Source organism: Bradysia coprophila, unplaced genomic scaffold (assembly GCF_014529535.1).
Source record: "Bradysia coprophila strain Holo2 unplaced genomic scaffold, BU_Bcop_v1 contig_70, whole genome shotgun sequence".
NCBI lineage: Eukaryota > Metazoa > Arthropoda > Insecta > Diptera > Sciaridae > Bradysia > Bradysia coprophila.
In genome coordinates this window covers 4,587,726-4,659,814 of record NW_023503941.1, presented here as the reverse complement: position 1 = coordinate 4,659,814, position 72,089 = coordinate 4,587,726, and the positions used below count along the sequence as shown (strand labels likewise).

At 37.9% G+C, this 72,089-nt stretch overlaps 2 protein-coding genes and 1 long non-coding RNA gene across 4 annotated transcripts; 2 read left to right on the top strand and 1 right to left on the bottom strand.

The window, feature by feature from the left end:
• Positions 1-13,214: 13,214 nt before the first annotated feature.
• On the top strand, positions 13,215-27,209 carry LOC119083825. Of its 2 annotated transcripts, XM_037193623.1 has the most exons (3): positions 13,215-13,396; positions 18,328-20,872; positions 26,456-27,209. In XM_037193623.1, the coding sequence occupies exons 1-3, from the start codon at positions 13,251-13,253 to the stop codon at positions 26,579-26,581; spliced, it is 2,817 nt and encodes a 938-aa protein (XP_037049518.1). In that variant the 5' UTR covers positions 13,215-13,250; the 3' UTR covers positions 26,582-27,209. The 2 variants fall into 2 exon arrangements, with proteins under 2 accessions (XP_037049518.1, XP_037049517.1); XM_037193622.1 differs by lacking the exon at positions 26,456-27,209 and having other exon boundaries at positions 18,328-22,253.
• A 14,422-nt stretch (positions 27,210-41,631) lies between these two features.
• Positions 41,632-48,914, bottom strand: LOC119083857. Its single transcript, XR_005088961.1, has 3 exons — positions 48,900-48,914; positions 45,506-45,507; positions 41,632-41,799 (listed from the first exon to the last, which is right to left on the bottom strand). It is a non-coding gene; the product is annotated as an uncharacterized LOC119083857 (long non-coding RNA).
• Positions 48,915-55,050: 6,136 nt separating this feature from the next.
• Positions 55,051-58,472, top strand: LOC119083832 (peptide transporter family 1-like). The gene is made up of 4 exons (XM_037193632.1): positions 55,051-55,176; positions 55,238-55,466; positions 57,187-57,541; positions 57,606-58,472. Exons 1-4 carry the CDS (start codon positions 55,065-55,067, stop codon positions 58,365-58,367), a joined length of 1,458 nt encoding a protein of 485 aa, XP_037049527.1. The 5' UTR covers positions 55,051-55,064; the 3' UTR covers positions 58,368-58,472.
• The last annotated feature ends 13,617 nt before the right edge of the window (positions 58,473-72,089 follow it).

The window sequence follows — 72,089 nt, the reverse complement described above, 5'->3', positions numbered from 1 at the left end:
GAACGTAGTCCTTAAATAATAAATTTAATATCATAGAAAAATAATTTTCATACACGCCTATCGCGCTCTCCTATTTTTATATGGAGAAATCAGAAACTTAAAACACAGAAACAGAAAATGTGATGGTTTTCAAAATTCCGTGTGCGTAACTGGAAACACTTACCAGGTGTCGGTAACTTAGGAGTTATTTTTTTCTCTCACATCGTCTAATAATTAGTCTGTGTAAGTCTTCTCGCCGTAAAAGCGTTAAGTTCGTTCCTAGGGAATTCATCCTTTTACGAAATGTAACGTAAAGGAGTTTAGTTCGTCCCTACAGAATTCATCTTTTTACGAAATGAATACCAATTTTCATTGCACATAAAAAGCGTTTTAACACGCCGTGCGATCCGGCCCATTGCCCCGGAGCGAAGCGAAGGAGTCAATTTTTTTTCTCTCACATCGTCTAATAAATAATTGGATTGTGTCATTTGTGTTATATAAAATTTAAATTTATATAACCAAATTATAGACTGGCTCCCAGTTTCAAAAAAGCTCTTTGACGACAAAACTGGGGACTAATTTAGGCCGATGGCTGAAGTAACCACCGCCAATTTTCTCGCCAAAAAAAAGGAAAACGAAATGGCGAGAAATCTGGCGGCTACTTCAGTCTATATACTGCAAATAGCACTCTAATAGACATACCTCTTCCTGATTATAAATTTCTATTTCGAGAATATCGAATTTATTTTTCCGCGTTACCATTTTCTTTTTAGCCCCGTACGAAGTACGAAGGGGCTTATAGGATTACGATGCCGTGTGTAATTGATGGAATTCGAAGCAGACGGTAAGGGCAAAGTGTTTGCCTATGTTTATAGATGACGAATCTGCAATAAAAATTTGGGCCGTCTGTCCGTCTGTCCGTCACGTCGATATCTTGAGTAAATCAAATCCGACTTCAAAAATTTTTTTTTCCCTGAAAGATAGTCAAAATAGTGAGGCTAAGTTCGAAGATGGGCATATTCGGGTCGGCCCTTCGTGAGTTAGGGCCACCTAAGTGATTTAAGGTCTTTTGGTGATATTTATGGCAAAATAAACGATGGAAATGTAAATGACACGGCAAATGATAGGTATTGTCAATACCAATCCAGGAAAAAAAAGTTTTTTAAAATCGGGTGAGTGGACCGTGAGTTAGGGCCTTAGAAGTGAAAAGCTACTAGGGCCCTATGTGTATTTTACATATAACTCGAGCAAATTTCATCCGTTTTTCGTAATTTTTGTTTCATTTGGAAGGTAATCAAAGGCCGAATAGAATGTTGTTGAAAAAAAATTAAATTTGGGTCCTCGGACTAAGGCCGCTACTAGGGCCCTATGCGTATTTTACATACAACTCGAGTAAATTTCATCCGTTTTTCGTAATTTTTGTTTCATTTGAAAGATAATCGAACACCGAATAGAATGTTGTTGAAAAAAAATTAAATTTGGGTCCTTGGACTAAGGCCGCTACTAGGGCCCTATGTGTATTTTACATATAACTCGAGCAAATTTCATCCGTTTTTCGTAATTTTTGTTTCATTTGGAAGGTAATCAAAGGCCGAATAGAATGTAGTTGAAAAAAAAAATTGGATCCTCGGACTGAGGCCGATACTAGGCCCTATGTGTATTTATACTCAATAAATTAAAATTTTAGGGCTATTTGAAATTTTTGTTTTATTTGAAAGGAACGTCGTACGGGGCTTCGTAATTGCGCTATGCGCAATTTCTAAGATGTACACATTACATAATAATTTTACTTTAACTACTTTAACCGGCGCATAGGCTTACGGTCAAATTAGGGTGACAGACGCACTAGGGTCACGTACGCAATAGATATACGGGTTTGTACGGGGCTCAGTCGCAGCAAACGCTCCGACTGTTCTGATGGCTCGTTTATGAATATAACACTTCCTTTTCCATGAAACCACTTTCTTTTTTTTGGGTTATCAAAATATCTTTTGGTGATACCACACTTCTTTTTCCGGGTCATCAATTCCTTTTTCGTAGATATCAGAATTCCTTTTGCTGGGTATCAATTTCGAGTTTCGGTGAATCATAATTATTTTTGGGGATATCAATTTTGAGAGATCACATCACATTTTTCAAGATATCAAAATTATCTTTTTAAGGTATCAAAATTTATTTTTTTCTGTATGATGCCGGCAGGATATCAAAAATCTTTTTTCAAGATATCAAAAACATTTTTTGAAGATATCAAAATCTTTTTTCAGGATATCACTTTAATTCGATGCCTTTTCCGTCGAAGTAGCAATGAAGTATACTTGGCAGGGCACACACGACAAGTCTTCGTTTGAAAAATTAACACAAATCAATGAGTTGATTAAGAAGTGTGTAAGAGTACACTTCCCAGACTACACCGATAATCAATACAAAAAGGATGTACAAGAGCATTTGAAGCATGCTCTTACTCGCGAAGGTCGTAAATATTTATAATTATTCATATATTTATTTGTAACATTGCCAGTACACTTCCCAACCCACACCAATGATCAATATATTTAAGAAGCAGGAGCATGCTCTTACGGCTCTTACTTACATGAATTGTAAATTTGTTTTTTTTTGTCTTTTTTGTCTTTTTTCTTTTTTGTGAACTATTTGCCAACATTGTTACAGGTACTCAATTATATTATGACTATGGGATTGTAGGATGCATTCCTTTTACATCCTACACACTTCCCACATTCAATTGAACCAACGAATTTAATTTTTGATTTTGTCGATTGGCACCATTGACATACAGGTAGTTAGTTCTCATTATCTGCTTGTGGTGGCACCATATACTTTGCGTGTCCAAGCAGTTAAGGAAGTACTAGGTAGCGTCAATCAAAATTCTGAAAGAACAGTTTAGATCACATCTGACTTGATCGCAAAGGCAGTAAGCAATTTAGAAGGTTTTTTGTGTGCACTATATGTATTTTACATGCTACATGCGTCGAAAACGGTACTTTTCATGTTTCACGCACTAATTTCGACTTCCAAAGCATGCAAAAACCACTCGGGATAAAAAGATGAAATGTCTCGTTTTCGCGTGTTTATTGACCTCGGCTACGCCTCGGATCAACAAAATTCACACGAAAACCATACTTTTCATCTTTTTATCCCAAGTCATGTAAAATACTAATGCTTTTCTGATCTTTCAAACGTGAGAAGGAAATTCGTGTGAAATAGGAGAAATGTAAAACCCTAATGAAATACATGTAGAATGAATGGAACGAATTACATAAAGAAAACCAACAAAACCGTTAAAAACGTGTGTTGATTGTTGAGTTTAAATTGGACAAAAGAGCAAAATTCTAATCATAAGATGTTGTGCAACAAAATGACGATCGCCTGTACCTCCACCGTTTTTGATATCCGCTTGGTACATGACATATGCAAGATTCTTTTCATAACATTTTCATTGTTCATTTGTCAACAGATTGCGAAGTGACATTTCAGTGTATTTTTAAGCTTTTCGTGATATCGCAAAAACTGCAGGTTATTTCATTAACTTTGGGAACACTGGTTCTCCAATTCAAATGAGTGATAGATCGTTGGATTCGTCTTTCAATTCTAGAGAAGACGCACCTTTAATTGTGGCGATTAATTTTGTTTGTTTTCGGTGCAAAGCGTTCAAAAGTGAAGGCTTGTCAGAGGGTCCCGCGAACAGTTTTTCGGCAATTACTCAAGAAATAATTATTTAAAATCATTGTTATGCTGTACTAATGTCGGTCATGGGAAGACCTACTACAGGTGGAGTGTATGCACTGGCTGGTAATAAATTGCTTACTGCCTTTGCGATCAACTCAGATGTGATCTAAACTGTCCTTTCAGAATTTTGATTGACGCTACCTGGCACTTCTTTAACTGCTTGGACACGCAAAGTATATGATGCCACCACAAGCAGATAATGAGAACTAACCACTTGTATGTCAATGGTGCCAATCGACAAAATCAAAATTGAATTCGTTGGTTCAATTGAATGTGGGAAGTGTGTAGGATGTAAAAGTAATGAATCCCACAACCCTAGTCATAATATAATTGGGTAACTGTACATTCAACAATACATTCAACATGATACGAAAAACTATCTTTTTGTTATAAGGTTGTGACACAACGTAGAGATCGATGGCTCTAGACGTAATTTGCTCTTTTTGCAATTGTCCTAAGCGGTTTATGGTTTCATCGGTGATATAACACTTTTGTAAATGAAATATAGACGGCGAACCGATCTGAAAATATTTGCGCAACGTCGCAACAACGTCAGTTGCACAACCGTTGCAAGAAGGTTGTGCGAACTCCAAATGCTACAAGATACCTTCGTATCCGTGTCCTTTCGGGAAAGAGTGGGACCATCGCTTTGTGTTAAAATGTGTTGGCTTTGCGTAAAAATAATAAATGTTTGTGTAACATACTACGAGAAAGCGCAATAGTTCACCAAAATTGACACAAATTCCGAGTTTTCTGGTAGTAGTCAACAACACCATACAAACAGTTATTATTGTTATTCAAAGCCAACACTTCTTGATACAAAACGATACGCCCACTTTTACCAGATATGATGCGGATACGATATTGCCGACCTTGTTTATGAATAATTTCGTCTCCGCCCTCGGTCCTAAAATGTCAACAAATTTAGGCTACAAGCAAACCTTGTATCGATTCGTCTTAAAACTACGGGTACATTGTTAAGTGACTGTATTGTCCCAAAAAATGAATTTAATTTAAACTGTTGATTTGTGGTATATTCTTGTTTTTATTGATAAAATATACACCAGCCGACGAGTTAGACGACTTAAACCTCTGGCGGCGGCTTACGACGGCTAGCTGCAATTAGCCGACCGAAATAATCGGCGGTGGCGACTGGTTTTTATGGGGCTAGCTGCCGTTTTTCGGCGGCTGAAATTTGGCGCCTCTTCAGTCTGTTACTCGTGAACGCAATTTTGTTTTTTATTTACCAAATATTTCGCCAACAGTTCGCTGGCATTTTCAATGGCTAAAACAATAAACATATCAGTAGACTAACGTTACTAATCACATAACGTCTTTGGACGTACCTTATCACAAAAATCATTAATTCTAATAGAATCTCGTCAAAATATCACAGTTTGTCGTCATTTTGCTAACTAACAAACACGACAAACACTCTTCTTCTTCTTCTCCTTCTGTCAATCAAATCAAAATTCACAATGACACCTTCTTTCAGCCGAGGGTTTACATTGTTCCATTCAATTTGTTGATTTCGCTGTCTTCGTTTTCTTCGTTGCTTCAAATGATGTTAGTATACGCAATTGGTAAGTATTTGCTCTCAACTTGTCGATTGAGATTGTTTCCAGTCGCTTTCTTAATGGCAATATTTTCTAATATTCTCAGTTTTTTCGGATTGTTTTCTTTGATAGACGATTTTTACACCACTCCATCGGGACCTATGTCCGATTTTGATGATGTGTTCGCTTAGACCGCTGTGTGCTTCGTCTCCCGTTTCAATTCCGTGTTCGTGCTCCTAGTCGTTGAATTGTCTTGCCTAGATACCGTTTGTCACAAGTACAGGGTATTTCGTTGACAAGTCTTGCTTGATCCAACATCGGTGTTTTGTCTTTGACTTTGCTGAAGATCGACATTTGTAGGTTGTTGTCAGCTTTGGCCATCCGTTTGATGTCGTGTTTCTTCATTTCCGTTTTCAGATGCTCAAACAGTCCCTTCGCATATGGAATCGGTACCATATTTTGTTTGTCTCGTGCTTCTTTGTGCAAGGTGGTTGACAGTCTGGCGTTGTTGTGTTTTTCCGTTGTCTGTTGGATCATGTCTTTCACTAGTTTCACTGGATATCCATTTTCTTTCAGTGTTTTCCTTAGTAATTCGAAGTTTTCCGTGTGGAATTCTGGGGCCGCTAGTTCGAGAATTTTTTGTGCGAGTATTGCGATGGTGTTTCTTTTGTAGATCATAGGGAGGTGCGACTTGTAGTTCAGGTGGCGACCTGACCATGACGATTTGTGGTACCAGTTGGTTCGCACGTTCTGTCCATTGTGTCCAAAAATTCGATTTTGTTGTCGGTTTCCTCTTCCATTGTGAACTGCAATCGGTGGTCGTATTTGTTGAATTTTTCCATTATCTCCTTCTTTTTGTCGCTTAATGTCATCGACATATCGGTAGAAATACGGTAACCCGAAATTTAGTTTTTTTATCACGTTCTCTTGGAGCATTTCTAAGACCAAGTCCGCTAGATGTGGTGATACAGGTGATCCCATCGGAGAGCCGTATATTTGTTTGTATTATATGTTGTTGTATAGGAAGCAACAATTGTCCATCACAATTTCAAGTCCTTTGATAAATTCATTCTTCGGATCGCAAAGGAATTTGAAGACAACACAAAGCGATACAAAAGGAGACATTTGACAAATACATTCATGACAATGCGAAAGAAGTTATGGAGAGATATTTCTATTCTACATATAAACACAAGATGTGTCTTCGACCAAGGTCAGAATATAATTCATTTATTTCATAAAATTTACACGGCATATATAGGCTGTGTATAGATTGCTATGATTCGTTGTATGATGAGTTGCTAGGATCTCTGTCAAAAATTTTTGCTGATTATTTTTTCATCACAACATCCGATTTTGTACAACATCATGTCGCAATTCTTATTGTCTCATCGAATCGTCAAGTTAAAAGGACGCTTGAACTACGATACATGGAAAGTCGGGTGCAAATCTTATTTGGTCATCAAGGATTTGTGGTCTTGCATTGATAAGAAACCTGATGAGGGTCGGAAATTGAACCCAAGGAAATTGAACGGGATTTGAAGGCATGGTCTCGGAGCTAAATTTGTTGATCGATGAAAGTGTTTTTTCGTATATTGCCAACACTAGGGATGGGAGACGTTCAAAATTATCGATAATATCAATCGAAAGAAATTATCGATAATCATATAGTTATCGATAATTTGATATTTATCTGAAAATTCATGATAATATACAGATATATTGGAATAAACCGATAAATATCAGATTTTCGGACAGAAATATCGAAAAATCGAATTATCAATATCTTGATAATTATCAAAATATCAATAATTATCGATTATCGATTAATCATTATCATTATCGCCCATGCCTAGCCAACGTCACCACAGCACAGGAAGCTTGGAAAAATCTGGAATCGAGGACAGTGGTTTATGTAGAAAAGTGGGATTGATTAATGAAGGAACTGCTTGCAATGACCTTGGAAAAAAGTTGAAGCTTACGTCAACACAATGGTTACCACATCGCTCAAAGTGTCAAGAATTGTGTCAAGAACGAATCGAGTTACGAAATGAAATATAATCCGAACGATTGGAAGCATCATGTGAATGAAGAGAAACATAATGCGTACGAAGGGAAGCATAATGCGCATCAAGGGAAGCATAATCATAATGCGAATTATTATGCGTCGCATCGGCCTAGTGCAATGGGATTCTGAATTGGGCAGTGAATTGCTTGTTCTTTATGTCCTATTGACGAATTGAAATGCAGTAAATTAGTTGCATTGATTGGAACGAAACGCAGTGAATTGGTTGCATTAGATTAAAGCACAGTGAATTAGTTGTGAACCTGGGATTAGTTGTCCGATTTTTTTATTTGTTTTTTTTAAGGTGATTTTTATTTGTCTATTCTGGACAGTAATCTAAATTTTTAGTTCAGAGGGGGAAATTTCTTCCAGAATATGCATTTTCGAAATTTTTGATTTTTAAAGAACTTTTTTTTTGTGATGTCATTATTTTGATAATTTACCAGATTACGTATTAAGTGGGTGTGTTGAAATATTGTAATATCTAACTGGTCGTATGGCCAGTTAAGACCGTACTGTTTGATGTATGTAAGAGAACAAAATAAACGTCACTGTCGTACCAAGCATTTAACTGGAAGGCTGTGTTTTACTGTGAACTCTGCTGGTTCAAAGGTTTTTACAACAGTATCCCAAAGGCGGCATATGCAGTTTCACTGAAAGTATTCATCTTAAAAATTGCACATACCGCAATTACGAAAGCCCGTACGAAGTACCTCTTATGTTATGTGGTTATGTGTGAGGGGTGTTTCAGGCATTCCATATTATCACGAATATGGACATGGTGATAGAAAAGGTTTCAAATTTGCGTTCCTAAAATTACTTCGCAAATTGAGAGGTACTTCGTACGGGCTTTCTTAATTGCGCTATGCGCAATTTTTAAGATGAATACTTTCAGTTAAACTACATATGCCGCCCTTGGGCTACGTGGGCAATAATGTGAAGTTTGTAATAGGGTTACGGAAGCATTATGGTAACGGGCGCATAAGGGTTATAGCTGTATTAGGGTTACGAACGGATTAGTGCTCCGGAAGGATTAGGGTCATGGATGGGTTACGGACGCACTGGGGTCACGTACGCAATAGGTTTACGGGTCGTACGGGGCTCAGTCGCAGCAAACGCTCCGACTGTTCTGACGGCTTGTTTGCTTAGAATAACGTTCTGCGTCGAATTGATTCCAAGAATTCAATTTACTGGTTCAAATGTAGATGCCCTCTTCAGTACATCATTACGTAAAAACATTTTATCTTAAAACTGCGCAATACTTTTTCATTGTTAAAAAACGTTATCAAGAACATAAATTAAAGAAAATTAAAGAAACGCCGTTATCTGTCTTGTCTTGTTTTTTAAACTGTCACGTAATCAGTGATCTTTCGATGATTACATTATCGCAACTGTTTCTTTTCGTAAACTTAGATAAAAAAAATCGGGAATCACAGATGTTCAATGACAAATGGCGAAATGATTAGAGGTGTTCTGTGGTTGTTGTTTTCTTATAGGTAATGCCTGTTTAAATGTAACGTGAGCCTATTAATCCATGTGCAGCTAACATATAAATCATTGTCTTCACAATTATTTCTCTTTCACGCATTCCAAATGAAGGCTGGACTGAAATAGCCGCCAATTTTCTCTTTAATACAATATCGTTGCATTATAAATTATCCATGTATCTAGTGTACTAGGAACGAAATTAGTAGGAGTAGAATACCGACGGCTCACAACCATGTCTTGACCGGTAAGTCGGGGTACAACTCTAACAAAACTACACCAGATTTTTTTGAACCGATTCAATCAACTGTGTTTGGTATACATGTCTGACAATCGGTTTTTTTTCTGTTGCTGTTGAGTTTCGAACCTTCGCACTGGCAACTCAATCGTAAACGAGTTAACCATTACGCTATTGAGTTGATGAGTGTTGTTTGGCGGTTTGCCGGTGGGTATTAGTTGTCGTATTAAATATTTCTCGAGCATTTTTCTACGTAAAATTGTTCGCCCAAAACCACTTACAGTTGAGGTGTGACGCAAGTCCTGTTATCCACTTACAAAAGAACTGATATCGGTGTAGGTGACGCTTACAGATTCAACACGTAAAAAGATATGCGTCACAAATGGCAGCTGATGAGGAAAGTACGCGAAAGTTTTATCAACAAAAATTTAACCCGAAAAATTTTAGGAAGAAAATTATAACAAAAAAGTTTGCGTCAAAAAGTGGCAGATGATTCGGCTTTCTTCCGTTTGAATTCCAATCTTTAAAGCAATATATTTCACAATTTTAAAAAATTTCCTTCCTCAACATCTGCCACTTGTTGACGCAATTTTTTTTTTGTTATAATTTTCTTTCTAAAATTTTTCTGGTAAGATTTTTGTTGATAAAACTTTCGCGTACTTTCCTCATCCGCTGCCATTTGTGACGCATATCTTTTTGCGTGTCGAATCTGTAAGCGTCACCTACACCGATATCAGTTCTTTTGTAAGTGGATAACAGGACTTCCGTCACACCTCCACTGTAAGTGGTTTTGGGCGATATCAGCTCTTTTGTAAGTTGTGATTTCTTCGAATTTGGTCGCAGATAATAGACAATCATATTGTGCAGTTTGAAGGAAACAATGAAACACGCATCGACTATAATCTAAAACTCTATAACTTTGTCTTTTACACGAACTTTCTATATTCCATATTTTCTGATGAGCTACGGCTGACACTTAAAACGCTCATAGCTTTCAAATAAGGGACTTTTTATTCAAACCATGAAACACGACCAGGGACGCCGACTTGTGTTTGGGAGTAGTGGTGCTCTTACAACAAGAGAATCTGGGAGTAGTGGTGCTCTTTCAAGTAAAACTGGAAAGATGTAGTGGTGCTCATCATTCGAGTAGTGGTGCCCGAGCCTCGCTTGTCCTTAGAAGTCGGCGCCCCTGAACACGACTAGAATCTGAAACTATAAATTTGTCTTTTAAATGATGTTTCTATATGCAGTATTTTCCGAGTTATGGCTGACATAGCTCGCACTTATGACGCTCATAGCTCCCGAATAAGCGACTTTTTGGTGAAACCATGAAACACATGTTAACTGAAATCTGAAACTCTATAAATTTGTCTTTTAAACGAACTTTCTATCTGCAGTATTTTTTGAGTTGTGGGTCCTATAGTTCGTTAACACGCTCATAGCTCCGAAATTATAAGCTTTTATGAAAATTCCTTCAAACTAGTTTCTTAGAATTACGTCCTTGACATACCCTGAAAATTTCAGCCAAATCTACCGGTTAATTCAACCACAAAGTGACAAAGTAACAAAGGTTGGTCAAATTAATCTATTTCAAAATGTATGGAAATCAATTTCTTCATACAAATTTCCAAGTTTTGAAATTTAATATCTCGGCCAAATCTTAACCTTATGAGGCGTGTGATAGCTCGTTGAACTCGTTGAAAATGTACGTCCGTCAGCCTGTACGATAACTTGAGTAAAACACATCAGATTTATAAAATTCTTTTGTTTGTCTAGTGTTGAAATATCGCGACTTCGTCGCTCATTTCCAGCCCACTACAAACAAAACGTCGTTCCCAACTTATGCTAACAGGCTTTTTTAGCGAACTCAAATCCAGCACTAACCTCCGGCTCTTGCTGGAAACCTCTCTTGCTATTTTTTATACTATTTTTTCCTATTTGGTAATGTGAAAAGACAGGCTAAGTTCCAAGATGAGTGATTTCGGGTCGACCCTTCCGGAGCTTTGGCCCAAGAAGTGCTTTAGGGTTTTTCGAAGTTTAGAAGCTACACTTGTAAGTTTATAGAAATCGGATGACCTACTCGTGAGTTAGAGCCCTTAGTGTGAACGAGGTTTTTGCTTGTAGGTCAGCCAAATTTGAACGGATTTCGACTACTTTCGCTTTAATAGGGATTGACCGTACCAATCAGGGAAAAAAAAGTTTATGAAATTAGGTTCACCGGAGTGTGAGCTAGGTTATCCGGCTACTCGGCCGTACAATGAACGTGGAGTAATTTCTCAATATATCGAGTAAATTTGGAACGAATTTCATGAATTTTTTTTTGTTTGAAAGGTATTAATGAATGTAAAGCGTCAGTACTACTTCCGGTCTCCGGTTGGACAACGGCAGTCACAGAGAACGGACGTGTTTATGCGTTGCTCTCTAAAAGTGTTTCTTTTGTGTGGCTGTGTGTGAATTCATTTTCGATTTTGTCTAATTTCTGTGCCAACTTTTACGGCTTTGGTGTTTTTATTTTGCTGTAATGGTTAAATGGTGAAATTATTTTAAAGGTTTTGTTAACGAAGTCAAAGTGTTGTTCTCGTAGGTCATTTTCTCTTTGATCAATAAAGTCGTTCTCGCCTCATTGTGCGATATCAACAATTGTGTTATTTCCTTTGTTATTTAACATGTGCTTCGTGGCGTCGGTGTACGGATTAACAATCGACTCTACCAGAAGCTAATGCTAAATTACGTGCTCGATTAATGTACGAAAATGACACATTGCCGTATGGCATCTGGCAGTCAATTTTAGTGCAGGTAAGGTACAAACGCCTCGGGTTCTCATTTGACACCCCAAAACCACATAGCAAATTTTTACAAATTTGCTGTGGTACAATCCCAAGATACAGAAACTATCTTGTACTCCAAAATGACCGCGAGGTTTAACAGATCTATTGATTGATACGTTGTATGGATGTCAAGGGATATGACGAAATACGAATCATTCAAACGCTACAACCTGCAACGCCAGAACGAGTTCAGTCACATGGTGGCATGGCAATTTATACGAAGAGGCAACTCATGGCCTATGGTGATTAGACACTTGCTATTACCTAAAACTAATAGCCGTAACCGTAACAAAGTCGGAAATATCAAAAAACCCAACATTCGCTTTCTCCATAAAAGAAACCATATCGACATAATGTCAATAGTAGAAAGAGCTACAACATGACAATGTTGATAGCGCCATCTTTGGGAAAATGTACAGGTCAATTAGTGATGGTTGTGGTATTCGCATACCACCCACGGCTTGGAGAATTCACAACGTATGGGACGTTAACACACGGTCGATTTGTGAACAATCTAAGTCGGGAGAGATATGATGTAAAATCACAGTCCATATGATCGAGAGACTTGTACAATAGCACAACAGGCCCATCTGAGGCTTAGGTGCTGGGCTTACACCCTCCCATCTAATCTAAAACTTCCGGTCTCCTAACAAAATGGCTGTCGGCGGCCATATTGGACTTTAGTAAAAGTGATTGAAGCGGGAAAAATTGTTCTTAGAGAGTTCCTGATAACAGAGAAGTAATTTGTTATGTGTGTGGGGTGCTTCAGGCATTGCATATATGGACATCTATATTTAACCATATTCACCTATATTGAGCTATATACAGGCATATAGAGCTATATAATAGCATATTCCTCTGTGAAATGTTTATTTACAGTGAAATATAGGTAAATATAGCGGTATAGCGGTAAATAGGAATTTATGAAATCTGACTTCGTACGGGGCTGTCGATATTGCCTGCGGCAATTTCTTTATGTATGAAAACAAGGCGAAGATTGGGTAATGTAAGTGATTTTAGGGCTCATATGGCGACCTGGCCTTTCATCAGCGAAGAGAATGAAATGAGAGAGATGATGAGTTTTACATTATAGGCTTTTGATACGAATAGGTGTTTCGTACGGGTCGGCGTTAGCTATGCATTTTCTAAATAAGTGCGATAAACCGCAGCTCGCGTTAATCGCCCTCAATGTGTGTGTATTCAGGTCATGACAATGACTTATCGTTTATATCACCAAGTAAAAGAAACTCTCTTATCAAAGAGATTAACAATTCTATTTAATGGTATATCGAAAGAAACTTTATCACAGTCGTTGACAGTTCTCGCTTCAACCAGTATTGTTCCACTTTTAAAATATGATAACAAATGGTGAGACGTCTGACGCAGGACATCTTAAACGTAAAAGTACAGCGAAACATGTGTTCCAAAATCAAGGACCAGTGACCCAAGTGGAACTAGCTGGAGACATTACCAACATAACCCACAACTACGAACCAGCCAAGTGAGTTTGTTCCTATTCGATAAAATCAAAATATTTCGAAAATTTCGGAAAATTTGCTCGTGTGACTAGTCAAGACAAGTCAATTTTACAGCCAACCAAAACATTTCATTTTGATCTGCTAACTAATTTGGAAATATTTTGTCAATGACCATTTACATGCATGTTGATTTATTGCTGTGACAGAGTCTGTAGAGGAAACCCTTAACCGATTTGTTTTCATTTGAGACCGTGATAGCTTCGACCGAATTAGAAATACTTGATGGTGATAAACGTCTGAAAGACTGAGTCATAAAAATTCGCTGCTGGTCAACGCTTCAGGCGATAAGGGGTACTGGTTTTCATTTTGTAATAATTGGAATGGCTTTTGATTTTAATTTATTTTTCCGAGATGTCGCTACAGTCAGTAGACTTCATCTAGTTCCCGAAGTATTGTATTGGTTGATTTGTTTGTGTTGTGTTACTCTGTTATTTGTTGGATTTGTATCAGGAACTAATTTTGAGAAAATTGAAAAAATCGAGAAAATTTGGAAAAATTGAAAAAATTGAAAAAAAATTTGAAAAAATTAGGAAAAATTGGAAAGATGAACAAATGCAAAATTTATAACTTTATTTTGAATTACAAAAACCAAAACATTGAAATTTTGAATCAAAATTGAATTTTTCGAAAATTAGGTATATCCTAATGTTTTGCTACCGAAAAATGAAACTTCGGAACAAAATCCATTAAAACGTAAAATTCATATGTACCTGAAGTTAGCACAAGATTTCTATCTCAACTTTTTAGCCCCGTACGAAGTACAAAGGGGCTAATAGGATAGATTAAGAGCGCTCACCCCTTGGCAAATCTTTAGCCTAAATATTCGTTTTTTGATGATTTCTCTGAACCAAAATCTTTTTTTGAAAAAGTAAAACCATTAAAGCATGCAAAAATGTGTTACTTTCAAAGGAAAATTTGGTTTGTGAGTCAAAACTTTACCTACTGGGAAAAAACATTCTGGTGGGTTTTGAGTTTTGTTTTTTACACGTTGCCACACGTTATTGACAATTTCAAGATATTTCAATTGGGATGTTGTTTGGTGAAATAGGACTTTACCTAGCACGAATTAAAAGCCTTGGAAATAGTTTCACATTGCAATGTTGACAACATAGAGAAACTTATTTTCAAAACCCACCGAAACCCCGTCCTACCATCTACATTAATTGTGTAATTGATGGAATTTGAAGCAGACGGTAAGGACAAAGTGTTTGCCCATGTTCATAGTGACGAATCCGCAATAAAAATTTTGTCTGTAGTTGAAATAATGATGCTAAGTTCGAAGATGGGCATAACTGTTTTAAGGTCTGTTGGTGTAATATATTCGGCAAAATAAACGATGGAAATGTGAATGAAACGGCAAAAGTTAGGTATTGTCGATACGGATCCAGGAGAGTTTAATAAAATTGGGTGAGTGGACCCGGAGTTAGGGCACTAGAAGTAAAATGCTACTTGGCCCTAATTGTATTTTGCGTATTAATCGAGTAAATTTCATCCAATTTTTCTAATTTTTGTTTTATTTCTAAGGTAATCGAACACCGAATTTTAGGTCAGTTTGAAATTTGTGTTCCATTTGAAGGGAACGTTGTACGGGGCTTTGTAATTGCACTATGCGCAATTTCTAACATGTATACATTTCATAATAATTTTAATTTAAGTACGTTTACGGACCTAATAGGCTTACGGTCAAAGTAGGGTGGCAGACACACTAGGGTCACGTACGCAATAGATATATGGCAGCAAATGCTACGACTGTTCTGATGGCTCGTTTCTTATTTATATGAACTTATTTTGATAAGTTTGTCCAACATTATAGTCTGTGGTTCTCTGTATCTTGATATACCAACATGACATTTAGACAAATTACACCCCAAGTGGATATATCGTATTAAATGTATCTGTTTGCTAGAATTGAACGACGAATCGAACGAGCTATAACTCAATAATATTGGAGTGAACCTGCTTTGCAATTTTGCATTGAATTTACTTTTAGCAAGTTAATCTTACGGAAGAAAATGTTGATAAATCAAGATCCAGCATACCATAGTCGAAAATGTTCATATATCAAGATACGGAAGACCATAGCCGTAAATGTTAGTATACCAAGAAATTTTTTCTGTTGTATATCAAGATTTCTTTGCTAAAAAAATTTGAAAAATTTAAGAAAATTTAAAAAAATTGAAAGAATTAGGAAAACATTTTCTCAAAATTAGTGCCTGATTTGTATGGTGTCTGAAAGTTTCGGTATAATTGGCTTCCGTGCATTGTTGTGCATACGTACTGTGTTGAGAGATAATGACCACAAATTAAGAACAATTAAAGAAGGTCGAGCCTTTCAAGGTCACGAAGTTCCGATTGACAAGTTGTTTGTATTAGAGGCTGTTTACATTCGTCACGTTTGATATCGAACCTAAGTATTGGAATGGTGGCATCAAGTTACCATAACCATATTTTGCCCTCAGACACGATCGTTGTTCGCGTTCCATTGCTAGAAATTCAGTTTTTTTCTTCACTTATTTTTCATGATTCAAGAATTCACGAATATTAATTTATTAATTACCATGCGTATCACCAAGTGTATTATCCTTAACTTCGCTTATTCTCGTTTACGATATTCTTTGATTTCATTAATTCAATTTTCCGGTTCAAGTGCAGATGTCCTCTTCAGTACATCACTTGATACATCATTACGTAAAGACATTTATAAATCGAAACTGCGCAATACTTTCATTGATAACAAACATACAAAAACGAGCCATCAGAACAGTCGGAGCGTTTGCTGCGACTGAGCCCCGTACAAACCCGTATATCTATTGCGTACGTGACCCTAGTGAGTCTGTCACCCTATTTTGACCGTAAGCCTATGCGCCGGTTAAAGTAGTTAAAGTAAAATTATTATGAAATGTGTACGTACATCTTAGAAATTGCGCATAGCGCAATTACGACGTTCCTTTCAAATAAAACAAAAATTTCAAATAGCCCTAAAATTTTAATTTATTGAGTATAAATACACATAGGGCCTAGTATCGGCCTCAGTCCGAGGATCCAAATTTAATTTTTTTTTCAACTACATTCTATTCGGCCTTTGATTACCTTCCAAATGAAACAAAAAATACGGAAAACGGATGAAATTTGCTCGAGTTATATGTAAAATACACATAGGGCCCTAGTAGCGGCCTTAGTCCAAGGACCCAAATTTAATTTTTTTTTTTCAACAACATTCTATTCGGCCTTTGATTACCTTCCAAATGACACAAAAATTACGAAAACCGAATGAAATTTACTTGAGTTCTATGTAAAATACGAATAGGGCCCTAGTAGCTTTTCACTTCTAAGGCCCTAACTCACGGTCCACTCACCTGGATTTTCCTGGATTGGTATTGACAATACCTATCATTTGCCGTGTCATTTACATTTCCATCGTTTATTTTGCCATAAATATCACCAAAAGACCTTAAATCACTTAGGTGGCCCTAACTCACGAAGGGCCGACCCGAATATGCCCATCTTCGAACTTAGCCTCACTATTTTGAAATCGGATTTGATTTACTCAAGATATCGACGTGACGGACAGACGGCCCAAATTTTTATTGCGGATTTGTCATCTATGAACACAGGCAAACACTTTGCCCTTACCGTCTGCTTCGAATTCCATCAATTACACACGGCATCGTAATCCTATAAGCCCCTTCGTACTTCGTACGGGGCTAAAAACATGGTCTGTCAGATAAATGAACTTTGAATCATACAATCCATTGGCCTACAATAAAAACACAGTGGTTGAAGACATCATTAGTAAGACCAAATTGAAAGTTGTTGCAAAAAATGACTTCTCATCAATTCAAATTCCGGAACATGGATTGCAACACGACAAGCCAACCGTAGCCATTATGTACACATGAGGTTGGTTTGAAAGTCTTAAGTTAATTTGAAAAGAACGATTTACTACTGTATAAAATCCGCCTTGCATTAGGCATTTGAAATGAATGAGTGTCATTGTAAAGGGTATTTGCTGCCCTCTGTTAGATCAGAGTTGAATTAGTTGTATTACTTGTCCATTTAAGCGCGAACATAATGTATATCGTCCTCTTTGTCTCCAGCCTACGGGCGGAGGTAGTTGTAGCCAGAATTAAAGTTCAATAAATCATTAGAATGACAACAGAAGAGTGTTTCTCATTTTAAACATGGTCCTTCGACGCCATCTTAACAAATCAGTGAAATATAATACAGTCCACTAAATCAATTTATGTAAAATTAAAAATACCGGCGACAGTGATACGTTCCGGCCGCATAAATAAATAAAAATTAAAATAACGGCGACAGTGATACGTTCCGGTCTCGAACATAAAAAAAAAAAAATAAAAAAAAACAAACAGCCACCATCGTACCGTTGGTGCATACTAACTGCAACATTTCGGAGTGGTTTGAAGGGCAATTATGATCGTGAAGTGTTGAACGTCGAGAAGTGTTGAAAACATAATTACTTTGAGGACTTTTTTTGTTGCAAATGACTCAGAAGGGTCCCCTGATTCAATTAATGTATACCCTCCAAAAATCGCTTAACATTGTCTTGCTACTTTCCCTTTTATCCACTAGTCTTCACAACTATTTTTCTTTCACGTATTCCAAATGAAGATCGGGCTGAAGTAGAGCCCAAATTTTCTCGCTTGTAGTCACCATTTTCGCTGAAAGATGCGTGTGATTTCGGTCCTCATTTTTCAAAAAAATCCCTCTTACGAACATTTACTCTCATTGTAAAGTAACATGAAATCGGAAATCGCAGATTTTCTCTCAATTCATTGATATATCAGTCCGCAGTGCGTTGTTTCTGTACAAGCTCTTCGACTCAGTCACACAATTCTACAGCAGCAAAACTAAAAGCAAAAATCTCTTTCAGTGTACCATCAACGAGCAAGCTACGTCCAATCCGTTTTCAATATCAACCTCCCGTTGAAGACTTCATTGGACGACAGGAGGAATTAGGTTTTTTGAAAGAAAAACTTTGCATTGAAAATCCACGCGTGATGGTCGTTTCTGGATTGGGCGGAATTGGAAAGACACAACTGGTCAAGCAGTTTATAAAGGAGAGCAAAGAGTTTTATCGGAACGTCGTTTGGATTAACTCACAAGGGAAGGAATCAGTCGAGAAGGAGTTTAAAACACTAGCAGAATCCGAACTGGATTTATCACTAAACGTAAATGGCAAAGAAAGGGATTTTCGTACCATAATTCACATGGTGTTCGATCGACTTTCCACATCGAAAACTATGCTTGTTTTCGACAATGTCGACCAAGCCGACACCGCTAAAATTGTACTTGACGTTGTTGCAGTTGAGGTGAAACCTCACATTCTTATCACGTCTCGCATTCAAGAGTTCAGTGAGTCAGTGAATGTTAGGAAATTGAATGTATTCAGCTCTGAAGTAGCTCTCGAATATATTTCGACGAAACTAGACAATGAAACACTGGAAGATAAGATGGTATTGGCGGCCACTTTGAACAACTTACCGTTGGCTTTGCGACAAGCGACGGCTCATATTAAATATCATAGAAATCAAGACGGAAAATACGCGATTTGCAAATACATCGCCGATTTCAACCAATACCGAGAGCAAATGCTGAGCTCCGTTCACTTCCAGAAAGATATTTTCCATCAATACAAAGAGACAACGTTGACAACGTGGCAAATGACGATGAATGCTATCAGGAAATGTGAACCGGACGGAGAACTTGCTCTTAGGATTCTTCATATCATGGCCTACTTTGACAACGCACAAATTATGCGAAAAATATTCTTCAATCTGGAAGGTTTAGCGGATGAGCCGCAACGGAAAGAGACACAAGTGACATCTGCTGTACGCCTCATCATAAACTACTCGATGGTAGACGACTATAAATGCCAGAGCGTCTTGGGCATTCATAAATTAGTTCAGGAAGTAATCCAAATTCAACTGGAAAATGAAGAAAGATCAGAATCAACACTGAGAGACGGCCTCCGGCTGATTTCGCAAATCGAAGAAAACGAAAAATTGAAACGTTGTCTTGATCATGCGATCTCAGTCTACCGATCGGCACTAAGATTCAGGGAACTCGTTATCGAATTCGATGTGTACCCTTCGATGATTTTAAAAAAATTACTTAAATCGGGTAACTATCTGCGAGGCTTCAGCTTTGGAACTGAAATCAATGAACAATTTACAGCGATAGTAGGGAATGATCATCCAAGCACGATAGTGCTTCATTTCAACATCGCTCGAATTTACAGCTATTTGTGCAAATATACGGAAGCGCTTCGAATGTTCGAAGAGGTTTTAGCAAAGCAGAAAATGGTTTTAGGGACAGATCATCCAGATACATTTCGTACCGAGCATAATATCGCTTGTTCGTACAACAAATTGGGCAAACATTCCGAAGCGCTTCCAATGTTGGAAGAAGTTTTAGCAAAGCAGAAAATGGTTTTAGGGACAGATCATCCAGATACAATTCGTACCGAGTATAATATCGCTTGTTCGTACAACAAATTGGGCAAACCTTCCGAAGCGCTTCGAATGTTCGAAGAGCTTTTAGCAAAGCGGAAAATCGTTTTAGGGACAGATCATCCAGATACAATTAGTACCGAGCATAATAACGCTGAATCGTACAGCAATTTGGGCAAACATTCTGAAGCGCTTCGAATGTTGGAAGACGTTTTAGCAAAGCAGAAAATCGTTTTAGGGACAGATCATCCAGATACAATTCATACCAAGCATATTATCGCTTGTTCGTACAACAAATTGGGCAAACATTCCGAAGCGCTTCCAATGTTCGGAGAGCTTTTATCAAAGCGGAAAATTGTTTTAAGGAAAGATCATCCACATACATTTCGTACCGAGCATCATATCGCTTGTTCGTACAACAAATTGGGCAAACATTCGGAAGCGATTCGAATGTACGAAGAGGTTTTCGCAAAGCAGAAAATGGTTTTAGGGACAGATCATCCAGGTACAATTCGTACCGAGCATAATATAGCTGAATCGTACAGCAATTTGGGAAACCATTCGGAAGCGCTTCGAATGTACGAAGAGGTTTTCGCAAAGCAGAAAATGGTTTTGGGGAAAGATCATCCACGTACATTTCGTACCGAGCGTAATATCGCTTGTTCGTACAACAAATTGGGCAAACATTCCGAAGCGCTTCGAATGTTCGGAGAGCTTTTATCAAAGCGGAAAATTGTTTTAAGGAAAGATCATCCAGATACAATTCATATCGAGCATAATATCGCTGAATCGTACAGCAATTTGGGAAAACATTCGGAAGCGCTTCGAATGTTGGAAGACGTTTTAGCAAAGCAGAAAATGGTTTTAGGGACAGATCATCCAGATACAATTCGTACCGAGCGTAATATCGCTTGTTCGTACAACAAATTGGGCAAACATTCCGAAGCGCTTCGAATGTTGGAAGACGTTTTAGCAAAGCAGAAAATGGTTTTGGGGAAAGATCATCCAGATACAATTCATACCAAGCATATTATCGCTTGTTCGTACAACACATTGGGCAAACCTTCCGAAGCGCTTCCAATGTTGGAAGAAGTTTTAGCAAAGCAGAAAATGGTTTTAGGGACAGATCATCCAGATACAATTCGTACCGAGCATAATATCGCTGAATCGTACAGCAATTTGGGAAACCATTCGGAAGCGCTTCGAATGTTCGAAGAGGTTTTCGCAAAGCAGAAAATGGTTTTGGGGAAAGATCATCCAGATACATTTCGTACCGAGCATAATATCGCTTGTTCGTACGGCAACTTGGGTAAACATTCGGAAGAGCTTCGAATGTTCGAAGAGCTTTTAGCAAAGCGGAAAATCGTTTTAGGGACAGATCATCCAGATACAATTCATATCGAGCATAATATCGCTGAATCGTACAGCAATTTGGGAAACCATTCGGAAGCGCTTCGAATGTTCGAAAAGGTTTTCGCAAAGCAGAAAATGGTTTTGGGGAAAGATCATCCAGATACATTTCGTACCGAGCGTAATATCGCTTGTTCGTACAACAAATTGGGCAAACATTCCGAAGCGCTTCGAATGTTGGAAGACGTTTTAGCAAAGCAGAAAATGGTTTTAGGGACAGATCATCCAGATACAATTCGTACCGAGCATCAGGGATTCCACGCACTCACTTTTCTCACTTTTTCCAACTATTTTCAAGATCTGAAAAAGTGAGGAACTATTTGCTCTATTTCTCACTTTTTTCAACTATTTTCAGACCCTTTACTCACTTTTTTTTTAAATCAATTAAAATAGATTAGAAAATGTTAGAATTGTAAAGTTTCGCCTGCGGCGCTGGAAAATTTCCTTTCTTTACTTCCATAAAAATTCTACTACCTTGCAAAAGGCATTATACCAGAGTAAACTCTAGAGCACATAAAAACGTCGTGCCGTCGCTCCGCATCTACTTCTTATGTTTTTGCACTTTTCTGAGATGAATCTACGTATCTCCGCTGCGTATTTGCATTTATGCATCAATAGCTATATTTTTTAACCTTTGCATCTGATATTACGAGTTCACACACAAAAAAAAGATTTTATAAATATCATAAGCTCTAAAAATTGTTAGTATATTGCAATTCCTTTTGGAATCCTTATGAATAAGGATGGAAATCGTTAATTGAAAGAGTTAACTGATAGTGCTCCTTCTTTTCGCTTTTTGTTTAGAAGGATTGCGCAAATGATTGAATTAACGTATAAGGTGGAAGTTTTACGTTATAACCAAGACGCTTTCAAGTTATAAGTCAGGCTCTTATAAGTAAATTTTCAAAACATCCAAAAACTTCAACCTTCAACATTTTTGAAATTTTATAAACAAATTTAAAATTTGCTACTGACTTATAAGTGTATAAAATAAAACAAATAACTTCCACCTGAGTCACTTGCGTAATATTTCTATTTCACTTGAAGAACCTTAGGGTTCACTATATTGTAGTCAGTATTTTGTGGATGGATGTTAAATTGACATAAAAATTACAGGAACAAAACTACCCTTGAAGTATGATCCTAAAAAAGTTCCTAACATTCATCCTGCATTAAATTTTCTTAGCGAAAATTCCGTCGACCTAACCTCTCGTGTTGTACATAATTCTTCTACCAATTTCAGATTGGAATTTTTACCTTCCACGTATTTTTGAGCCAGTTGCTGTTAGGACTGTCACAAAACTGCAAGGAGAATAAAGCATTTTCTATCTACTGATTTCTCTGTAATGTTTTGCCACTTTCTGCAAGCAAAGTCTTGAAGTAATGAACGAAGTAACGCTTCAGGTTTTTGTAAATGCTGATTCGTCGGCATTCGATTCGGACGTATTCCTGTCTCCCAGAGAAATGATAAGTTGGTACGCCTGTGGCGAGATTCAATGCGCATGAGGATGACAGCTGGGCGCTATGGGAGAGACAGGCCTTAAAATTGTATGAAATTCTCTCCCATACAATTCAGCTGTCATCCTCATGCGCATTCCATCTCGCCACAGGCGTACCAACTTATCATTTCTCTGCTGTCTCATGTCTATGAAATTCATTGGTTGCAGTATATTCTTTTCATTTAATTTTTTTTTTTGCTATATCGCTAAAAACCATCCGGTTTGGTGAAATTAAAGTTATCTACGATTCTCATGACCTAACTTCATGCAGGGGAAACATAGACATGGTAAAACCCTTGACTTCACGTAGAATAGGGTACAAAAGTTCCTAAAAACTCACTTTTTTACCAACTTTTTCATCAGAAAATCAACTATTTCTAGCAACTATTTTCGTTATTTTTACTCACTTTTCCACTTTTTTACTTTAAATTTTCGGTGGAATCCCTGGAGCATAATATCGCTGAATCGTACAGCAATTTGGGAAACCATTCGGAAGCGCTTCGAATGTTCGAAAAGGTTTTCGCAAAGCAGAAAATGGTTTTGGGGAAAGATCATCCAGATACAATTCGTACCGAGCGTAATATCGCTTGTTCGTACAACAAATTGGGCAAACATTCCGAAGCGCTTCCAATGTTGGAAGAAGTTTTAGCAAAGCAGAAAATGGTTTTGGGGAAAGATCATCCAGATACAATTCGTACCGAGCGTAATATCGCTTGTTCGTACAACAAATTGGGCAAACATTCCGAAGCGCTTCCAATGTTGGAAGAAGTTTTAGCAAAGCAGAAAATGGTTTTGGGGAAAGATCATCCAGATACAATTCGTACCAAGCAAAATATCGCTAATTCAAATTGGGCAAATTGGGCAAACATTCGGAAGCGCTTCGAATGTTCGGAGAGCTTTTATCAAAGCGGAAAATTGTTTTAAGGAAAGATCATCCAGATACAATTCGTACCAAGCAAAATATCGCTGAATCGTACAGCAATTTGGGAAACCATTCGGAAGCACTTCGAATGTACGAAGAGGTTTTAGCAAAGCAGAAAATGGTTTTGGGGAAAGATCATCCAGATACAATTCGTACCGAGCATAATATCGCTTGTTCGTACGGCAACTTGGGTAAACATTCGGAAGCGCTTCGAATGTTCGAAGAGCTTTTAGCAAAGCGGAAAATCGTTTTAGGGACAGATCATCCAGATACAATTAGTACCGAGCATACTATCGCTTGTTCGTACAGCGAATTGGGCAAACATTCGGAAGCGATTCGAATGTACGAAGAGGTTTTCGCAAAACAGAAAATGGTTTTAGGGAAAGATCATCCAGATACAATTCGTACCGAGCATAATATCGCTTGTTCGTACAACAAATTGGGCAAACATTCCGAAGCGCTTCGAATGTTGGAAGACGTTTTAGCAAAGCAGAAAATGGTTTTAGGGACAGATCATCCAGATACAATTCGTACCGAGCATAATATCGCTGATTCGTACAGCGAATTGAGCAACGTACAGTGAACGACATCTCAAATGTCTCACTGTCATTTTTTTCAGAGAATGTCATTGGGAATTTGCAATGACACAATAAAATTCTCAGAAAAATTTGACAGTGAGACATTTGAGATGTCGTTCACTGTAGGTCCTATTTGCAGGCGCCTGCAAATAGTCTATTTATAATATTTTGGCTATTTACAGGTGCCTGCAAATAGTCAAAATATTATAAAGAGACTATTTGCAGGCGCCTGCAAATAGCCAAAATATTATAGCTACACTATTTGCAGGCAGAAATGTGCGATATGTCGAAAATATGATATTTGTTTGGCGTGGCGCCAAACAAATATCATATTTTCGACATATCACACATTTCTGCCTGCAAATAGTGTAGCTATAATATTCTCTTACTGTCTAAAAATGACGTAATTATGTTTGTGCGAATAGTCTTTTCTTGGCTATTCGTACAATGTGCGAATAGCCAAATTATTATAAAGTGACTATACGCACATTGTGCAAATAGCCTTTTCTTTGCTATTCGCACACTGTAAGGTAAAAACATGAATCCAAATATTATTTTAAGGGCAGTAATCGTTCAGAAACTGAAAATATATGGAGAGATGATGATATAAATGACCAGAAGATTATCGTGTCAGAAAAATTACGTAATGGTAGCTTTCGAAACCAAATATTATTAATGTATTTCTCCAGACTTTATATCAGAATATAAATTAGACCAAATAATCAGCCTCTATAAACCTTTTATAAATCGTATGGCTGAGGTGTTTGTTTTGTTCCTACTTCATCCCTTTACATATCCTGTGAGGGAGGAGTTTAGTCTGATACAACTAAATTCATCCTTCTACTAACTATTAAGGGAGGATTTTGGCTTATTCCCGCTGAACTCATCCTTCTACAAACTGTGTAAGGAAAGAGTTTTGTTTGTTCCAACTAAATTTATCCTTTTACAATTTGTGTAAGGAAGGAGTTTGGCTTGTTCATACTGAATTCATCCTTCTACAATTTGTGTGAGCAAGGAGTTTGATTTTTCTAACTGAATTCATACGTCTACAACTGTTAGGAAAGAGTTTGGTTTGCCACAAATTAATTCATCCTTCTGCAAACTGTATAAAGAAGGAGTTTGGTATGTATCTACTGAAATCGTACTTTTACAAATTGTGTGAGCTGTTTGATCAACTGAGTTCATCCTTCTACAAATTGAATCATGAAGGTGTTCGGGTTTTTTTTACTGAATTTTACTTGCGAATAGCCAAAGTGCGAATTGCACATACCTTAAATTAAAAACCTAATCAACTAAAATTCCAACTTCTAAGCGCGTGTATAAATACCGAAGTTCGAAAAAATAAATCAACAAAATGTCACGTGAGAAACAATTTACAATGACGGTATAGTTAAGGTATGGCTGATCGGCTTATTTATCCCGAACGCACTCACTTTATGTCAAAATAATCACGGGTGTCCTCAACAAAGATAAAGTTTTATGAAAATGTACACACAAAATGACTTGGGATCAATTCCACTTTACTTAGACTTCACCTAGATCCTTCCCCATTGTCGACTGACATTATGCATCAGCTCGGAGTTTGGGTTTATCTTTGCATCGACACATAAAAAATGATATGCACCTATGTCCAAATGTTTATTTTGACGAATTGGGTTATGATCCGCGCCTTCGGCTTAAAAACTGTTACGGAAACACAGTTTATTCCTTTTACAAACTGTTACGTGAGAGGCAGTTAACCGACCTCGCAGTGATAACGAAATAAAATTTTTGCTGGCGCGTATTATATAGCGTATTGAGCCAATGAACATGTGCAAAAAGGAAAACAGAGTAGTAGATCGACAACTGTGGTAAATTTGAGGAATAGTTTGAAGCATCATTTCTGTAACATATAATTACGTCATTTTTAGACAGTAAGAGAATATTATAGCTACACTATTTGCAGGCAGAAATGTGCGATATGTCGAAAATATGATATTTGTTTGGCGCGGCGCCTGCATATTTATAATATTTATAATATTTTGGCTATTCGCAGGCGCCTGCAAATAGTCTCTTTATAATATTTTGACTATTTGCCGGCGCCTGCAAATAGTCACTTCGATTGGGCAAACATTCCGAAGCGCTTCGAATGTTCGAAGAGGTTTTAGCAAAGCAGAAAATGGTTTTAGGGACAGATCATCCAGATACAATTCGTACTAAATCTAATATGGCAGATTCTTCCATGAAGTTATTGAAGGAAGCGCCTGACAGGGTCCCTGACTTCTAAGGCCATGCGAGGCTCGCGCCCCACTATTGAGATTTCGGGACCTACTATTTAAAACCAAAATGTGTTCAGTAAGCTCCACTAAAAAATTTCGGTCTTCAATGAGTCCCTCTATTAAAAAATATTGGTCGGCACCCCTGGCGCCTGATTGATAAAGTATATTTGCTTACAAGGATTCAAGAATTTCTCTGTAGTTATTTTCGTATCTGTTAAGGACGGTATATTCCACTTCGTTCGGGCTACAACTCGCGAAATTGCCTAAAATAAACCGTCCACAACAGATGAGTTCCAATAGTTTTCTCTCAATTTCATTTGAATACGAAATGCCAAGCTGAAATAACCGAAATTGTGAGAAAACGTTTTGGGCTAACTTAACAGTCATGAATCATTAAAATCATTATCGTAAGAGGTTCAGTAAAATACGATGAAAAGCATAGATTTTCACGAATTGTAAGTAAAATCACAAATCCCCACCTCAGTGGTTCTGAACCCTGATAATAAAGTGCAGCAGAATTAGTTACATCGTCAGATGGTCCAGTTACATTTAAGTTGTGTTGGAGGGCTAGTTTAAGGTTCAATGACTTATATTCTAAAGACTGAAAATAAATGGTGTAATTTAACTTAATAAAAGTTGCATTATTGATGCTAAAGTATAAAAAGTCTCCCTGGAAAGACCCTCAAAATAGGCTCCGTCTGTATAAGTAATTAAACTTCTTTGTTATTTTGGGGTATGATTGGGCTTCGGGAAGGCTACAAGAATAAAGTTTACGATTTGGAAAAATGTCGACGTTGTGGTCGCTAAAACTTATTCGTAAAAAATCGTAAATTTTGTTTCAAGGGTATCTAAAGCCCGGGGCACCAACACCAACATTCCTGACAGCCGGGTATGCGGTCGAATAGTCCACAGTCTCTAATAACTACACTGAGCGAAATTTCTTACGTGCTATGCGTATATCATTCGTGCCTCCTGTTAAAAAGTGTGGTAAGGTAGTTATACAGCGGGCTCGAATATAATACGTGGGAGAAGTATTTCGCTTTGACAGAGATTTAAAATATGAATTTATTTAATTTACCTACGATTTACACCATATTAACCAGTTTATAGTAATTATTATACATTTTAGCAGCTATTAGTAACAAATTCTTTAAATTAAAAATTGACTTCTTTGGGAATTGAACCGGGGACCTCTCAATCATGAGCCAACGATCTTTATAATGTAGCAGTACAGTAGTGTTGGTGGACATTTCGTATTGTTGAAGCCATAAACGTGTGTGGCGTATAAGTTACGCAGAGCACGTTAAAACGTAGCGCACAATAATGGTGATATGTCGTTTTTTAACAGAATTGAATTTAAGTTCATAAAGCACGCGTAATTAGCTACGACTTGATGGCAAGATAGTTATGGACACTTATTATCAAAATGAAATTACTTAATAAAAAATGAAAGTATTTTGACGATAAATTTTTCTCATTTACTAAAATATTTTTAGCCCCGTACGAAGTACGAAGGGGCTTATAGGATTACGATGCCGTGTGTAATTGATGGAATTCGAAGCAGACGGTAAGGGCAAAGTGTTTGCCTATGTTCATAGATGACGAATCCGCAATAAAAATTTGGTCCGTCTGTCCGTCTGTCCGTCACGTCGATATCTTGAGTAAATCAAATCCGATTTCAAAATTTTTTTTTTCCCTGAAAGATAGTCAAAATAGTGAGGCTAAGTTCGAAGATGGGCGATTTTGGGTCGACCCCTCCCGAGCTGGGGCCCCATAAGTGGAGCTGGGGCCCCATAAGTGATTTAACGTTTTCCGAGGATATCTCTGGCCATGTAAAGGATACACTTGTAAGTGATACGTTAAATGAAAGGTATTTACAATACTGATCGACGAAAAAAAAGTTTATGGAAATTGGATGACCGACTCGTGAGTTAGACCCCTTGGTGTGAACTAGGTACAGGGCGGCAACCCGTTTTTGCTTGAACGTTGGCCAAATTTGAACGGATTTAGATAGATTTTGCTTTATTAGATAGGTATTGACCGTACCAATGAGGGAAAAAAAAGTTCATGAAATTCGGTTCACCGGAGCGTGAGCTAGGTCTCTTGGAGTGAGCTTATATGAGGCTACTCGGCCGTAGAGTGAAGGTGGTGTTTTTAGCCCCGTACGAAGTACGAAGGGGCTTATAGGATTACGATGCCGTGTGTAATTGATGGAATTCGAAGCAGACGGTAAGGGCAAAGTGTTTGCCTATGTTTATAGATGACGAATACGCAATAAAAATTTGGGCCGTCTGTCCGTCTGTCCGTCTGTCCGTCACGTCGATATCTTGAGTAAATCAAATCCGATTTCAAAAATTTTTTTTCCCTGAAAGATAGTCAAAATAGTGAGGCTAAGTTCGAAGATGGGCATATTCGGGTCGGCCCTTCGTGAGTTAGGGCCACCTAAGTGATTTAAGGTCTTTTGGTGATATTTATGGCAAAATAAACGATGGAAATGTAAATGACACGACAAATGATAGGTATTGTCAATACCAATCCAGGAAAAAAAAGTTTTTTAAAATCGGGTGAGTGGACCGTGAGTTAGGGCCTTAGAAGTGAAAAGCTACTAGGGCCCTATGTGTATTTTACATAGAACTCAAGTAAATTTCATCCGTTTTTCGTAATTTTTGTTTCATTTGAAAGATAATCGAACACCGAATAAAATGTTGTTGAAAAAAAAAAAATTGGGTCCTTGGACTAAGGCCGCTACTAGGGCCCTATGTGTATTTTACATATAACTCGAGCAAATTTCATCCGTTTTTCGTAATTTTTGTTTCATTTGAAAGGTAATCAAAGGCCGAATAGAATGTTGTTGAAAAAAAAAAATTTGGGTCCTCGGACTAAGGCCGCTACTAGGGCCCTATGCGTATTTTACATACAACTCGAGTAAATTTCATCCGTTTTTCGTAATTTTTGTTTCATTTGAAAGATAATCGAACACCGAATAGAATGTTGTTGAAAAAAAAATTAAATTTGGGTCCTTGGACTAAGGCCGCTACTAGGGTCCTATGTGTATTTTACATATAACTCGAGCAAATTTCTTCCGTTTTTCGTAATTTTTGTTTCATTTGGAAGGTAATCAAAGGCCGAATAGAATGTTGTTGAAAAAAAAAATTAAATTTGGGTCCTTGGACTAAGGCCGCTACTAGGGCCCTATGTGTATTTTACATATAACTCGAGCAAATTTCATCCGTTTTTCGTAATTTTTGTTTCATTTGGAAGGTAATCAAAGGCCGAATAGAATGTAGTTGAAAAAATTAAATTTGGATCCTCGGACTGAGGCCGATACTAGGCCCTATGTGTATTTATACTCAATAAATTAAAATTTTAGGGCTATTTGAAATTTTTGTTTTATTTGAAAGGAACGTCGTAATTGCGCTATGCGCAATTTCTAAGATGTACGTACACATTTCATAATAATTTTACTTTAACTACTTTAACCGGCGCATAGGCTTACGGTCAAAGTAGGGTGACAGACGCACTAGGGTCACGTACGCAATAGATATACGGGTTTGTACGGGGCTCAGTCGCAGCAAACGCTCCGACTGTTCTGATGGCTCGTTTGTTAATATCTCGAGTAAAATTTGACCAAATTTCATGAATTTATTTTTGTTTGAAAGGTACTAACGAATGTAAAGCAGCCGTACTACTTTCCACCTCCTAACAAAATGGCCGTCGGCCGCCATTTTGGATTTTTGTAAAAACAATATAAATCGGTGAAAATAATTCTTACAAAGTTACTGATCAGTGGGAAGTGATTGGGTATGTGTGTGTGGTGTTTCAAGGATCCCAAATATGTATATATATATATATATATAAATATATATAGTATATTGAGCTATATAACGGTATAGATAGTTATTTTGAGCTATATACTAGCATATTTATCAGTAAATTGTTTATTTATAGGACTGAGGAAATTGTAGGTTAATTTGAAATTTGTGTTACGTTTGAAAGGAACATCGTACGGGGCTTCGTAATTGCGCTATGCGCAATTTTTAAGACGTACAAATTTCATAAGAATTTTACTTTACCGACGTTTACGGGAAGAGTAGGGCTACGGACGAACTAGGGTCACGTGCGCAATAGATGTACGGGTTCGTACGGGGCTCAGTCGCAGCAAACGCTCCGACTGTTCTGACGGCTCGTTTTTGTCGTTTATCTTCTTCGTGTTAAGAAGTATAAATATGATCCAAATTCAATGTCTGAGACCAGATCTCAAAACTTGTTCGGATGGTATGAGAATTTTTTTATTGCTTTTCTCTTTGATTTCCTTTCCACTTTTCTCTTTGATCTCTTACGCTGAGATCACAGATTTATTTAATTATTTAATTTAATGATTTGATTGTATTGAATGATTAACGATTGATATGTAACTAGGATAGTGGCCTGTTTTTTGATCGAAATAAACAAACAAACCACAGCATCCACTATATACGTTTAACATACTTGATGTGCGTTTAGCTTCCGTCCCACTCGTAAGTTATTCATATTCCACGTACATCACTACAATACGTAACAATAAATATTCAAATCTGACAATCGAAATGCGTAACTACGTTTTCAACGTGTTCCACGTATAGAAAACATTGTCCATATACATTAATGAAGTATATTCCACCTTTCCGAAGAATTTTACACATATACCCGGATTATTGTCTGAATTTTCTTTTTCTGGGTGTAGAACTTCTTTTTGCGTCCGCTGCGTGTGTAGCCGTGTTGCAAATTTAGATAAGTGAAACCAGCGAGTGTTAAATCGTGACTAAAATATATTTATTAAAGAAGAATCATAGCCGCTATATAAACCAAATATGCTGCAACATTATGACTTCGTATCGTTTGCGAATATTGTTTTGTCTGATGAATTTCCTTTGGTGATATTCAATTGTCTCACATCTTATGATTTCCACGTTTTCAATGAATTCCACACATTCCACACAGCTCAAACTCTGTATCAGTATGATCCGCTGTGGTTGCCAGAGTTGTATATTATTAGGAGGTTGGGCCAACAGCCTTTTTTCGTGGTGACATTAAATCAAAAATAACTGGTTGCTACTGTGTTGCTGTTGCGTTTCAAATTGGTTGAACTCTTCGCTGTGGCATTAACGCGAAAAAATAAGTGACCGCTGCGAAGAATTCACCTAAATACAAATTCAGTTTCATTTTTGATTTTGTCGATCGGTATCATCGACGTACATATTTTAAGTTCTCAATAACTACTTTGCGTGTCCAAGCACTAGGTAGCGTCAATCAAAATTCTAAGAATCACGAAGACAGTAATAGTACATTTTCTACCTTGGTGTATATTTCGAGAATAACTTCGTATGTACAATTGTATATAACGAGCGCTAGCGAGTGTATATACAATTGTACATAAGAAGTGATTCGAGAAATATACACCAAGGTAGAACAATGTTTTATCTCCTGCAAGCTGATATTTCATACATTAGCGAAATAACCACAAAAATTTGGATTTAAAATTAATTAATTAAGCATGTTGTTTTAAAACGCATTCACAACAAAAAAAACGTCATACAGAGAATCCTTTATTTACTTACTCACACACATATACTATCCACCTCAACATTTCGTTCAAATCACATCATTCCGACTACTCTGCTTATTTGATCGATGTAGAAGTGACTAACGAACCACTACCGACACCAATTGCATCTCGTTATGTGATTTGTTGGCGTAGTGGTCAGCATGTTTGGTTGATATGCTGCTGGTCCCGTGTTCGCTTCCGCTGTTCGGCGTTTTTTTTTTTTTTCAAATATGTAGATGGAAAGTAAATTTACCCTAGGTGGGTTATGTGTGAATTATCCAATCGTATAGGCTGTGGTTATGTATGTGTTTGTGTTTATATGCAGAAACGCGTAATGTATGAAATATCAGCTTGCAGGAGATAAACCAATTTAGAAGAGATTTTTTGTCTACTAAAATATTTGTATTGAAGCACTGACTGCACTCATCATATTTTAGTGCCAGCTGATTTTATGAGTGTCTCAACCTGTTCTTTCTGAATTTATTCGTCAACTAAAACTTGCAGGTCAAACGTGGACATTGTTGAGTTTAAATTAGACAAAATACTAATCATAAGAGGTTATGTAACCGACACACATCTACCAAAATGACGGTCGGCTGTACCTCGACCGTTTTGAGATCCGCATCCTTGGTATATGATATACAGTAACCGCAGAATAGTTAGCAATTTTTATGCGATTTCGTATTTTTCTTTAGGTCCTACAAATTTCAAATAACAACAGCGTCATCTGTACGGTGTTGATTGACCAAAACAGAACTTAAAGTCTACTGCGATTTCACACAAAATTCAAAATTTTGTTACGACAAACGCATTTTTTTTTTACAAAAATCTCTCAACTAGTTGAGCTCATCTAAGTTTATCTAATTTCAATTTAAATGGGATAGAATTAAATTCGACAATTATATCGGAAGATTTTGAGCTTCAATATAAAGATTTTAATTGGTCGCTGGCGCATTTAATCTAGAATAAATGAAAATATTATTGACTTTTATTAATATCAACTCATAACGCATTAAGTAGGATGGATCAATTCGAAATTTCCTTTCTATCTATTTAATAAATATGAAAAAATGTTAGTTTCGAATATATTTTGATTTTATTCAACATTTATATCATGGGCGCGCGTTAAAAAAAAATTTTTTGTCGTAGACTGCAGAACCATATATACAGCAAATATTGAAGTTCTACAATTGAAATCTAAATGACTCCAAATTAGCTTTAAAACAAGGCATCATAACAGTCGGAGCGTTTGCTGCGACTGAGCCCCGTACGACCCGCAATCCTATTTCGTCCGTAACCATAATACGTCCGTAGCCCTAATACGCCCGTAACCCTAATACGTCTACAACCCTCTAATGCGTCTGTTACCAAAATGCTTCCGTAACCTTGCGTCCTCGACATTATTGCCTACCTAGTCAAGTTGAGTATGGTCAAATTTTCTGAAAGTGTTCATTTTTTAAATTGCGCATAGCGCAATTACGAAAGCCCGTACGAAGTACTTCTCAAAAAAACCAACAATTCACGACATTATTTTAGAAACCCAAAATTTTTTGCCAACTTTCCATTGGGTATTCAATTACCTCTCAAATAAAACAAAATTTAGCAAAATCGGATGAGATTTACTCGATTTATGTGAAGAAAAAAAAACACTTAGGGCCGAGTAGCGGCCTTAGTCCAAGGGCCCAAATTTAAAACTTTTTTGCCATCATTCTATTCGGCATTCAATTATCTCTCAAATAAAACAAAAACTAGCAAAATCGGATGAGATTTACTCGATTTATGTGCAAAAAACACTTAGGGCCGAGTAACGACCTTTGAGCCCTCCCAACAAGCCCGCGTTGCATCTTACCCAACTTTGTTCTACTCGTCAATACCTTTCATTTGATATGTCACAAGCAGCTATTGCGGTAGATATCGTCGAAAGACTGAAAAACACCTATAGGGCCCTATCGTTATCTTTGAACATAGACAAATGCTTTGCCCGTACCGTCTGCTTCCAATTCAATATGTTACAAGCGGCAAATTAATCTTATAAGCCCCCAGTATACTAGGGTGTGTCGATTTCAATTATTTTTTTTAGTCATTCCGGGTTCCGCCCTACCGCGATTCACCCTCGCACTAGCAATAATAATCAGCAAAATTTTTTTTTTCTAAGTGAATATAAGCTTGCACCGTCACTTTTTCAAAAATTTTCGAGCTACACGAGATAGCTGGATTATGGGTCCGAACCAAAAAAAATCTACAGATGCTTTTGCAAAGTTTTCACTCTGTACGGCATCTAGAGGGTCTACTAGAACATACAAAAATTAAAAAAAGTTAAAAAAGTGTTTTACCGTCATTTTGGTATAGCATCAAGTTTCACCGAGGTGGAATTTTCAAGAATTTTGTAAATGGAAAAGTCATCTCTTCTGGGTGAATTTTTTTCAAGCTATTGTTGTGATAGCTCATTTTGTAGGTATTTCAATAGCGCATCCAGCAAACATACAGTTTAGATAGATAAATTTAAATATTTTTTGGTTTCACTGTTGGAAGGCCCAAAAATGGGGCATTTCTTTGGGTATTTTCGAAAACATAACAAATTGGCTTCTCTTAAAAAACGAAATCTTACTATTTTCAGCTTTTAAATGTGTTCAGGCGCGGATCCACCTATGCGCGGTAATCGCGATCGCCCGGGTCAGAGGGTGATTTTTATATGGAATTTTTTCTAAAAAACAAAAACCGCCCGGGTCAGAAAATTGTTGTCTTCTAACCGCCCGAGTCAGAACAAAAGTTGGATCCGCCCCTGAATGTGTTATTCATGAATAATATTTGAATTTATGTCAAAATTTTTCATTTACTTGCTGTATTTAAAATGTTAATTGTCTCCATACTCGAAGAAATGCCCAATTTTTGGGCCTTCCAACAGCGAAACCAAAAAATATTTAAATTTATCTATCTAAACTGTATGTTTGCTGGATGCGCTATTGAAATACCTACAAAATGAGCTATCACAACAATAGCTTGAAAAAAATTCACCCAGAAGAGATGACTTTTCCACTTACAAAATTCTTGAAAATTCCACCTCGGTGAAACTTGATGCTATACCAAAATGACGGTAAAACATTTTTTTAACTTTTTTTAATTTTTGTATGTTCTAGTAGACCCTCTAGATGCCGTACAGAGTGAAAACTTTGCAAAAACATCTGTAGATTTTTTTTGGTTCGGACCCATAATCCAGCTATCTCGTGTAGCTCGAAAATTTTTGAAAAAGTGACGGTGCAAGCTTATATTCACTTAGAAAAAAAAAAATTTTGCTGATTATTATTGCTAGTGCGAGGGTGAATCGCGGTAGGGCGGAACCCGGAATGACTAAAAAAAATAATTGAAATCGACACACCCTACCAGTATACTAGTACTTTGTACGGGGCTAAAAAATTGGGGGAACGGGCCTCGTTTGGGAGCTAGGGCTCTTTGGAGTTCCCATATAAGCCCCAAATAAGAACACCTTTAAGTGTGTGGATGTGTATGGTAGAACAAATTTGTTCGCTTTTGGTAAGCTCTGCTCACCTCAAACTTTTTTCAAATTTTTTAGGTTTTTAAAATTTTTCAAATAAAGGCAGGGTAAATTAAAATGATCGATTATGAAGATTTTTAGCGTATCGTGATTTGAAAACGTGTATAGAACTAAATAACAAGCTTTCGATCGATTTGTATAGATCATTTTCATGACCTTACCTTGTAAACGTCAGACACGATCCCAGCTGTCAGACATGTCGAAAAATATCGAATGAATTGAACGAACGATTTTCATGTAAAAACCAGTAAATTGAACGCAGTCAACGTCAATTAATTGAGGTTAAGGACTACTGGACGAAACATTTAGTGGGGTTACGTTGACAAGTACCGCGTATAATGAAAATGATCTATAACATTCACAATGTTTCACAATCGTTTTATGCGTGTGTATTGGAACTGTTTACAGATAATAAACCTAACAAATGAACAAATGCAATACTAACAGTTCAAATGGGAGGTATGTAAGACCGTACTGGTTTTCAAATCTGGATACACTCAGAGTCGATCATTTTAATTTGCTCCCACTTTATCAGTCAAAAACCCTTAAAAATGTAAAATGTGATGCAAGTCCCATCTGCCACTTTGTGACGCAAATTTGACTTTGTGACAATGTGGTGCCCTCGGTCGCATAAAACCTACAACACAACCATCGAACGCACTCATCCAATCATCAAATTAATTCCAATCACCAGCTGCGCCAGATGATTAACTGAATTGTCATTACGTTGTCAAACTCAATTTTGTTTTTGTTGTTAAAACAACTAAATTACGTTTTCTAGTTCAAACCAAACCGTGTATAAAATAGCTGGAATTAGTAAATAAATTATTCATTCTCCATTTGGATTCAATCCTAACCACAAGTCTTTCACTTGTAAAGTAGCAGGATCCCATATTGGTGACCCCAAAAACGAACACAAGTTCCTTCGGGTATTTAGTATAAGCAACGAGCTTTCGTACTACAACACAGAAATTCAGTCGACCATCGTCAACTTTACAATTTCTGCTCTCTTAATCACTACTAATTATGGCAAACGAAGACGAACTTCCTTTCCAAAACGCTCAAGATAACGTTCAGCAAAACGGTGAGGCTCAGCAAGATGCTCAGCAAAATGCCCAGCAAAATGTTCAGCCCAACGCTCAGCAAAACAACGCAGTCAATCGCATCCAGGTTAGAGTTCCTCCCTTCTGGAAGCAAAACCCCCAGCTGTGGTTCCGCCAGTTGGAAGCGCAATTTGCGAACTCTAATATAGTCAGTGATCTGACCAAATTTAATACGATTGTCGGCGTTGTTGAGAGCGACATTCTCACCTCGGTTAGCGATATAGTCCTCAACCCACCTGTTGGAAATCTCTACGAAACAATAAAACAGCGGTTGATAAAGGAATTCGAAGACACCGAAAATAAAAAGCTGAAAAATCTTTTCAGTGAAATTGCCATCGGTGAGATGAAACCGTCCAGCTTACTTCGTCGAATGAGGGAACTGTCTTGCGGAAAAGTGGGTGATGACCTATTGAAAACCCTCTGGTTACAAAGATTGCCCGTCAATATACAAACAGTTCTTGCCACCAGTAGCGATAATCTAACGCAGTTGTCCGTAACTGCTGACATTATGTTTGATATAACTGAGGCAGCTTCCATTCAGGCCGTCAGTAATAATCAAGTTAATCAAATCAGCGCTTTAGTAAACGTCGTTGATCGGCTAGAAGGTAAGATCGAAAGTCTGAAAGAAGAATTTCTCAAACCTGGTAAAAGCAATCAACGATCAGCACGAAATCGCCAAGCAACGCCCGTTCGGGCACCTTCTAAAGCGAACAAAGACTTTTGTTTCTACCACAAATCTTTCGGTAACAAAGCAAGGAAGTGCAAAGAACCTTGCTCGTATAACGATTCGAAAACAAACCAAGAATATAGGCCAAATTGCTCAGTGATTAGCCAGGCACCAAACATAAGTCGTTTGTTCGTTTCAGATAGGAACTCTGGGAGAGATTTCCTTATTGACACTGGGGCAGATTTAAGCGTCCTCCCTCCCACTTCTCGTGAAAAAGGTAACGTCCCTTGTCTCTTCAAGTTATATGCCGCAAACGGCTCGCTTATTAAGACATACGGAAGCAAAACAGTCACGTTGAACCTCGGCTTACGCCGCCCCATTCGTTGGGTTTTCATTATAGCAGACGTGCGATCGCCCATCATCGGTTCTGACTTGTTAAAAAAATACGACCTTTTAATCGACGTCAAAAACAACAAATTGGTTGATAACCTGACTAGCATCTCAATCCACGGAAAAATTCCTCAAAACAACTCTGGCACACAGATCAAATCTCTGTCAGGGGAAACTCAGTATCATCAGTTGATTCAGGAATTTCCCGATTTGTTAGATCAATCGGCTATTAAAAAAGTGTCGAAAAAACACAACGTCCAACACAGAATTATAACTAATTGCCAACCAATTTTCTCTAAACCAAGGCGTCTTAACGCCGAAAAACTTAAGCTAGCTAAAGCTGAGTTTGACAAAATGCTCGAACTGGGCATCTGTCGACCATCTGATAGTCCATGGGCTTCTCCTTTACACATAGCACCTAAGCCAAAGGGCGGCTGGAGACCCTGTGGCGACTACAGACGTCTAAACGCTAACACCTTACCAGACCGTTACCCGGTTTCTCACATTCAAGATTTTAACCATTTTTTGGAAGGTCAATCCATCTTCAGCGTGATCGACTTGGTAAGGGCGTATAATCAAATTCCAGTAGCGGAAGAGGACATTCAGAAAACGGCCATCATCACACCCTTCGGTTTATTCGAATTCCCTTCTATGACTTTTGGTTTATGCAACGCTGCACAATCATTCCAGCGTTTTGTTAACTCGATTATCCAGGGACTGGAGTTTTGTTTCGCCTACCTGGATGACATTTTGATAGCATCTAAAAACAAAGAGGAGCATATTGAACACCTTCGCATCCTATTGCAACGCTTGAACGACTACGGCGTCGTAATACAACCAAATAAATGCTCTTTTGGCAAGTCTCAAGTTGAATTTTTAGGCTATCAAATTTCGAAGGATGGCACGAAACCATTGGAATCCAAAGTCATTGCTATTAAGGAATTTAAAGTTCCCGAGACAGTTGACCAGTTAAAACGATTTTTGGGAATGATTAATTACTATCGTCGCTTCATGCCCCATGCAATCGAAACTCAAATTCCTTTGCTAGACTGTACTAAAGGCAACAAGAAGAAAGACAAGTCTCCAATAGATTGGACTCCAGAGAGACTTGATGCCTTTAACAAATGCAAAGAGGCACTGGCCAACGCAACTCTCTTGTCTCATCCATCAGACAACGCCAAAATCTGTCTCATGGTTGATGCGTCAGACACTGCAATAGGCGGAGTAGTTAATCAACTTAAAGATAACGCTTGGCAACCCTTAGCTTTCTTTTCAAAAAGATTATCTTCCGCCGAAAGCAAGTATTCGACATACGACAGGGAACTCTTGTCAATTTACGCTTCAATTAAACACTTCCGTCCGATGCTCGAAGCCAGAGATTTTACCATCTTTACGGATCACAAGCCTCTCGTTTTTGCTTTCAACCAAAAGAACGAAAAAGCTTCTCCTAGGCAACTCCGACATCTCGATTTTATAAGTCAATTTACCACAGATATTCAGCATATCTCTGGCATTGACAATGTAGTCGCTGATACACTATCTAGAATAAATAGTATTTCGCTCTCTAGCTCAGTTGACTATAATCTTATCGCTCAGTCTCAAAAGACGGATAAGGAACTTAAACAACTAAAAAAACAGCGAACAGGACTCAAACTAGTCGAAATAATGTTTCACGAAGTCCTAATAACGTGCGATGTCTCCACTGAAACACCACGACCATTCATTCCTTCGGAATTAAGGAAGACAATCTTTGAACAAGTTCACAATCTCGCTCATGCCGGAACAAAAGCTACGTCCAAACTCATTAAAAAGTCATTCGTTTGGCCCAGCATCGACAAAGACGTTCAGATATTTTGTAAAAGTTGCGTGCCATGCCAAAAAGCTAAAGTCTTCCGGCATAATAAATCCGCTTTCGAACAAATTAAGGCACCTAGTACGCGATTCGAACATGTTCACATAGATTTAGTTGGACCACTCCCAACCTCTGAAGGTTACACTTACTGCCTGACATGCATTGATAGGTTTACTCGCTGGCCTGAAGCCATTCCGATAACCGACATTAAAGCCGAAACAGTGGCAAAGGCATTCTTTCTTAACTGGATCGCTCGTTTTGGTCCAGCTATTCACCTGACGACCGACCAAGGTGTGCAATTCGAATCGGAACTCTTTACCGAACTAAACAAATTAATGGGAACCCGTAGGCTACGTACCACACCCTATCACCCTCAGGCAAATGGCATGATTGAACGTTGGCATCGAACTTTTAAAAATGCCATCAAAGCGCATGCCAACAACCGTTGGACAGAAACTCTTCCGTTAATTCTCCTCGGTTTAAGATCCATAATCTCGGACAACCTCAATGCTTCACCAGCAGAAATGGTGTACGGTACAAACCTACGTTTACCTTATCATTTCTTCAATGAATCTAAACCTAAGCGTAACCAAACCAATCCATCATCCTTCGTTGAACGATTAAAAGAAAACATGAACAAACTACTGCCAATCCCTGCATCTAACCATCACAAACAACAAATTTTCATTCATAAAGGATTAAATTCCTGTACACATGCTTTCGTGCGAACAGATGCCGTAAAAAAATCACTTCAAAACCCATACGAAGGCCCGTTTGAAATCATTTCTAAACATAAAAAATACTTCACACTGAAAATAAAAGGAAAATTCAAGCAAATCTCAATCGACCGTTTGAAACCAATGTTTACAACCGTAAACGCTGGCAACACCGACGCTGCAATCAGCAAAACGAAAAAACAACTTCGTTTCGCTGAGCAAAAAAATCATTAAACTCATCCGACATGCTTCGTTCTCCATTTTGTTGAAACACCAAAATTCCCGGAATTTTTGCCTATTTAAGGAGAACTAAATGTCAACATCTTTCTTTCTAATCAACGAGTTCAAGCGTAAGCAAGCTCAACAAGAGTTTTTACATTTTCAATCAACCATTTTCTTATAAAAACAAAATGGCACCAAGATCTACGTTTCCAGTACAACCACCGGCATGGTTAGTTGAACTACTGCAGCAAGTGAACCGGATGCTTTCCGACTTAAACCAACAAGACGCAGCAATCCGGGAGCTACGCTCAATTTCACTGGAAACCCAGCATTTACTACGTTCACGATTGAATTCAACGGTAAACTGTTCGGCCGAATCGACAAACAATGTTTCGATCAGGCGTACGCAACACGCCGCATCAAGGCCTACCGCACCAATTGCAACTCGACCGGCCAATACTATGCCAACGGCAACATTCACAACCTGTCCGGATAGAATTAATCAACCGCGTGCGCAAAATAGATTTAAAATCAATCGTATGTACAAATTGGCGTTAAACCAGGCTGTTCGAAATGCAGCAGTCCCGTTACCCAGACCAACATCATCAACCATCAATCGAATCTGTTGGTACCACCGCCAATTTGGCGTGACTTCGGCTAATTGCATCGCACCGTGTTCATTCTCTCCGCCACCGATTCTACAATCCACATCGTCTAATCACACGGTCAACATCAACGGCTCGGCAAACCCGGCAGCACGACGACAAAGAATTCCCGTTAGCCAATCTTCAAACAACCAACCGCTTGCAACAAACAGCTTGGCGGTAAACCAAACAACTTCGGTTCCGGAATTGCTCAATCAACAAAACATCACACCGCAACAGGACATTGCTTCCAACCCTAAACCAATGGTCGAAGACTGGTCAGCAGAAGACGAACTGGACGTTCAATATCCGCAACTGTCAGATTCATCATCATCTTCTGGTTCGGACTCCGAAGACGAAAATCCAAACTGTAACACTTCATCAAAGGGGGAGTAATGTGGTGCCCTCGGTCGCATAAAACCTACAACACAACCATCGAACGCACTCATCCAATCATCAAATTAATTCCAATCACCAGCTGCGCCAGATGATTAACTGAATTGTCATTACGTTGTCAAACTCAATTTTGTTTTTGTTGTTAAAACAACTAAATTACGTTTTCTAGTTCAAACCAAACCGTGTATAAAATAGCTGGAATTAGTAAATAAATTATTCATTCTCCATTTGGATTCAATCCTAACCACAAGTCTTTCACTTGTAAAGTAGCAGGATCCCATAACAATTTTTGCGTCACTTTTACTCTTTTAAGGGTTTTTGACTGATGTATATCTGCGTCCAAATTTATCATTCTGTGGGAGATAGTTTTTGAAATTTATTAAACTTTGCATTAGAACACTTTGTTCATTAATTAAAACAATCCCTAACCCTAACGTCATTATCGAATCCTGTCTGTTTTGGTGGAAAAAGTTGACACCGGAAAGAATGAGTATTTTTTTAAGCATCACGATCAGCCAATTCACCGACATTGTCAACAAATGCAGAAAATTGTGGTTGCTGCCAACGTCAAGAGAAGCAAGACAATTCGTGTGGATGTGTCTGAGTCAAGGTCTGAGTTCAGATTCGAGTATTTTCAACGCAATGTCGCTACATTTAAAGTGTGTCCCTTAGCTTCAGTTGATGGACAAATTGATAAAATTTGCAACATGATGGTGAATAAAGAAATCGGTGCAATGAAACGATGTATCACAGTCGCCCGTAACAAAGAACAAAAGACCGAACTGAAAAATGCAAAGATTTCTGCGAGAATGGAAGAAGCTGATAAATATTATCAAGATCTACGTGCACGAAGAATGCTTGAAGTCTTTGGCTCACAAAAACCACCTACTGCAAAACCGCCTAATACAGAAACACTACAACTCTCCGAGCCGAACTCTGCAGGTACTCAGACTCCTTCTCTTCCAGTGGCCATCATATCACCACGAGACTCAACAGACGATGTACCACCCGGCACACATGTTGACGAAGGACATGGAAATGCTTCTCCCATGGAGTATCAAGTTTCAGATGGAGAGTTCTGAGAAGTAACATTTTCGAACTTCTTGTTGTTGTTAGTTGAACAAAAATAAGGCCCGTCATAGGAAAATGACAGGACAGTTTCCCGAAAATGTATGGAAAATTTTATCACAAAAATTCACCGAAAAAATTCAAAGAAACTCACCTCTTATGCTTTCCATTGTATTCGGGCATAGTCTCTTTAGGTCGCCAAGGCATATTTGAACACTAAAACACTTTTTACTTGATGCAAAAACAAAAAGTTTTTTGTTATATTTTGTCGCGACAAAAACACAGAAAATCGACACAACTGTGACACTCCGCTATTATAAGTACTAGAATGAATGTTTGCTGTGTTGACAATAGGCTTATAGGTCGGTAATTTTTCAGCTTTGTTATGTCTCCTTTTTATGCAGCAATGTAATTACCGCATTTTCCCAGGCTTCTGGTACTTCTTCCCATTGGAGACATTGATTAAACAAAGCCGTGATTGCCTTTAATAAGGAGTCTACACCTAGTTTAATGGCTTCCACTGGAACATCATCTTCTCCGGGAGACTTTTTGTTTTTCATCTCGGCTACTGCGGCCTTGACTTCATCAACAGTTATGTCGGGCATATCCTCCGATCCCACGTTTCTTATTATTGGTCTATCTTCTGTTTCTTCCGTTGGACTCTGTCTTGCTGAAGAAAACAAATTCTCATAAAATTCTGTTGCAATATTTAATATCGCTTTTCGATCCGTTTGGATCGTTCCTGTTTTGTCTCGTAGTTTGAAGATTTCTTTTTTGGCGTTTGTCATTTTTCTCCGTAGGACTTTCATATTGCAGTTAGCTTCAATCCCGGCAAAAACTCTTTCAGAGCAAAGTTGGACGCAGTCTACAGTCTATATGTGTGATAACTTCTAAAACAAGTGACACCACTGTCAGCGTCGTTACGCAAAATTGAATTTCACAGTCAATTAATTGAAATTAGCTGGCCTAGTTTTCCGAACCATTCGACAATCAATTTTTTCAGAAAAAATTTTAACCAACAGAATTTCGACTGAAAAATTTTCAACAAAAAATTTCCCAAAAAAATTCTGCGTCGCAAAGTATAGCCGATATAGGGTCGATTGAAAAACTGATTACTGTTCCGGAGTCCTGAGATCATGTGCTGCACGATGGCATTTTATTTGACTGAAATCCGTCGAGTAAAAAAATTAATTATTTTTCTGTTGACAATGGTTTTATCGCAGCGACATCTTTCAGTGAAAGAGTGAATCGTTCTCTACCAGTAGAGTTTTGATTGAATAGAGAATAGAGAATTGACGCCGTAATCCCTCTCTGGGGTAATAGAAAAAAATAGAGTAGTACTTTAAAATCGAAGTATGCGAAAATTTCCATACATTTTTTTTAAATTGTCTTTGCAAAATTACCATTAGGGCTGCTAATGGTATTATTGGTATGAAAATACTACTCTATTTGACATGGTAAAACCTCTATTATAATAACCAGAATAATAACCCAGAAAAAGAAACTTGAGACAATACTCCGCGTATGTGTAAAATTCATCGAAACGGTATGATATACATCATCGACATATATAATACATGGCCAATGTTTTCTATACGTGGGACACGTTCACAACGTAGTTACGTATTTCGATTGTTAGATTTGAACATTCATGTGCTACGTATTGTAGTGATGAACGTGGAATGTGAATAACTTACGGGTGGGACGGAAATTAAACGCACATCACGTATGTTTAACGTATATAGTGGATGTTGCGTTGCTCTTAAACATTGAATTTGGATCATATTTATTTATATTTCTTAACACGAAGAAGATCAACTACAAAATTGTTTTTTTTAGTAAATTAGAGAAATCTCGACAAAATAATTTCATTTTTTGTGAAGTAGTTTTATTTCGTAATCATATCAGAAAGTTGTTTAATATTTTGATAATCCATAACTATCTTGCCATCAAGTCGACTTAAATTCAATTCTGTTAAAAAACGACATATCACCATTATTGTGCGCTACGTTTTAACGTGCTCTGCGTAACTTATACGCCACACACGTTTATAGCTTTCAAAGTACGCTTCAACAATACGAAATGTCAACCAACACTACTGTACTGCAACATTAGAAAGATCGTTGGCTCATGATCCAGAGGTCCCCGGTTCAATTCCCAAAGAAGTCAATTTTTAATTTGAGATATTTGTTACTAATAGCTGCTACAATACATAATAACTACTATAAGCTGCTAATATGGTGTCTATCGTAGATGAGTTCATTAAAATTCATATTTTTAAATCTTTGTGGAAGAGAAATACTTCTCGCACGTATTATATTCGAGCCGGCTGTATAACTACCTTACCACAATTTTTAACAGGGGGCACGAATGATATACGCATAGCATGTAGGAAATTTCGCTCAGTATACCCTGCTAGGTGCTTAGGATGGACTGTTAGTTTGGCAAGAACGTTGTCAGTATATATACTGAAGTTACAGACAAAGTGCCTGACAACTGCTATTTGATACATTTCGTAAAAGGATGAGTTCCATATGTTTGAACAAATCACCTTTTTGCAAAAGGGTAAATTGCCTATGGTTAAACAAATTTCTTTTCGTCACATTTCGTAAAAGGATAAAATAGAGCGATTTGTTCAGTAATAGGGAATTCATTCTTTTACGAAATCTATCAAAAAGCAGTTTGTGTTTATTGTGAACTTTTCTAGTTGTTTTGTTTCGTGCTTCTTAGGTCTCACTTCTTCAGAAAATCAAAGTTTCTTTAGAATGTCACCGCTTCTTTGAAATCGTCGAGTTAATGAAGAAACGGCGATTTCCTGAAGAAACGACGAGAAGAAACGGCGAGTTCCTAAAGAAACGGTGACTTCCTGAAGAAACGGCGACTTCCTGAAGAATAGGCGACTACTCGCCGTTTCTTCAGGAAGTCGCCGATACTCATGTCGTCGAAATTTCTGGACAATCGCACTAGATATGCTAGAATCTCCGACAATCTCCTCTCACATTCCTTCTAATAATTGTTGCTTCCTACTTTCAGCATGCAAATTGAAGAAAATACCATTTATTTTGGACTGAACGAACCGGATCCAAAATTTACTGGACGTAAGAATGAACTAAGTCTTTTGGTGAACACCATCGAAAATCGCCTAATTGCCGGTCAGGGTCCAGTCGCAGTGGCCATCTGTGGATTAGGTGGTATTGGAAAGACTCAACTCCTCAGAAAATTTATCACACAAAAACGATTGCAACCAACTCCCGCTTATTCCAACGTCATCTGGATCAACTCAGAGAGCATTAGCCTAATGTTGAAGACTTTTATAGAACTAGCGGATCGTCTAGGTATAAAAGTCAGAAGGGAAGATGAAAATGCAGATAAGGCTATTAAGTATTTAATTCCCAACTTACTGAACAAGCTGTCCTCGTCGCCAACAGTAATCGTATTCGACAATGTGGATGAAGAAGAAAACAAAGAAATTATCAAAACTGTTCTTACGACAGCAGTATCAGGTACTAGACCTCATGTTATTATAACGTCCCGTATTCAAAACTGGAGCGATTCCATACACACTATAAAGTTAGAAGTATTCAACGATGATGATGCTCTCGAATATGTTTCATCTAAATTATGGAATCCCGATAACATTTACAATGACTCAATCGAAACGCTGGCATTGGTATATCTGGTCCAGAATTACCCGTTAGCTTTATCTCAAGCGGTAGCTCACATCAATTATCACCGAAAATTTAACAGAAAAGGTGTAAAAGGTGTACGAAAATATAGCATCAGTGCCTACATTTGTGATTACAACGAATACCAAAAGGAAACGTTAAATTCCAACTTTTTTCAAAAAGACGAGTTCAACTTATACGATCGTACCGTCTTGACGACGTGGAACATCACAATTGAGGCAATAACCAAGTATGAAGCAGCTGGAGACCTGGCGCTCACAATTCTTCGCATTATCGCGTACTTCAATGCTGATCACATTCTGGTGGACATTTTATTTCACCTGGCGGACATTGAAGATGTAATGGTAGCTGTAAATCTGCTATTAAACCACTCGATGCTCAATAGTCAAAATCACCAAACTGTACTGAGCATTCACCGATTAGTGCAACAAGTGACAAAAATTGAACTGGAGGGTAATCCAGAATCGAATAAGGCAATTTTACAGACCGGCCTCGAGATTATCTTGAAAATGAGTGAAAATTTTGAATTTAAACAATGTCTGGAACATGGAATTTCGGTTTTTCTTGCTGCTTTACACTTCCCAGAATTGGTTCATCAATACAAAACTTTTCCGGGAGTGATTCTATGTCATTTGAACCAATATCGCAAATTTTTCCGGGCTATTAATTTTGGAGAAGAAATAGTTCAACGATTGACCCATGTGTTAGGAGAAAATGATACAGAGACTCTCGCATGCAAATTTCGGCTTGCCTTGTCGCACCGGAGTGTCTACAATGTGTTTAAATCACTTCGCATTGATAGTGAAGTGTTTGAGAAACGAAAAGAAATTTTGGGTGAAAATCATCGAGACACACTAACTAGTAGGACGAATGTCGCTATTGGACACGCTTACATGGGAAGAAATGACGAAGCACTCAAAATCCATGAAGAGGTGTTAGAGCAACGAATAATCATTCTAGAAAAATTCGAGAACCAACTAGACTTGCAATTGGATGTACTTGTTAGCAAGTATTACATTGCTCTTTTAAACAATAAATTAGGGCATATGTCAGAGTCACTTGCAATGCATCAACAAGTTTATGAACAACGAAAACAAATTTTGGGAGAAAATCATCCGGAAACACTGGAGAGTATGACCAATATTGGTCTTGCGTACAATCACATCGGAAGAGGTTCCGATGCCCTTCGAATACATCAAATGGTTTATGATAAACGAATAGCTATTGGTTTTCGAGATGATGATCCACAAGTTATACTCAGTAAGACGCAAATCGCTCTGTCATACTGTGGTCTCCGCAAATCAGTTGAAGCAGCTGAATTATATGAACAGCTCCACGAACAATCGAAGAACATTTTTGGCGAACATCATCCAAGAACACTGGATCTTAAGTACGACATCGGTATGATATATAATGTTCTGGGAAAACATCCTGAAGCACTTCGAATACACGAAGAAGTTTTAGAGAAGCGGATGACCATTTTTGAGGAGAAAAGTGCAAGAATTCTTCAATGTAAATCGATGATTGCTAAGACGTATATGCTCTCCGGCAAGTACACCAAAGCACTCTCAATGTTTGAAGACGGTTATGCGATTGCGAAGGTCGCATTGGGTGAGGATGTAATGCTGACACTCCGTTTCAAGCTATTTGTCGCTCATTGCTATAGATACCTTGGTGAGTATAATAAGGCGCTGCAATTATATGAAGAAATTTTTGATCGACACAAAGAAATATGGGGTGCATATGATACAAAGACACTCGACACTCAATTCGAAATTGCTAATGCGTACAATGACCTTGGAAAATTTAATGAAGCGCTGCAAATACATCAAGACGTTTTTGAGAAACGAAAAGTCACTCTAGGTGGTGATCATAAGCTACCACGCATACTCGCGAGTAAGTCGAAAATTGCTGACACATACAATCGTCTGGGCAAACACACTGAAGCACTTCAACTGCACCAAGAAGTCTTTGAGACATTAAAAACCTTTTCAAAGGACAATCATCCGACATCACTTCAGTACAAGTCGAATGTGGCTGACGCGTATAACCATTTGGGCGAACACTCTACGGCATACCAAATGCATCAGGAAGTGTATGGTCAACGAAGTATTCTTTTGGGGAAGAATCATCCCCGCACACTTGACAGTAAGTTTCGTATAGCTGTTTGCCATAATAAATTAGGAGAGCATTATCTGGCCCGCCGAACACATCAAGAAGTCTATGACCAACGGAGAACTATTTTGGGGAAGAATCATCCTAACACGCTTGATAGTAAATTGCAAATATCAATTTCCACCAGTAATCTAAGTAAATATTCCGAGGCGCGTCGAATGCGAGGAAAAGTGTTGGAAACAAACGTCAACACTGGTTTACGGCGTAGTTCGAGAATTACGAATAAACAGGTCAACACTGCAGCTGACCGAAAACCATAAAGGAAAAAACGTCAAAATCATTCAGCAGAAAACAGTGCAGGCAATGAATTTATATACTGATAGAAGGTGGATATCGAACAAGAAATGTGATATCAACACCTCGCGAGATTTTTGACATTACGCGAAATAATTCGGCAAGGACAGTCCGGTTTGTCTGTTTTGGTTATCCACATTTTAAAAATTTTAGCACACTCTGATTAAGCATGTGTGAAGGTCGCGCTATAATTTTAAAAATGTGGATAACCAAAACAGACTGACCGGACTACCGTTGCCGGTTTATCTCGCCTAATGTCAAAAATCTCGCGATGTGTTGATCTCGCATTTCTTGTTCGATATCCACCTTCTATCAGTATATAAATTCCTTGAGTGCAGGCATAATTGTATAGGCAAGTTGTTGAAGGAAAACATTTGTTAATTTAGATAAGAATTCGAGGATCTAACCTCACTCTTGTTGTAGTGACAGTAACGGCTTTACGCTAGCGTTCAACCGATATTGTGTCAGAGATGAAAAGATAGTAGAAGAAACTTAACGTAAGAATCTTTTCACGGTTCCGCGGAAGTTCAACTTGTATTATGCACAATTCAACTAAATCAATAAATTGGTTAAGAACAAGTTTGCAGTCGAAAGTTTATTTGCGTTTCTTCCTCTTCTACGCTGTTGTGAACACAACTAAAAGTTTTTGAGCTACGAATGCGCCTGTTAACGAACAATCATCTACGGTTGGGGTTGAACAAAACTTGGACCACGTCTGATAATTTCATATTCTGGTTGAGGGACTCGAGTACTACACCAAACTGTGTTCAGTTTCCGAATCCGCTCGACCGTGTCGGAGAATAGGCATCCATGGCCGGCTGGGATCTCACGAGTCAATTTGAGTACGATTGTTATCGCAACGGATAGATGGACTAATTCTAATCTAATTCGTGTTAAAATGGCTTCCATCGACGACAGCCCTCTGAATAAATTCAGTTTTTATTGTAAGCTCATAATAGTAGGGGTCTCGAAATTGGACTATCGGTAAATATGGACTTCCAGAGTCTAATGCGATGTGGAGCTCAAAATTTTAGCCGCTCCCCTTCCCCTCACGCCTCTTTAAAGTTTACGGTGCAGAGGTACGTTTGATGAATTATTGTGAAGCCGTTAAAATGAAAGAGGAAAGTCCAAAGTTTTTTTTTGACACACTTTGGTTTTCCAAATTTTCCATTTTCATGGGACTTTTCCGAGCTTTTCCGAAATGTCAGAAAAAAAGTTGAGATTCAAAATGAGATAACTCGGGAAATTTAATTTTTACAAGGAAACGATGTTCAGAAGGTTTGTTCGTCATTAAATTCTCTACGAAAATAAGGTATCACAGTTTTTCCTATCTTTAACGGTGGCGGATCTGGAACCGATTTTCCGCTTTCCCACCATATAATGCTAGAAATGAAAAAATTATAATTTTCAAGATTTTCACCAAAGCTAAATTTTTATTTTGTTAGTAAACTTGATGTTATGATACAGAAAGTTGTTTCTGTTGTAAATGATGTCCCCAGTTCCTCATCCAGAGGGTCCACCAGTCAGAACTCTGGAATTTCTCGACTTTTCAATGTAATTTTTGAATGTGTTCTGAATTTGGAACTTTCAAAAGTTCTCCAGCACAAAGTACCTAAAATTTCATGATTCCTCAATAATCCCTGACATCCTAGCTTATTATCCTGATAGGATATAGCTAGGAACAGCGTTGGAATGGAAGTGACACATTTTTTTGGTTTTTCAAGGATTTCTTGAAAGAACTACATTTGTCAAGTTAAATTAGGAAGAATAACAGACCTGCATAGTCCTGGCCTCTTTCTTCCGCTTCCAATTCTAGAACTGAAAGTTTTAAAGGACGTCCCTGAATTGTTTTGGGTTTCTTTGGTACTTTTAGGATTATTGACCTGGTAGAGTACTAGTTCATAAAATTCAAACACTCCACATGGTCCAGCATTTTCCCAGTTCTAGAACTAGAACTCTGGGATTTTAAGGGATAACTCAGTTTTTTTGGATTCTCTTCTGGCCTTATGGGTCAAACAAACTATGTACGGCATTTCTTCTTTCTGTTGTGAGAAAAACGTTGTCAGCTTGGTTGTCAGTTCATTTTTCCGAATCTTATCCGAATGGTGTTTGACGATTTTGTCAATGTCTGTCGAATCGTAACCCTTAGGCTGCAATCGCAATTCTCCGTTTTGGGTCTCCGTTTAGACAAAGCACCTAGCAGGGTAATAGAAAAAAATAAAGTAGGACTTTAATCGAAGTATGCGAATATTTCCATACCTTTTTTTTCCTAATGTCATTGTAAAATTACCATTAAGGCTGCTAATGGTATTATTGGTATCAAAATACTACTCTATTTGACGTGTAAAAACCTCTATTACCCTGCTAGGTGCTTTGGTTTAGACAATGCGCATGCGCAGAGAGAGAATTATTTGGGAATCAATAAAGGAGTTTTATTTATGTGGGAACCGAGTAGTTGGCACAGGTCAATTAACTATTCGAATGCAGATATCCTTTTGTTAACTAGAACAGTTGTTGACATGAGAGAGTATGATTGTTAATCACTTTCAGGCGAACCGTAGATGAAGAAAGATTTAAATAAAATTTGATTCGTTTACGTTGAGAAAAGTCGGATGTTTTATTAGGCTACGGCCTTGCCTGATCCTATATTTATTTCCCCAGTAACCTATACAAGATGGAGAAGATGGTGTTCCAGTGGAAGCCATTAAACTGGGTGGAGACTCCTTATTAAAGGCAATCACGGCTTTGTTTAATCAATGTCTCCAATGGGAAGAAGTACCAGAAGCCTGGGAAAATGCGGTAATTACATTGCTGCATAAAAAAGGGGACATAACAAAACTGGAAAATTACCGACCCATAAGCCTATTGTCAACACTCTACAAGTTGTTTATGAAAATCATTACGAAGAGGAACACTAACAAGTTCGACTTCTACCAACCTGTTGAACAAGCTGCTTTCAGATCTGGTTTCAGCACAAACGACCATTTGCAGGTGATGAGAACGCTTATTGAGAAGTGTCGTGAATACAACATCGACATAGTCTTGCTATTCATAGACTTCGAAAAAGCTTTCGATTCAGTGGAAACATGGTCGATATTGGACGCATTAGACGAATGTAGAGTAGACTCAAGGTACTCCAACACAATTCGATATGTGTACAAAAATGCTACTTCATGTATAAAACTTCATAAGAGCACGGAGAAATTCAGAATTGGCCGAGGTGTAAGGCAGGGTGACACCATTTCACCGAAATTATTCACGGCGATTCTGCAGAGTGTTTTTAGGAAGTTAAACTGGAGTAAAATGGGAATAAACATAAATGGAGAGTACCTGAGCAATCTCCGCTTCGCTGATGACATTGTACCGATAGCAGCGAATCTAGGTCAGGCTCAGCTTATGCTACAACAGTTAAGTGAAGAGGCGAGCAAAGTTGGCCTCAAGATGAACTTATCGAAAACAAAAGTCATGACCAACATCGGGGACGATAGAGAAATCAAAATTGGTGACACTGTCATTGAACGAGTCGACAGCTATGTATATCTAGGACATAAACTGAAGTTAGGTCTGGACAACCAAACTGCAGAAATAAGACGTAGGATTGGTCTTGCATGGGCAGCGTTCGGAAAACTCAGACTAATTTTCAAAAGCAAAATGAATAATAGTCTGAAACTCAAAGTTTTCGACACTTGTGTCCTTCCAGTGCTCACTTATGGAGAGGAAACGTTAACTTTAACAAAAGCATCCGAAGATAAATTGAGAGTGACACAAAGAGCCATGGAACGGAGTATGCTTGGAATAACACTCAGAGACAGAACGACGAATCAATGGATTCGACAACAAACCAGGGTCGTTGATGTCATGGAAAGAATAGCATCTCTGAAATGGAGCTGGGCGGGACATATTGCAAGAAGGACAGACGAACGTTGGACCAAAAAGATCATGAACTGGCGACCATATAAAAGACGAGCTATAGGTAGACCACCAGAGAGATGGACAAACGGAATTAAGAATATTGCAGGTACAAACTGGCAGCAAATGGCAATGGATCGTACGAAATGGAAAGAAGTTGGAGAGGCCTACATCCAGCAGTGGATCGAAACAGGCTGAAAAAGAAGAAGAAGAAGAACCTATACAAACAAAATTTAATGAACATTTATTTCCTACTGAAAATTCGGAATTCGAAGTGACTTTCAGCTGATTTCAATCAACAAATTAATCGAAATAAACACGTCCAAAGTGATCGTATGCAAGTTTGTCTAAATTAGGCAAATACATTTTACACACAGTAGTTCTTCACAATTTTTAAATTGAAATGTTTTAGCTGTTCAGCCGATGTAAGCAAAATTTTTCACATTTTTCAGCATTGTGATATGATCCCACAGTGTGACAGCAAAGAATTAAATTAAATATTCCAATCGATTTCGGTGAAGAAGGTCATCGTTAAACCTTCAGGAAATTTTTAATTTTAACGTAAGACACATTTTTGGACAACAGAATAGTCCATTACGACCATCTATACATCATCAACACAGAGGAAAATCTTGGATTAGATTTAAATCTTTTTCTGATTACTTTAACGATTACTTCAAATGAAGGAAAGTGGCGGGGTTTTCATTGTTTAAACGATGCGATGGCGACTTTAATCTTTTGAAAATAATCTAACGATAGATTTAAGAAGGCAGACTAGGTACTAAAGAGACATCTGTTGAATACTCACTGCAAACTCATTCATTTGTAAAGAAAAAAGCCACAATTTGGGAAACCATTTTCCTTCATATTTTACATTTTTGGATTCATTTGAATAATGAAAACAAACCTTTAGACCTTTTCTCATCTAATTGCGCGAAAAAAAAGTGTAAAATCAGTCTTCAGCTTGCGGCCACAGCTGAAGTAAAAATCGGCTGCGGTCGATGGATTGTTTCAAAAAGATTTTTAGTCTAAAATCAACAGTGTTGAACGAAGGCGGGTGACACCGCCGATTGTGTGTCCGTGAAATACACTTGAAGAAAATGTTTTTTTAAAGGAAAATTCAGAATTTTGTTTTGGTCAAGTTGCCTTTTTCATATAAACTTCGTAGCCGCTGACGCAATTTGTGTGTCACCGCCTTCGTGATCAACTCAGAGTTGTCTTAACCTGTTCTTTCAGAACTTTGGCCACCACAACCCAACTTTCTGACTTTTGGTCTATCTTGAGATTTGGTTGGATTGGAGTAAATAGTCGCAATGCAAACAGCACACCACACACGGCGCTATCAAAATATCGTTTCCGTTGCTCTAAACGAAAAATAAGTACATTTTCGTCCACATTATTTTGACCTACAAATACTAGGTTTGTACGAGTAAATCAGCTGAAGCAAACTTAGGCTGAAATTTGATCGCCCTTTACTGTAATTCATTTGAATGGAATTTTTCAGCCGCCGCAGAACGTTTTTTCCGGCTAGCTGACGCTGATATTTTTGAGACGGCACTCACGCCTACTGGACTGTGAAGCAGCAACACATTTAACTAGCGTTTAGACTTTTATGTGGCTGTCCATAATTGACGTCCACCAAAAGAGGTGATGGGGCCAAAGTGGACACACCATTTCAAAGGTATTGAAAAATAGTGGACAAGGGGGGATCTAAAAATCTCGAAAAAGGGTGGACGTCATTTATGGACAGCCGCTTATATACATGAATTTGGCGTCATGTTTGACATGGGATGACATTCTTCAACGGCCCCTCAAAAATGTAATCCGAAATTTTTCTCTGAGTAAATATATGATGGACATTTCGTCTCTAATATCGATGGTACACCTTGTGTCGTTTCTGATTTTACATTGTCACATTAAAATTTCAAGTTAGTCGTTGTTCGTCTTCGCTTGCAGATTACGGGCTAGTTTTGAAAATATCGAAATTGAGTAAATCCCGCACAGTTGACTTGTTCATTTATCCAATATTTGTCACAGGAATACTGTTTATGATAAGATAGCAATGATCTTATTGTGGCAAATGTGCAATTAAAAATTTATTAACGGTAATAAAGTTTGATAAGATTGTATCGCAATATAGTAAAGTAGTTCAACAGCAAATTGATACATTGTTATTACAACCAGTTGCATGTTACAAAAATTGACCAGTGCACAGAAGACAAGCGCCAAACGATGAACGAACCAGATGAAGTCATAGTGTCGGAGAGGCGACGTATTGCCAAACCAGCTGCATTCGTTCTAGTCAGCGTAATGTTTAAGCGCTACAGCACCGCTGCAATTCTCTGTAAGTTCAACATTTTGGATCGCATTTTCGTTCCAATTTTGTAATCCAATTTTATTTCCAGCAATTCTTACACTGTTCCTTAATTTAAAACTTGGCTACGACAAAGATGTATCGACAACCGTGTATCACTCGTACGCATTTGTAGCGTCTTGTTTCGCTATAGTTGGCGCTATCATTGCTGATAGTCGGTTCGGAATGTACAAGACAATAGTTGTAGTTTCGGTGGTATTTGCAGTTGGTTCATTAATAATTGCTATCGGTGTCATTGATGCACTTCATCTTCCAATACAGTTAATTCTATTCCATCTTCAGTATAACTCTAGTTACACATAGTGACGCGAAGAAGACCTAATTCAGATTTTCTTTGGTTCTACTGTCAAGTTTGATAACAAGACAAAAGAAAAATGTTTGCAAACAAAGCACCAAGACAGAATTTAAATAAGATACGTGCTCGACGCAGTAGTCCGAATTTCTCGTATAAATTAAGTTTTTAATGGCCAATAGATCACTAAAATGACCGCTGGCGTGACGATCGACGGTTCAGTTTTGTGTGCAAACTAATGACAACCAACTTTGCTTCTAAGGGAATTCCCCGTATTTAGTTCATTTGCATTCATTTCAAAGAATTGGACGCACTAACTTATTCATTACTATGTGAAATTGTGAAGTTGGTTTCAATTAGTTTGCACACTTTTCCACACCATTCCTCACCTTTCCGTCATCAGTTTCACCAAATCGATCTATTGACCGTTAAAAAGAATCGGTTTACACTGCATTGCATGTATCCATAACTAGCTTCCAAGCATTAACACAGAGAAAATGTGTAGCCTAATGTGATCATAGCAGGCTAGAGAGCCGCAGCCCAATGAAAGTCTAGAACAGGTATGGTCGATAGGCGAATTCGTCTTAAACACACTCACATTTTATGTCAAAATAATATGAAAATGAGTGCGTTTAAGTACGAAAATCAAATTTTTATGTCCTCCGGGCGGACAATAGACCATACCTGTTTTACACTTTCATTGCCGCAGCCGACACATTTTAGTCCAGCCTGAAATTGGCTGAATTTTGAAATTTTTGACAGGAAATTTTTTTTTCCAATTTTCAGAATTTTTCTTGGCTACAAATGATGTTTTTTCAGCCGCCATTTTAAGTCTTTTAAGTGTTGACGTGATTTATAGATTAGATATGTCACCTCATGCATAAAGTGAAGAGTGCTATGGCGTATAGGATTGTTCCAAGGCCATTCGAATTGTAAAATTACTGTCAAATTTCATCCATTTGTATGAAAATCTATCTCTATGGATGAAGTCGTGGTTGTTCGGCTAGTAAAAATTCGTGTTTGTAACAAACATAAATGTCAACTCGATATTATCGAGTATAAATCGTATAAGCTTGGGAACTGTCAACGGAAAAACCATTCAATTTCGACTAGACGGATTTTGGTCAAACGAAGCACCAGCTTATGATCTCAGGCACCCGACAAAATTATTAGCTTTTCAAACAGACCCATTTGCATAACGTCTTGCCACTCGGCAACTATTGGTTCAGTTGAAAAATTCCTTTGCTTACCGGACTCCTGCGATCATGCTCTACACACACACTGGCACTTTGTTTGACCAAAGTCGGTCAAAACTAAAGTTTTTTTTTCAGTTGACAGTTGTCATGCTTATACGATTTAATTCAAAGCACTGCTCCTAGCGTTAACGCTCGTATGTGAGATGTCAAAAAGTCTTCAAATCGAGCATACACGTACACTTGCATGTGCTGTGTATTTTAACTCACACCAAGAAAGATGACTCCTGTCTGAACGAGAGAAGTGAAAAGCCTATTCTGATACCATCCCCTCCATATATTTTCTATGTTAATGCTAGAAGCAGTGCTGCGTTTATAAACATAATGCTTTTGAAATGACGGCAACCGGTCTTTTGAATTAGGACTTGCGATGCTATGTGTAGTTACAGTAAGTTGAGAAAAACTTTAAAAAAAAAAATCCCAAAACCATTTCAGCGTTTTAAGTGTCATTGGGTTGCTGATAATGGCTATTGGTGACGGATGCCTTAAGCCATTGAATCGCACATACGGTGCATGCCAATATCACCCGAACGAGGCGAAAAGTGTTGCACTTTTCTTTGTATTATACTACTTTGTCTACAACATTGGCAGCATAATTTCCCGTCTAGTCAGTCCGATTCTGCGTGAAGACGTGCAATGCTTCGGTAACGATGACTGTTTCACAGCAGCTTTCGGCATTTCCGGAATATGTATGATCCTGGTGGCGCTGCTGACTGTCATCGCACACAGATATTCTGAGACTACGCAGGCTGATGGATCCAGTCTGTTAAATGTTTTCGCTTGTATTTGGGTAAGCAACTTCATCAAAAAAAAATTGGGAAAAAATCTAGAAATTCAAATGTTGTTCGTTTCAGCACGCGATCTCCAAAAAGATCCGCTCGAAAATGTCCCACAGCATTCCGGCGAAAGACCATTGGCTGGACTATTCCGAAGCGAAATATGGAAAGATTTTAGTGTGGGAGACACGAGTCATTCTACGCGTACTGGTTCTCTACCTTCCAATTACTCTGTTCTGGGCGTTATTTTACCAGCAAGGATCACGGTGGGTGTTCCAAGCGGTACGAATGAATGGTGACATTGGATTTTACACTATCATACCGGACCAATTTAACGTTATCAATCCGCTGTTGGTGTTGCTGCTGATACCGGTGTTCGAAAACGTTCTGAATCCGATGCTAGCGAAAGTACGAATTATCGGCGATTTGCAAAAGGCGACACTGGGTGGTGTATTGGGAGGAATAGCGTTTCTAGTTTCTGCAGTCATTGAGTTTGAATTGGAAAATGGAAAATATTTGCACATGGGCTGGTTACTACCGCAATACACTTTGATGGCGATGGGTGAAATCTTGGTTACCGTACCAATTTTCAATTTCTCTTATACCATTGCACCGAACAGCATGAAAACAGTGTTGCAAGCGTTCAATAATTTGTCAATGGGTTTAGGGAATCTAATTGTCGTGATTGTCGTTGGATCGAAATTGTTGAATTCGCAAATTTATGAATTCATTCTGTTCGCGGGACTGATGTTCGTCGATATGATACTGTTTGCATATTTGGCGAAAAAGTACAAACCTTTAAAGGAAAATGCTGACGAGCGAGTTGAATTGATTAAGTAAACAAATTGAGTGCAGAACCACCACTTACGGTTCATATAACTGCAATCACTAAATTATGAATTACCTGATTCGCTAAAGAATATCAAATAAATCGCTTTGCATTCGACAACCATTTATTGTGATTTCATTGATTTTCCACCATGGGCTTCCTCAAAAAGGTCGTCCGCGGTTCTATTCATTTTTGTTTTGTAGGTGCTATTTGCACCCGGATGCAATAGTTTTTTTTGTTAACCTTGGAGAGAAAATATTAAATTTCAACAAGAGCGAAATTTTGCAGTCGGAGCGAAGCGAGAGCCGCGATTCACTCGAGTCGGAATTTCCTATTTCTTCCACGACACAAACGCATCTATTTGTTACACCATTTTCTAGGACTAAATAACCCCGGACAAAATAACTCCGGACAAAATAACCCGGACAAAATAATTCCCGGACAAAATATCCCCTGCAAAGTTTATGATGACCTACAAGGGGGATACTTCCCCCTTGACCCCCTTAGCGGGGTCTGCCGCCCCTCGACCCCGCTTTTTTATTTTCCCTTATTCTTTACGGCCTGCGGCACTGACACTTTTATCAAAATCATGATCGTATTCGCATCTGCGATTTTGTTATGATGTGTATCGACTAAATTCCAGTACGATCTAAGTCAATTACAGTCGATCTGAATTTGCTCGATATAGTCAATATACTCGAATATAGTCAATACACTCGTATATATTCGATAAACTCGAATATAGTCGAGATATGCTGTAATATAGTCAAGATATACTCGAAGGTAGAAGATATTTATGTCCTCGAATGTAGTCGATGTCATCGAATGTAGTCGATGTCATCGAATATAGTCGAAAAGTCATCGAATATAATCGATGTTCTCGAATATAGTCGAAAAGTCATCGAATATAGTCGATGTCTTCGAAGGTAGTCGATGTCCTCGAATATAGTCGATGCTCTAAAATATAGTCGATGTACTCGAATATAGTCGATGTCCTCGCATATAGTCGATGTCTTAGAAGGTAGTCGATGTCCTCGAATATAGTCGATGTACTCGAATATAGTCGATGTCCTCGCATATAGTCCATGTCTTCGAATATAGTCGATGTACTCGAATATAGTCGATGTACTCGAATATAGTCGATGTACTCGAATATAGTCGATGTACTCGAATATAGTCGATGTACTCGAATATAGTCGATGTACTCGAATATAGTCGATGTACTCGAATATAGTCGATGTACTCGAATATAGTCGATGTCCTCGCATATAGTCTATGTCCTCGCATATAGTCGATGTCTTCGAATATAGTCGATGTCATCGCATATAATCGATGTACTCAAATATAGTCGATGTCTTCGAATATAGTCCATGTCTTCGAATATAGTCGATGTCAGCGCATATAATCGATGTACTCAAATATAGTCGATGTCTTCGAATATAGTCCATGTCTTCGAATATAGTCGATGTACTCGCATATAATCGATGTACTCGAATATAGTCGAGGTACTCGTATATAGTAGATATACTCGAATATAGTCGATATCCTCAAATATAGTCGATATCCTCGAATATAGTCGATATCCTCGAATATAGTCGATATCCTCGAATATAGTCGATGCCATAAAATATAGTCGATATACTCGAATATAGTCGAGGTACTCGTATATAGTAGATATACTCCAATATAGTCGATATCATCGAACATAGTCGATATCCTCGAATATAGTCGATATCCTCGAATATAGTCGATGCCATAAAATATAATCGATATACTCGAATATAGTCGATGTAATCGAATATAGTCGATGCCCTAAAATATAGTCGATGTCCTCGAATATAGTCGATGTCGTCGAATATAATCGATGTCCTCGCATATAGTCGATGTCGTCGAATATAATCGATGTCCTCGCATATAGTCGATGTCTTCGAATATAGTAGTTGAGCTCGAATATAGTCGATGTGCTCGAATATAGTCGATGTACTCGAATATATTTGATGTCCTCGAATATATTTGAAGTCCTCGAATATAGTCGATGTCATCGAATATAGTACAATTTACTCGAATATAATCGAGATATACTCGTATGTCGATATCCTCGAATATAATATTCTTCGGCTTTATTTATATTCACATTTTTTTTTAAAATATGTGTTTCGTAGTTATTTTGTCCACGGTTTTTTTGTCCGGGGTTATTTTGTCCGGAAGTTATTTTGTCCGATCACCCCATTTTCTCCTTCGAAAATGTCATTTTATCATGGCCCTTTGAGTGGAGGAAATCAGGTTTTTTATGCCGCACGTATGAAAATAGTCTTTAATGCACTATTTGCACCATGTGGAACTTGTAGTCGTAAGATGGCTCCAGAGTCATCCATTTTGTCTCCGTTTTCACTCAGTTTCGCCTCCGTGTAGGTGGCAGCTCAAACGATATGTCTTACATGTGCTGCATTGTTTGAAATGTCAACTGTCATGTACACGGAGACAAAACAGATGACCTGTGAATTTAACTTTAATTTCTGATGTGAAAGACGAGTGCAGCTAGGAAAATAGAAGATTTTTTCTATAGTATGGTGGTCTCCCTCTGAAGCATTACCACATTTGGCAGCAGGAGAGAAACAGAGGTAAATAATCAATTTGTACAATAGATTTTTCAACGTTAGGATCAAAATTGATTTCGCGAGTGCAAGGCTAACTTGTAGACGGAACAATCAATCTGCCAATATTGTAACGACCAAATCTTGAAGCCAATTTGTAGTAGGAAATAGTTATTTGTTTACCGAGCGGTGAAAATAGGAAATTTCAATTTCGCTCGAGTTGTTCATTTCTGCACACATCGAACACATCGTTTTTAATCTGTTACCTTTCCTGTATACCTATGCTATTACTGTTCGTCAAACAAAACATGTTTTATCGACCTTCGTCTTTACACAAAAATTTCATATGTTACACGAAGTATTTTATGGTTTGGTGGTCAATTCATATGAAGAGGAACGAATAATGAATTTGGTGAATAACAACGGGTCTTGAGACAAGAAAATGATTTTATGTATAATATTCATGTTTGTAGTAGACATGTGCGCTATCGGCACCGACGCTGATAAAAAAAATACGAGCCGTTGGTAAATTTCGTAATCTTCACAAATTTATCATGCCCTCGCGTTAGTAAGTGGGCGTGACGCAAGTCCACTACCAAAGAATTTAATTTTTTTTTTGGACTTAAGAATATATTTACATCAACTTTTTTACTTTTCCCCCTTGGCGCTAACGACCCAACTTGGATATTTGGAATCTACGCGTACATACGAGTTCAACTAGCTATCACACGTCGAAGTAAATTACAGATAGCTGAAATTGCGTACGTTAGTTAGTTCCTAAGGAAAAGTGGATACAGCAACTCCTACCGACACATTTTCTGTTTCTATGTTCTACTTCAGTTTCTGATTTCTCCATATAAAAATACATGCTAAATTCCCAAAAAGGCAGTAAACCACGAACCAGAAAATGTGTCGGTTTTCAAAATTCCGTGAGTGTAGATTAATAACTTCCACTAGGTTGGTCCCCAAATTTTGGGATGATAGATCATTCCATCAGATTTTTTGTTGGATTTTGTCTCATTCATTCTACACATTTTAATATTCATTCCGCTCTTATTGTCGCAGAATGAATATTTACATGTGTAGAATGTATATGCTATTTGGGTTACTTTCAACATGAGCGAGGTTTTCCAAGATTTGTTTGTATGGTTTGGTATTCAGACTGATTTCTCTAGAATGTTTTAACTTTAACAAGGTTTTTTGATGTTGTCGAAATGACTTACTTACAAAAGTGGTGATATCAGTCAAAAAATCCTTAAAGGGTAAATGTGACGCAAGTCCCTTATATCAATTACAAAATCGCAGATATCGCTGAGGATGACACATTCTGCGCCTGTACGCAAAAGTTTTATCAACAAAAAATTTTTGAGAGAATAATTGCGTCACAAGCGACAGATGTTGAAAATGGTTGAAAAATGTACTGAAATAATTTAAACGAAAGCAAACCGAATCTTCTGTCACATTTACATTTAACAGTAAACCTTTAACTTTCACACGATTATTTAGTGACTAAATTTTAGTCGTATTTCTTTCGGTACGCACAACTTCGCGGTGAGTTTTATTATATCCTCTTTGCGAAAACGAAAAAAGGCCAAACATTCCGAATTTTGAAACCGATTTATTTGAAATGGGTCTCGGTGATATGAAATAGATTTGTTGCAATTAACTGTAGACACGAACCATGACAACACGAACGGCAACGATTTTATCCACAGAGATTAACGTAACTTAAACGTCAACAAATTTAAACGTTTCCCTTCCGTTTTACGATATTTCTAAATACCCAGAAATTTTCCGGTGAGATTATGTTTCGATTGTACAACAATGTCAGGGTATTAAGTAGCAGAAAACAAGATCAAACAACAAATAATCATAAATCATGACCCACTATTACCAGTAAATTTTGCCATTTTTATTCTTTTCTTAAGTTTATTCTCAGCATAAGACTTTTCCTTTCGATTTCAAGGCCAGAGCAACGAATATGTCTACCATTCTAAAACCACCCAATCTATGAAACCTTAGTTTTTTGATAATTTTGACATTATAACGGTAACTGTCATGTGGGATTTATCCATATATACTGTGTAAATGTTAGCAACTTCCTTTATACGAGGGCCAACCTTGATTTTTTTAAAATATAAGTTTCCTTCTTCAGTCGTCGAGCAAAAAAAAAATGACCGGCGCACTTGTCTAATTTCGATATACTTTCAACAATTGTTGTGTTCGTTCGTTTTTATTTTGATGTTGTTGATTTTAGTTGATCATCTGAAGTTTCAAACGTTGATGTAGTTTTTGAATCAATAGAAAAGGTTTTTTAATTTACCAAAAATGTCACAGTGCCCACTTCTAGTGTCATGAAATTTCAACATACAATGGCCTAATCTTAAGATTGTGCAACTTTTGATTTGCATTAAACTTACTAAGAGACTTTTTCGTATTTGCTTGTCAGTACGTAGATGAGGATCAAGTTAAAAAGAATTGAGGGAAGCGTAATTGTCATACTAGTTTTCAATTGAATCACATTGAAGTGAAAAAGTGACAGAAAGCTCAGTTATTTGCTTCGCTGCAAGGTACATACTAGACTTTAACGTGCAAACAAAACGAGCTAACAAAAAATGGAACCATCGGAAGACAGACCTCTGGAGAAGAGACGTGTTGCCAAACCAGCACTATTCATACTGATTAGTGTAATGTTTAAACGATACAGCACTGCAACAACATCTTGTAAGCTTTTAGATTTATTCAAGTGAACAACGTAGTTGCCACTAAAACGAGCCTGAATGCTTGGGGAGGTCACGAAGACCCAGAGCCTTTTATAAGCATTTTTGACTGGGGTGGAAATTATTTTGGGGGCCCTATTTTTTTTTAGCAAACGGGCCCCTTTTTAGGCGCTTCGATTTTTAACCTGGTTGCTACGTGAAATATCTAGATTTTGAAAAACATGAAAATTGTGCCTTTAAGCGCCGAAGGCGAAATTTTTCCGTCATATGCGTGGCCATACCAAATTGATATAAAAAATTGACATTTAAGAGTGATATCGCCAAAACTTCAACCAATTTCAGTGAAAATCGGGTACAATGGTTCGGCGATCCGGGTTCGTTTGAATCGTCTTTCAATTCTAAGAAATAGCTATCTTACTTTTTCTGTTAGTTTCCCATTTTCAGAGTGAACACGTGAAAAGTAGAAACATGTCAAGGGGTCGTGAAAACAGCTTTTTCGTGATAGCTCGAGATAGAAATGTTTCTAAAAGTTTAAATGTTGTAGGAACATAGGCCTCTGGTAAACCATCATTAAGAGTATAATCATCGGTAAGCGCCGCAGCCCGTTCTGGACTTATGACTCAAAATATGGAATATGTTTGGACATTCCTGCTGGCTTGCAACAGCGCTTATCCATGGAAGTGACTATATAGGGTTTTGTAGCTGGACTTAGCCTATTTCGTTCCATGTATAATGCACCCCAGATAAATTGTGTTGCAAGCCAAAAATGTAGTCCAAGTAAAATTTCTGACCAGTAGACCCATATTTTTCAGTGCTTTCAACTTATTTTTGGTCGTGAAACAGGAGTAAGCGATGAAAATGTAAGATCAAAATTACATGTTAGCCCAAAATGGTCCGATCCCATCATTGGCCTTGAAAATGTAGCTTTCTTCCTACTTCGTAGTAGGTGGAAAACCTCATTTAATTGACTTTATAAAATGAAATACTTTGAACTTCCCAAGAGGTCACAACCGTTCCCAACTATGGAAAATGTAAAATCGAGTTTTTTCAAAATTTTTTTTTTTTTCTGAGGAGTTTTTAGTGAAGATCTTAGACCATATTTTTCCAAACACACAGATCTGTATTCGGGAACTGTGAATCAGAAACAACATTTTATGTATAAATTGGGGCTAATACACGACAAGGTCAACACCCTTTCATACCTTGGGAATAAATTACGGAATTTTTCAATAAAAATGGTGTACGCATCTGTTGTGGACGGTTTATCTTAGGCACTTTCACTTGCGAAATTGCCTAATATAAACCGTCCACAACAGATACGTAAATAGCTATCGTTGATTTCATTTCATTATTATTATTTGAAAAATATTTTTGAGGCACGCCGTAATATAATGCTTTATCAGAAAACCGTTCTGCATCAATAAAAAATAGATGTTAAAAACTTACTAAGCTAATTGCGATTATTTTCCGGTTCAGAATCAGATTATCTATCGATGAACACATCATGACAGCTCTCAAAAGCACAGAAGTTACCTAATACTGAAATAAAATTCTAGAATTTATGCCGCGCAACGAGACTTTTTTTTCACAAAATATGGTCCTTGAGCAAATTTTATGATAGTTGCTATACAGCACTCTCATTACAATTTTTGTGTGGAGGATTTGTAAAAAGTGGGGTGCACTGGGGTGGATTTATAAAAAGTGGGGTGGAACGATGTGGGACTGGGGTGGATTTTTCCTCCGAGCTTGTATGTTATAAAAGGCCCTGCGAAGACCGTAATTTCTTTAGAAACCTATTGTTCTCTCATTCATTAAAAGGTTTATGAACGAAAAAACTGAAGGTGTATGTCGACTATTACATGTCCAGGGACTAATGCCGCCGCCCTACTTCGGCAGAATTTTCATAGGCCAGCTTTAGGCTCTATTCATAGCAATGTAAACAATGTAAATGAAGACGCATACCACCTTAACCTGGCCTTAAGTGTTTTGTGTCCTCTTGCATCTTCAACTTCGTGACACCTTTCCAAGCAAACCGCCTTGCTCACAAGCAACGATTCAATTCAATTGCATTTTTTCTAGCGATTCTTGTACTCTTCCTGCACTTAAAGCTTGGATATGATAAAGATGTGTCGACTGCCATGTACCATTCATACTCATTTGCCACGTCGGCTTTGGCTATTGTTGGAGCGATTATTGCCGATAGTTGGTTCGGGATGTACAAAACAATCGTTTTGATGTCGATGGTATATGCAACTGGTGCATTTATAGTTGCCATTGGTGTCGTTGACGCATTCCACCTTCCCATTCAGTAAATATTTCATTTCAATAAATTCTAAGAAAAGCAAATTTAATTTTCCAATCTCAGGATATTTGCTGTTGTTGGTTTGGTAATAATGGCTATCGGCGATGGATGCCACAAACCGTTAAATCGTACATATGGTGCATATCAGTACCATACAACGGAAGTCAAAAGCATTGCTCTGTTCTTCACTTTGTACTATTTTGCATTCAATTGTGGTAGCATCACTTCTCGTCTCATTAGTCCGATATTGCGACAGGATGATTATATCACAGCAGCATTTGGTATGTCTGGAATTTTTATGATTCTGGTCGCACTTTTAACCATCATCGCAAATCGATATTCGGAAACGATGCAGGCAGAACGAACTAGCCTCGCAAAGGTGTTTGCTTGCATTTGGGTAAATTTTCAATTTTGTTATCTTTGCTTTAAAACTGAAACTGACGTTCGATATTCTCTGTCGGCTCAAGTATATAAACACTGAAGGTAATGCAAATCCGCAGTAACACACGGATCCAAAGTTTCGGGTGAATATAATCTTTATAACGTTGAACACAAGTCAAATTCACTTTGTTAGGTTGCAACACATGCCGACACTCAATACTAAACAACGCAGTTCCAAAAACATGATCATGCCAAATGTCACGGATGCAACATTTACAAATCTTATATTCACCCGAAACTTTGGATCCGTATTTCTTGCTATTTCCTGAGGGTCTGCGTTACCTTCAGTATGTATATTTACCTTGGTCGTTGCGTGTAATAGGTTTGTTCCAAGTAACTGTAAACACGAACTTTGACAACCCGAACAACGACAATTTCATCCACAGCAACGTCGCTTACGTGATATTTCATACAAATCGAGCAACGTCGCCTACGCGATTTACACAGAGATATTATTGAGGTTATGGTACTGTGGATGAAATTTGACAATTCATATGGCCTTGGAACAAACCTATGCTGAACACACACTAGACATGGACAACACGCTTTCACAATAGGGCATGGATCTTGTTGACGTTTTCACCACTTGTCAGCAAATTTTCTTTAGCTGAATATGGCGCTTCTGTAGTTTTCAGGGTAAAACTTCACGAAACGATCGTATTCAGCTATGAAAACAAGGATGACGCTTTTGTAGTTTTCAGGGTAAACTAGTATGTCGTCCCATACCCTATGTTATCATTGCCAGTTGTAGAAACCCCGATTTAGTTTTCCTATCCTAACTCCTGACTTCAGTTGACAGTTACAACATTTTTGTCCTGAAAAGTAGAATGAAAACATATTTTCAAAGTCTCGTGTTCAATATATCAATGGTTAACTCGTTTGCTTTCCATTCTTTGATTGAGTTGCCAGTGTGAGGGTTCGAAAGTCAACCGCAGCAGAAAAAAATCGGCTGACACTGTCAACTTGACAGACCTGCACACAGCTGGCTGAATCGACGAAAAATCTGATGTAGTTGTGTGTGTGGAGCTGTCACTCGGCTTTCCGGTCAAGACATTGTTGGGAGCTGCCGGTATTCTACTCTTACTATGGTTTAATGGGTTTAGTACTGCTATAGGTACTAAAGCGCAATAATCGAAAAATCATTCAGAGTGTAAAATACTTTGAGGGCGTGGTTCGGTCGGAATACACGTAAAGTATGTGGTGCCTCATGCAAGGTCATACAATACGATGTATGTAAATGTCTTCATCAGCTATAACAGTTTAGTAGCCGAACCTGTCACTGTGTGTGCGGATGCATTGAATCAATGAACTGCTATGATAAGATAGAAGGAAAAATAATTCGGACCAGTTATTTTAACTTGCCCTGAGGGGTGAGGGATATGTTAGAGCTTTAAATGAAAAAATTCAACGAAAAGTAACTCAAGGCGAGCCATACAGTGTTATTCCATTTCAATTTTTGTATAGTCTACACGTCGAGCGAACGAAAATATTTTCATACGTTTTTCTGCTGATCTAGTACGTTGAAGCTAACAAACGACTGACAGCGCATACATTTTCTGTCGTTTGTTCCCATCGCTCCAAGGACTAGATTTTTATGGAGTACGAAGATCAATTAAATTTAACTGGCCTTGAGAACAGTGTCAACAGTCTATGAATGAAAATAAATTCAAAGTTCTAATTTTCCAAGTATGCATTTTGTATGTGCTCATTTTGATACTACCTTCGAAGCCAACTAAGCACGAAACACACTGCGTTTAATCACAATTGATTTGCATGTTTTTGTCGTATTCAGTGTAAACTATTCTTTCTGTAACTGCTTTTCAACGAATACAATTTTCATTCAGGCTTAGCTTAGCTGGATGATCCAGCAGCCGTAAAACTAGTCCAAAACATAAATGATGTCCATTAATGTGATGCCTGAAACATCCCACACTCTGTTGACAGAAACTCTTTAAGTAGCATTAGTACAACTTTACTAAAATCCAGCTTAGCGGCCGGTGGCCATTTTGTTAGGAGATCGGACTTAGTACGGCTTTTAAATAAAACGAGCCATCAGAACAGTCGGAGCGTTTGCTGCGACTGAGCCCCGTACGAACCCGTACATCTATTGCGCACGTGACCCTAGTGCGTCTGTCACCCTAGTTGAAGTCAAATTATTATGAAATGTGTACATCTTACAAATTGCGCATAGCGCAATTACGAAGCCCCGTACGACGTTCCTTTCAAATGTAACACAAATTTCAAGTTGACCTTAAATTTTAATTTATTGAGAGGCCTAAGGCATAGTTACGGCCTTAGTCCAACGACCCAAATTTATTTTTTTTCCAACAGTATTCTATTCGGCCTTCGATTACCTTCCAAATGAAACAAAAATTAGGAAAATCGGACGAAATTTACTCGAGATATATGCAAAATACACTTAGGGCCGTGTAGCGGGCTTAGTCCAAGGACCCAAATTTAATTTTTTTTCCAACAATATTCTATTTGGTGTTCGATTACCTTTCAAATGAAACAAAATTTAGGAAAATCGGATCAAATTTACTCGAGTTATATGCAAAACACACTTAGGGCCGTGGAGAGGCCTTAGTCCAAGGACCCAAATTTTACATTTTTTTTCAACAACATTCTATTCGATGTTCAATTACCTTTTAAATGAAACAAAAATTAGGAAAAACGGATGAAATTTACTCGAGTTATATGCAAAATACACTTAGGGCCGAGTAGCGGCCTTAGTCCAAGGACCCAAATTTAATTTTTTTTCCAACAATATTCTATTTGGTGTTCGATTACCTTTCAAATGAAACAAAATTTAGGAAAATCGGATCAAATTTACTCGAGTTATATGCAAAACACACTTAGGGCCGTGGAGAGGCCTTAGTCCAAGGACCCAAATTTTAAATTTTTTTCAACAACATTCTATTCGGTGTTCGATTATCTTTCAAATGAAACAAAAATTACGAAAAACGGGTCAAATTTACTCGAGTTATATGCAAAATACACTTAGGGCCGAGGAGCGGCCTCAGTCCACGGACCTAATTTTCAAACATTTTTCTCACCACATTCTATTCGGTATTCAATTACCTTTCATATAAGACAAAAACTAGCAAAATTGGATGATATTTACTCGATCTATATGCAAAATACACTTAGGGCCGAGGAGCGGCCTCAGTCCAAGGACCCAAATTTCAAACATTTTTCTCACCACATTCTATTCGGTATTCAATTACCTTTCATATTAGACAAAAATTAGCAAAATTGGATGAGATTTATTCGATTTATATGCAAAATACACTTAGGGCCGAGGAGCGGCCTCAGTCCAAGGACCCAAATTTAAAACGTTCTTCGCCACATTATATTTGGGCTTCGATTACCTTTCAAATGAAACAAAAATCACGAAAAAAGGATGAAATTTACTCGAGTTATATGCAAAATACACTTAGGGCCGAGTAGCCTTTCACTTCTAGGGCCCTAACTCACGGGCCATTCACCCGATTTTAATAAACTTTTTTTTCCTGGATCGGTATCAACATTACCTATCTTTTCATTTACATTTCCAACGTTTTTTTTTGCCGTAAATATCCCCAAAAGACCTTAACGCACTTAAGCGGCCCTAACTCACGAAGGGCCGACCTAAATATGCCCATCTTCGACATTAGCCTCACTATTTTGACTATCTTTCAGGGAAAAAAATTTTTTGAAATCGGATTTGATTTACTCAAGATATCGACGTGACGAACAGACTTCGTACGGGGCTAAAAATTCAACGAAAAGTAACTCAAGGCAAGCCATACAGTGTTATTCCATTTCAATTTTTGTATAGTCGTCTACACGTCGAGCGAACGAAAATATTTTCATACGTTTTTCTGCTGATCTAGTACGTTGAAGCTAACAAACGACTGACAGCGCATACATTTTCTGTCGTTTGTTCCCATCGCTGCAAGAAGTATTACTAGATTTTAATGTAGAACGAAGATCAATTAAATTTAAATGGCCTTGAGGACAGTGTCAACAGTTTATGAATGAAAATAAATTCAAAGTTCTAATTTTCCAAGTATGCATTTTGTATGTGCTCATTTTGACACTACATTCGAAGCCAACTAAGCACGAAACACACTGCGTTTAATCACAATTGATTTGCATGTTTTTGTCGTATTCAGTGTAAACTATTCTTTCTGTAACTGCTTTTCAACGAATACAATTTTCATTCAGGCTTAGCTTAGCTTACATCCAGACTGGATGATCCAGCAGCCGTAAAACTAGTCCAAAACATAAATGATGTCCATTAATGTGATGCCTGAAACATCCCACAGATCTGTTGACAGAAACTCTTTAAGTAGCATTAGTACAACTTTACTAAAATCCAGCTTAGCGGCCGGTGGCCATTTTGTTAGGAGATCGGAAATAGTATACGGCTTAAAAAGTCATGAAAGTAGGTCATGATACTCGAGATATTGGCAAAAAACACCATTTTCACTGGCGCTCACTTCAAGGGACCTACGTCTCGATCCGGCTAACCGAATATCTTTACAAAAAAAATCTCTGGTTGGTCTGGTCAATACCTATCTAATAAAGCAAAAATGATCGGATCCCATTCAAATTTGCTCAACCTATTTGCAAAAAACGCTTGGCGTCCTGAACCTGGTTCAAGGTCTCTAACTCACGCGTCGGTCATCCGAATTCGATAACCGTTTTTTGCGTATCGGTATTGTTAATACCGTTCTTATGAGTAGCGTAACATTTAAATGACTGGAGATATCTTTGATAAGCTCTAAAGCGCTTAGAAGGCACAGCTAGGGAGGGACCAAACCAAAACCACCAATTTTAGCCTGCCTTCTAAAAAAAAAGGAATTTTCGACATCGGATGATCGACTCACAGTCTAATTTTCCTACAGGGCCCGACCTGTCAAGATTCACACCACAGGTCTCCACTCTCCACTGACTCTAGGATTCCAACCCCACGTGCTACAAAAGTTGCAGTAAACGCATAAGACCCCTGTACTTACGGGTCTAAGAATGCATCGACTTTCGACTTTTTAAGGCCACTGCCTACCGAAAGCGGATAACGAAATTCGAAATTCTCTTCTGACATTCTGGAACTGAGACATTTCAGCAGATTCAAAATATTTTTCCATTCGTTTCAGCATGCCATTTTAATGAAAATCAGATCAACAAGATTCCAAAATGTCCCGTCCAAAGGCCATTGGCTTCAACATTCCGAAAAAAAATATGGGAAAATTTTGGTGGCGGACACACGAGTGGTACTACAAGTACTCGTGCTCTATCTTCCCAATACACTTTTTTGGGCTCTGTCCTACCAGCAAGCGTCACGATGGGTGTTCCAGGCAGTACGAATGAATGGTGACATTGGATTCTATACTATCATACCCGATCAGTTCAACGTTCTCAATCCGCTGCTAGTGCTGTTAGTGATTCCATTATTTGAGAACATTTTTGATCCATTGTTGGCTAAAGTGAATGTCCGGAGCGATTTGCAAAAGATAAGCGTGGTCGGTTTATTAGCTGGTGTAGCTTTTCTGTTTGCTGCGTTCATTGAATTTCAATTAGAAAATCAGAAATATTTGCACATGATTTCGTTGCTACCACAGTACATACTGATGGCAATGGGTGAAGTATTCATCACATTGCCGTTGATGAATTTTTCTTACACAATCGCAC

Excerpts from the sequence above, each read along its gene's own strand:
- LOC119083832 (XM_037193632.1), top strand. The coding sequence starts at position 55,065 with ATGAACGAACCAGATGAAGTCATAGTGTCGGAGAGGCGACGTATTGCC. Across the intron at positions 55,177-55,237 it reads CAGCACCGCTGCAATTCTCT|CAATTCTTACACTGTTCCTT; the intron begins GTAAGTTCAACA and ends TTTTATTTCCAG. Across the intron at positions 57,542-57,605 it reads ATGTTTTCGCTTGTATTTGG|CACGCGATCTCCAAAAAGAT; the intron begins GTAAGCAACTTC and ends TGTTCGTTTCAG.
- LOC119083825 (XM_037193622.1), top strand. The coding sequence starts at position 13,251 with ATGATAACAAATGGTGAGACGTCTGACGCAGGACATCTTAAACGTAAA. Across the intron at positions 13,397-18,327 it reads CACAACTACGAACCAGCCAA|TGTACCATCAACGAGCAAGC; the intron begins GTGAGTTTGTTC and ends AATCTCTTTCAG.